We start from the raw sequence: 70439 nt of genomic DNA, 5'->3' as shown, positions 1-70439 counted from the left end.
GTGATCGAATGTTTAGATTTGGAGGTGGAGAGATTTTGAAATCACAAGGAGCTTTTGATATTTCTGCAACTCTTGCCGGTAAGAAGATAACCATTCATACCGATGTTGTTACTTCTGATATCCCATTATTGCTATCTTTGAAAGCAATGAAAGGGGAAAATCAAATTGAATCTTGAGAATGATTCTGCTGAGATCTTTGGGAAGACCGTCGTTTTGAACCATACCAGTTCTGGTCACTATTGCCTACCAATAAATGGTTCAGAATTCTCAGTTAGTGAAATATTTGCAGTGCAGTTATCCAGTTTAGATGATGAGCATTTGTATCAGAAGTTGCTGAAGCTCCATCGTCAATTTGCTCATCCACCAAGAATGAAATTAGTCTCATTATTGAAGGATGCCCAGATCTCAAAATGATAGAAGAAAAATGCGAATTATGCAAAACACACAAAAAAACTCCACCTCGACCTGCTGTTTGCTTGCCAATGGCAGCTGAATTTAATGAAAAAGTAGCAATGGACCTCAAGAGTTGGAGTGGTCGTTGGATCCTACATATCATTGATATGTGGTCTAGGTTGACAGTTTCGAAGTTTATACCAAGAAAAAAGCCCAGTGATGTTATTGATACTATAATGCTTCATTGGGTTGGTGCAGGGTATGGAGTAATGCAAGCCATGCTGACAGACAATGGAAGTGAATTTACTTCTGAAGAATCTAGGGAAGTTGCAAGTATTCTTAACGTTCAAGTATGTACAACAGCTGCGGAGAGCCCTTTTCAAAATGGCCTCTGTGAAAGAGTCCATGCAGTTACAGATTCTATGCTTCTCAAAATGATTGACCAGTGCCCAAAGACCCCTGTTGAAGTTTTACTTGCTTGGGCTACAATGGCAAAAACGCTTTACAGATGTGGCATGGTTTCAGCAGTTATCAACTAGTGTTTGGTAAAAATCCTAACCTACCAAACATTATGGAAGCTACACCACCAGCTCTTGAAGGATCAACGTCAAGTGCAATACTTGCTCAACATCTTAATGCACTTCATGAAGCAAGAAAAAGTTTTATTCAATCAGAAGCTTCAGAAAGAATTAGACGTGCACTACGAACCAAGATTCGATCATCCGAAGAGACGTTTGAACATGGTGACAACGTCTATTACAAGAGAGAGGGACATGACCGTTGGCTTGGACCAGCGAGAGTGATTTTCCAAGATGGAAAAGTTATATTTGTTCGACATGGCTCAGTTTTTGTGCGTGTATCTCCCAATCGTCTCATCAAAATGAATTATTCAATGACAAACACCAAGGAGAATATTGAAATAAAAAGTCGAGGTGATGAATTTGTTCATCCTAAGGAAAAAGCCATCAATGACAGGCATGCTTTTACAGAAGAATTCAGCAATACAGTGCCACAGGAACATACTCGCCCTGTGAATCCCGTGCCAGCATTTGACAAAGAGGCAGTTTCTAGCAGGAGTGACATGGATGTAAAACGCTATCCCAAAAAGAACGATGTCTTGACAATACAGCACGTTGGAGATAGTGTTGTCTCAAAAGTGAGAGTGCTTGGCCGTGCAGGTAAATCCTCAGGAAAACACAAAGATTGGTTCAACGTCAAAGATGTTGATACAGGAACTTCAACATCTGTGAATTTGAAAGGTTTGCAATGGGATTTTCATGTTGATTCTACACAGAAGAATGATGTTCCTAATTCTGCACAGAATGATAGTGTCAAAACAATGGCACATGAACATGTCAACATAGTTTTGGTACCGAAAGAAGATCACAACAATGCTGATTGTCTTGTGGCAAAGCAAGAAGAGTTGCTTAAACTCAAATCTTTTCGAACATACGAGGAAGTGCCAAACAAACACCAGGAGACGATATCGACAACATGGGTTTTATGGATGAAAGGTGATGCAGTGCGAGCTCGATTAGTTGCCAGAGGGTATGAAGAGAATTGTTAGACTCTCCAACTGTTAGCAAGAGTGGTTTAGGAATATTCTTTGTTGTAACTAATATGAAGAAATGGAAGATGCAAGTCACGGACATAAAATCAGCATTTTTGCAAGGGAAGAAATTAGCTAGAACAGTCTATGTAAAGCCACCAACAGAAGCAGATACTGCTGATGGTTTTGTCTGGAAATTAAATCACTGTCTGTATGGTTTGAATGATGCCGCAAGGCAGTTTTATGACAGTGTACGTGAAGAGTTGTTGCGGTCTGAATGCCATCAATCCATATTGGATCCTGCATTATTCTATTTTGAGAAGGATGGTGAATTACATGGTATTTTCGCTTGCCATGTTGATGATTTTCTGCATGCTGGTTCCAGTGTTTTTCAAGAGTGTGTGAGCGACCGTTTGAAGGAACGTTTCATTGTTGGTAAGTTCGAAGAAAACGTCTTCAGTTATGTTGGTTTTGAAATAGAGCAAATTGAGTCTGGAATAATGTTACAGCAGAATCAATATGTGGATAACATTGAAAATCCATGTATATCTTCGCAGCGATTGTCGCAAAAGAAAGAAGAACTAACCAACACTGAATATACCCAACTACATTCAATTGTTGGACGTCTCAACTGGGTTGCCCAAGGCCTAATCTGGCATATGATGTGGTGGATTTAAGCACAAAATTTAAGAATGCATGTGTTCACGATCTTATTCGAGCGACTAAAAACACACGCAAGCTGAAGCAAGGATCATGCACAATATTTTACCCATTTCTTGCAGAGATAAAAACATGGCGTATTATTGTTTTCTCAGATGCATCACATGCAAATCTCAGTGATGGTGTATCCAGCATGGGTGGGCATATTGTCTTTCTTGCTGATGCAAACAATCACTGCTGTGTATTGTCTTGGCAAGCTAATAAGATCAAACGTATTGTTCGATCAACCATTGCAGCTGAAGCCTTAAGTCTTCAGGAGGGATTGGAAGATGCTATTTTTCATCAAAACATGTTGCTTGAAATATTTGGACAACAGACAGCATCAATGGTGGTGCAAGCTTTTCCTATTGATGCAATTGTAGACAACAAAAGTGTTATTGAAGCCATTAACTCGACAAAAATGGTTGATGATCGAAGACTATGTATTGACATCAGCACTATCAAAGAATCATTAAGTAGGGGTGAAATTAGAAGTGTAAAATGGTGCCCAGGATCTTATCAACTTGCCAATTGTCTCACAAAACGTGGAGCTCAATGTAGTCAACTCATTCAAACACTGCAGAAGGGCAAGTTAATTGAACAGTGGATCTAATGACTTTTGTTGGTTGAAGTCGATTCAAAACTGTTATAGCACAGATGCTTATTGTTTGATTATCGATATTGGTTTTATTCTGAAGCTTTTGTGTTCTTAAAACAGTGAGAAACAATGATAGATGAGAATTGATAAACGCTTATCTTCTACTGTGGACATTTTCATCTCTGGACGTTTCATCTTTTGTTTTGGATTTTCCTATTCTTTGTTTTGTTTATTTCTCCACCGCTTCACGGACCAGCCACCATAGTGTGCACAAGAAAGACAGAGATTTTTACTAATGTTAATTCATATATGCTTTGTATATTTTAGTGTATATAATAGATAGTGGGCTTGGTCCCCTGATTGGCGTTAATCTACATTGTTGTCAATTTTATCATCTATTTCAACATATGCTTGCAATGGCCCTTAAAATAATAGATATTGCATGTAAATATTTAAAGATTCAAAATTGGCTACTATTCCTGGCCGTCTGTCTGCTCGATCAACAAAGTAGAGGGACAGGGTTGGAGGATAGAATTTAATTTACGTTGAAAGTCACTTGTATCCAATGTACAAGTGCTGTTGAATTCAATCTTTCGTCCATTTAGGTTCACAGTTCCACCGAACATTTGGAGGTTAAATGCAGAATTGTCGTGTGTTTTCTGAAGAAAAAAAGATCTACTTTAGAAGCCTATTCAGAATAACAATAACAAAATGAAGTATCGGCAAAAGTGGAGCACAACTAAATACAACATTTAACTACGTACCAGGTTTTTGATTTCCAAATTTATGCCAGAATTGCATGTGACTTTTTCAAAATATTTTGCCTAACATGAGTTTTATCTCCAAATCATTCAACTCTCCTTCACATATATTTTATTCGGTATTATTTGCTACTGCCAAAACAACGTCACAATAAAACACAACAGTGGTTGTTTTATTCTATTCAGCTTTACAAATCGAATAAGAAAGTGTGCTCAAAAAACAAAACTTCAGACGGGGGTTATTTTAAAAGTTTTTCCTTTTAAAAAAACAATGTATAACTGAAGCCGAAATTTTTGGAATGGTTTGTCTTTGTAAACCATTACTAACCACTGCACTGTCTCCCCTCAATAATTTAAGTAGCAATGCAATGCACTCGGTAGAAGACAAGACTAAATTTTATACCCCTGTCTTGCAAAAGGACATGTTCTTGAAGAATTTTAGATGTGAAAAAAAAAACACATTCAGTGCTGGGGAAAGAAAATGCGAACATGGAAAGGAAATATAATAATTTTTTGACATGGTTTTGTTTTGGAAATGGCTATAATAAATGAAATTGTGCTGAATTTTTCTAAATACGAGAAATACAAATGTTTGGCTGTTTGGTAAAACATAGCTAACAAACATAACTAACAGAGATAGCTAACAAAACTTATGAAGCATTCTGGTTCTAAACTACCTGATCTTTTCTTTCCTTATTATCTCCGTCTTTCGTTGTCAGCGTTTCCTTCCCTACCTCCTTATTTTCCTCGCTCCCCTATCTTTTTCTGTCTTTTTATTATCGCTACTTCGATTTGTACAGCCAAGGCACAGTTTGGCATATTTAAATAATAAAAATGCATAGACATGTTCCCAACACCGAACTTTGTTTTTTGAACTATAGAACATCATAATTCCAACTCGACCAACCTTCGTAAAAATGTAAAGGGGTCAATATACGGAGGTGTTTTTATGCGTGTTTAATACAGATTATTTCAGTAAAAAGAGGCTTTCATTTAAAAAGAATTATGGTATCCGTCTTTTTTCTTTTATGACTATTGTTTATGAAAATATAATTTTTTGACCAAACTTTCCCTTAAAGATATTAAGGTACCATTATTTCCATTTCTCAGGCCATTTCTTGAATAAAACTATGCCAGAGCCACAAAAAGCACCCGCTAAAAAAATTACGAGTGCTATGGTGTGCAAAAAATCACACACGTAAGCAAAATTAAGTGCAACGTGAATATTTGCAAATGTGATTCACACTTAACTATTTTTTGTTTACCGCAACGTTATATGTTATTAAAGCTGTACAGAAATAGATTTTGTAAAATGTATTAACCACAAGTGCAAGGTTGAAACAACGTTTAACGTGATGATGTGTTGGCAGATATGCTATATATTCTTGGCATTAAATATATTTCTAGACATTTTTGATTTCTCTTTCCCCTTTTAAAAAGATTTTTTAAACTTTATTCAACATGTTGTTTCTTTGGTATTACATCACAAAAACATTCATCCGAAAGCTGTATTAAAGTACAGGACACCTAACCTCTCCCATGTTCTGGTTATACTTAACTTGCATGGGTGCGCACTCTTCTCGCAGTATTCTCTGTAACGATGAAGGTCGGACTGACTTGTGGCATGGTTCCAAATGGTCTTCGGTCTTTCGTTCGAGTTTCAGTGTAATGCACCAGCCAAGCATAAGAGTTTCAGCATGAAGGAAAGGGGCCGACTTTAATGTTCTCTATACTTTTTAAACAAATCAATCACTAAGAAATAAATGTTACGTAATCAGCGTAATTGTCTTTTTCATCGCTCTCTAATATTTTAGAGAAAAAAATTCACAAATGCGATAAAAAGCACTTGTAAATTATTTTACGAGTGTGCAGGAGAGTGCGCATGCGATGGCACTTGTCTCAAGGAATAGCCTAATTTCTAGCAAGTTTTATATCCTCAAATTTTCGAAAGTCATAACTCTGTCTGAACTTTGAAATAAATAAAAAAATGCAGATGTCAATTTTTTTTGAAAAGGGTGATTGCGCGCCTGTAAAGGGGAAGTCCGGTCATTTTTCAAAATTTGTGTGTTGAATAAACACCATCGTTTGAATAATTTTTGCAAATTTTTTTTTCAAAATTTGTATTACAAATGATATGTCTATCAAAGTTTAGGATTGTTACTGTTTTTTTTCAAACGACGCCATCTTTTTGTTGTTATCATCGAGGTCCGGGCTCTAATGTTTATTGTGACATATTTTATGACAACAGCTTTCTGCACGCCGGAATACTTCAGTTGTCGATTACACCACTTCAAACAAGTCATAAATATACCATTGATTTTACTGTTATCATGGTTACTTGTGGTGCTTTAAATTGTGGTAACTCTTCCACCAAAAAATCGGTAGCTGATCTAAAAAGGTGTAAAAGGGTGTAAAAGAAAATAAAAAACGTCGTAAGAAATGGCTAGCAGCTACGAAGCGAGATCCACCATATCCAGCAGACGCGAATTTCGTTCTTTGTGGTATGCATTTCATGTCCGAATGTTTTCAACGCGATCTCAAGGTATTTCTTGCACTTCTTAAATTTTTCTTGACTTCTTTTCACATTATTTCTTTTGTAAATAAGCTTGTTGCGAAACTTTATTTACTTTCAATAATTTTCTGAAAACCTGTCTTTTGATCTTTTTGTCCATGAATAACCAGGGGGTAAAAATACATTTTTAAATTTTAATATTTAGGCGGAGCTCTGTGGCTCTGTGAAAAAGTTTAAATTATTACTAAACGCTATTCCAAAAGTGGTGAACTTTTTTATTTCACACGTTCGTTTAACCCAGCAGGCCAATAATGGTTAAACATATTTGTACACGTTTTTTATAAGAACATTTAAATTTTACCTCAGTCTAGTTGTTGTTTTTTTTTCACACTTTTTCAGCCTCAAATGTCTTTTTTATGTGCTCTTCCAAAAAAATGATCAGATTTAAAAATCTTGGAGTTGGAAAAAATATTTGTTCTTTTAAGGAATAAAAAATTTCTTACTGTGTTCTTTACTTTAGATGGCCCGGAAGCACCTTCCCTAGAAGCCGAGTCCCTTTTTAAGGATGCTATTACGCAAACTGTTGATGTTGTCATGATTAATAAAGAAGTGAGCTGTGCTACACCAATGCGAACAAAGAGCACTATGGTTATTGTTGTGTTATGCAAATCAATGTCTACTCAGATGAGTCCAACTTTGTCTTCGACGAACACGCAAACTGTTACATTAACTCAACATGCTAGCATTTCCACAGTCAACCTTATTGCGAAAGAGGGAGATGAAATTGGAGATTGCTCTTCATTTTGAGCAAGTGAAGTAGAAGATCATGTCAGTAGCGATGTTGATACGGTCGATAGTAGTGCCGATACGGCTGATAGTGATGTTAATGAGCAAGATGTTGATATTAGGGAAGGTACGTAGTCGATTGGACCTTCAACAATGTTTCTAGTGTACTCTGAAATGCTTAAGTCACTCTTCAAATTCTGTTTTGAATGCGGTGAGAAAGCTACTAATAAAAAACATATAACTAAGGGTAGTATGCTTATTGTGAAATTGGTTTGCGCCGGTAACCGCAAAGTGACTTGGAGATCACAACCTTACTTAAAACAAATTGCGGAAGGAACGGTAAGGCTGTCTGCTGGGATGTTGTTCAACGGGTTAACATTTCAAGGTGTGAAAGAAGCATTTGAAACTGCAAATGTTAACTTTTTAAATAGGTCGCAGTTCCATGAACTTCAGCGAAGATTTTTATTCCCAGCAATAACGCATTATCAGGAAGCCACATTGTTAGACTAGTTGCGCTTGAGGGTGTCGGAGATGGTCGCTGTATCTCACCTGGATTTAGTGCTAAATATGGTACATACAGCCTCATGGACGCCATGACAAATGAGGTAGTGAACTTTTTTATTTTACCATTTGTTTAGCAGAAAACTCAGCACGCAGGGAAAAACATGCAGTTGCTGAGTACTTGGAATTTATCGACCAAGCTGGCGTAATAGTGGACACACTAGTTACCGACAGACATAGCCAGATACGAAAGTTTATGTGCATCAAACATGAACATATATCGCACCAGTTTGATGTGTGGCACATGACAAAAAATATCAAAAAAAAAAAAGATTTTGAAAGCTGCAAAAAAAAGAGCTGTCGTGACTTGAATGACTGGATGAAGTATATCATAAACCACTTCTGGTGGGCTTGTTCGACTTGCGAAGGAGATACAAAATTATTGAAGGAAAAGTGGCAGAGTTTACTCTGTCATATCTGTGGGGTGCATTATTGGATAAATAATACGCTATATCATAAGTGTGCTCCTAAAGAACTTACCCTGCTACAACAAGCTCAGAAGAAGTGGTTAACCGAAGAAAGACCTGCTTACATCACCCTGGAGAAAATTGTTAATGAAAAACAGCTACTAAACGATTTAAAATACGTAGCTGATATCAAGCACACTGGACAGCTCGAGGTTTACCATTCCCTGTTGAACAAGTACTGCCCCAAACGCTTAGCATTCTCGTACGCTGGGATTGTTGCTAGGACGCAACTAGCTGTGCTTGACCACAACTCGGGTGTAGAACGACAACAAGCCACTACATCCAATGGGAGGTTGAAGTTCAAAGTTTCTTTCACCAAAATTACAAAAGAGTTGGTGGCAAAAAAGTAATGGATCCAAAAAAAAGAAATACCAAGAGGACTTGATGAAGGAAGTGTTTGATTTGGTTCAAAAAATCAAAGCTCCTATATTTTTCAAGTTGCCTGAAACACCCAGAAATATTGCATTAAAAACAAACCCTGGAAAGGAAGTTGTTGTCCCAAATATGTGTTCAAGATTTACCTAAAAGTAACCCCCTGGTTTATAAATGATATTTAGCATTACATCAAGAAACGCTTATTTTACAATTCCGGAGGACATTTGTTATATTTTAAAAACATATTTTGTAAAAATTTCATTCATCATCTTTACAATTATACATGTTCTTATATATTTTATTTGTCCAAATCCATTCCTGATTATGTGTATGGCACGTATACCCCATCGGGCTGCGGGTATTCATTACGGATTACCCACACAACACATGATGGTATAGGCTTTCGATAACCTATGCCCAGTCTTTCATACGCCCACTATATATAATGTTTATAGGCAGCAAACCAATATGATCTATTGCAAAACTCATGACGAAATCAGTGTCCGTAGTTTTACACTTTTTGCACTGGCAGCACTCAACATCGCAGTTTTTAGCACCAACGTTGCTTTCTAAAGCTGCAGCCACTTCACCTTGACTACGTTCTGGTTCGAACATGAAAGGAGATAAACCAAATTCTTCATTAAATTCAACATTGCTTACATCAGAAGAGGAAGATGACATATAACTACTTCAAGATAAGTTTACTACTGCAAGAAAGTAACGCACCGAATGTTGTTGTCACGAATGACGTCAGAAGAATACTAGTGTCCAGACTACTTGTTGTGGAAATATATAATGAAGTGAAAGTAGAAATGATATGAGGCAAAATTGCTTTTTTCATGACTTTTAGAACCTTTTATCTTAAAATTCTTTTTTGGATGTTATACAGACATGTAATATTGTAATTTTAAAAATTTTGAAAATTTACTGGAGTTCCCCTTTAAATGAACATGGTTTTATTATAACAACACTAAATTTTAAGTTATTCCTTCCATTAAAAAACAAAACACAATGCGACCAGGGCAAAAAAGCTGTATATTAGCATTCAAGGTTTAAGACAGCGTATTTACGCTGTAATTCCCTTATTTAAAATGTATTGATCATTTAATTTTAAGGTAACATACTATTTATACTGTAACAGCATATATATAAAAGTTTTTCCTGACTGATAGATATTGCTTAATATCTGTGAGGCTGCTGCCTACAGCTAGCATGTAAAATACACACATTTGTCTATCTCAAATTCGTAGGAAATATTAATAGAAATTAGAGACCAACAATCTGAAATATAAATAAGCTTTTTTCTGAGTCATAGTCTCAGAAGGATTTTTTGAGTAGGCAAAAGTGGTGAGTATAATAGACCTTTTGAATGCTAACATTGTATGTGGTAAGGCCTTTCGGCTTTAACAATTGCGTGGCAGGCAAAAAGATGGGTGTGTTCTGCCCAATCTTGGAACGTGCCCCATCTTAAGACTGGCCAGGTCAATCTTTTGACAGTGACAAATGGGTAGCCAATCTTAAGACTGGACTGCCCAATATATAGACATACATGTCTAATCTTAGAACAATCGTGGAGAACAAAGAGAACAGTGACAACTTTAGACTGCATCTCTTAAAAGGAACTTTAAATTGAAACTTTTCTCAGAAAATCAAAAGATGAAAATATTATACCATTTATATAAATATGTGTATAAAAAATTGAAACTATTTAACCACATATGGCTGACTATCGCTATAGCTAGCTAAATTTCTCATTCAAAATGAAGTTAACAGCTAACGATTTATCTGATTCTTTATATATAAACCTTTTTCTAAAAAATTATGTCACTAGCTGTATACAAATGCCAAATGTATAATACCTGCTAGTTACGATTTTTACTAGGCCCAAAAACTGGCCTGGTCAACTCAACAGTTTTTTGTTTTTTGTTTTTTGTTTATCATATACCCCAAATATGATGTTTTAATGTGCCTGAGAATGGTTGATGGGTCTTGCTAACAACAGAGCTTGTGTGGCGCATCCCTTTTTTAAATTTAAAAGGCGTCTAAAGATGGGCCTAACATGCCCAATCTTGTAACGCCTTGCCCAGTCTTAAGACTGGGCATTTTTATGTCCAAAAATTGGGCAGTGTCCCAAGATTGGCAGAACAAGGGCACTAGGTGAATTAAGGTCCTTTTAAGTCTGTTCTTAGCACGAAGGTATCATTACGACTTTATATGAATATGTGTTAATCAGAAGTTATCCATTGACACTTGATAATAGTTTAAAAGCTCAAAAATGTTTCCGTAGAAAGAAATGGACTGAAAAGACCTTTATTCCGCAACCTTCAGCAAGCTTCCGCATCTTTCTATAAAGGTCTATTAGAGTTAGCTAAAAGTTTCTGGTGCGTTTGAGAAATTGTGGTGTAGCTACTACCTTCCCCCAAAGCTGATACTTTAAAGAACAACTATGTGAAAAAAATAACGCTCGGGTAGTAAGAACTAAAAGATACAGACAATAATAAACCGGGGCGACGTTATTTTCTTGTTACCTGTTTACTTTCGCTTCAAAACACGAGCACAGTTGACAGTTCCATGCTTTTTTGGCTACCATGTTGGTGCCTGTAAGGGTTGTTTTACACTTGAGACAAACTTATGGGTATATTTTCATTGAGAGTTATATCATGTCCTCCCGCTGTGAGTAGGTAATCAAACCTCCAGGTTATTTTCCACGAGGGACCGTGACGGCAAAAAGACAAGTCATATAGGGGAACAAAGACACAACTTACACCTACCATATAAAAAAGAAGAAGAAGAAGAAGTATTTATTCTACAGTAATAGCATACATAAGGTAAAAGTCAAATAAATATCAAATTTACGAAGAAAATTAGGCTATCACTGTAAGGAGACCAGCATTATTAGCCTACGGCTATGACAAGATGCTGGCTACCCTTAATATACAAAAACAAAACATTAAAACAAACAAACAAAAACATATGCAAAACGCAATAACATATTAAAAAAAAAAACAAATGATGACAAACTCAGCAGTACAATGAGAAAAAGAACTGGATCAGAGAAGAAGTTAGTTTAGGAGAGGGAGAGAGACTAGTTGAGTTGAGGGAAAGGAGTTTTGTACAAAATTCCATGAATAAATGGACTGACTTCGAATAGAGTTCAAGCCGAAGGATTTAGTTAACACAGTGGGGGGATTTATCAAACCAAGAATAGATCCACGAGTCCGCTAAGAGTGGGAAAAGTCAACTCTTTCCTCCAAGGTCAACTTTGTAAGTATCAAGAAGTGCCTCTGGGAGTTTTCCGTGATATAGATTGTACAGAAAAATTACATTTTTCATGTGGACCAAATCAGCATGTTTTAAAATATTAAGATTAGAGAAAAGATGGGTAGAAGTCATTCTGCATTGCGCAAAAGAAATTAGTCTAACTGCACAACGTTGTAAACAGTAAATAAGATCAATATAGTGATGACAGTAACTCCGGTCGTTTAGCATTTCTGCCCTGCTAAAATTTGACAAAGACACAACCTCATTCCCAGGGCAATTTTTGGCTATATTGATATTAGATATTGCGCTGTGTATATAAAAAAGCAAAATATTGCCTTGGAAACGAGGTTGGAAACAGACACAGTCTTTAGTGCGTAGAATCACCAAAAAAACCTAGAAATAGTTTTGGAGATTTTATGGAATAAATCCAAAATTAACTGAAAGGATACAAGATTGATATAATTTGAAATTTGCACTCTAAACACTTTTTTAATAATAGCAACAGATAAAAACGTTCAAATGTATATAATAACATGTAGATCAACCTCGTTCCCAGCGTCTGCTGTCTCTTTTATATCGGGACGGCGAGACCATGTTCGTATCGCCATACCGAAGTCAGAAAAGATACAAGATGCCCCGGGGAGGAGGTTGCATGTAGATATAATAGGGGAGTAAACTTCTAGTACAGTCAAATATGTTTCGATCATCGTTATTATTGGGACTGTCGTCGTCCGAACAATCATAACATGAAGAGAAGTGGAAATTGTATTTTGAAAACTTGTTAAATAAATTGTAAAATATTGTCAATGATGTAATTTCAGAAATGAGGATATTAGTGTGTGAGAAAAAAAGAAATATTTTCTTTTATATACCTGTCTGTTTTCACAGTTTCTCCAAGACATTCTCCACATGTTGGCATGCCGTTCATTATTCCTTCAACACTTACTACCACATTGATTTGCTGAAACTTTGAAATCACATCTGACAACCTTCAAAATCGAATTAGGTGCAATTCCTTTATCAGTCTTTGCCGTTACCATCGTATTTTCAACAACATGCCAACATCATCAATATTCTCCATACAGCAATCTGGTAATGTGCTCCTAAACCATATAGTAAGGCGACCCTCTGAGTAATGAGGTTGAAGAATCCTTTGTGACATCATTTTTGTAACATTTGCGCCTAATTGGACAAGAGAATAAATATATTAATAACACGCTTAGATTCATTTCATTGACAATTATCAATATAGAACTAAAAAAAATATTTCTCATAATTTTTGTTTGCCTATACGAGAATTTAAAGACATTGTCGCTAAATTTAGGGCTTTCTCTGCAATTGATGTATCGGCATCTCCGTTACAGTTGACGATGTTCTGATGATCATGTCTCAAGTAAAGAGATATAAGACTAATAAGTTTGTTTGCGGCAACTAGTTGACCTCGATGGTATGATAACCTCTTTGTGCTCTTCTTGCATGCTCGCTAAAATCAATATACATAGCATCATACCCATCACAAGCAATACTTGCAAAGCCGAACATATGATACATATCTGTTGGCTAATTAACCAAACAAAAAATTTCTATATAACTTTGTAAAGGCGTGTTCCACCGTGTAGCACAAATGTAGATTCTAGTTTAGAGATATCTTTTTTGCTAACTACATCATCCGTTTTCACTACTGACTTGCGGAGAATATATCTGGTTTTCTCATTGTTCCATTTTTAAAAATGGACGAAGATGTCATCGTGAAGTGCCTTTTAACATCTTCATCACGCTGAGCAGCTGCTGCAAGTTTTGTTAACAATACGCCCGGCTAATGCTTTCACCACTGCCACATATTTTTACTTTAATGGACATTAATTTAAATGATCTAAATTTGTCATTTAGTTTGATAGTTGAGCTTTCGGCTAAATTTCTTTGATTTATCACAACTAACTGCGTCCTTCCGAAAGGTCAACGTCAATCGTGTTGACAGAGAATGTTAATGCACGAGAAAGGATTTTTTTGGTCTAGCCAACTCAAAATCTCTCTAAATCATCCACGACTTTGCAATATATTAATATGTTGTTCACTTGATTTAGTGACCAAACTAGCCCATAATTTAATTATGAACAACAGAATTTTGCGTTTCAGAATTAAAGTCCTGTAAATGCCAAAAAATGACTTTAATATATGCGTGGACCAGTAGCAGTACATGATAACGTTAAAGCTCACATCAAAACAGAAGGGAGGAATTGTTTCTCACATGTTTTAGATTTTACAAATGCTTAAAAAGGAAAATTAACCAGGAAAGCGACATAAAGTAGTTTGATAGTAAACAATTCCAGTCAGAAACATTATGGTTATTTGTAATGGTTACTTATGCATATAAATAATTCTTAAAGGCTGATCTCTCATCCTCATACACGGGGTTTGTTGCATGATGTCAAAGTTGCTAGCGCGTACTTTACGGCTAAAAATCCCGAAATGTCTTAAATGTTAAAAAGGCAAGAAGGTTACCAGTCTCTAGCTACAGACATATAGGTTATTCCGGTGGCGTATTTATGCAGATGCATGCTTATTATGACACACCATTCTCTACTGAAAGTGTCTCACATTTGAATGGACCTTCAATGATGACAGAAGAGTATAATTTTGTAATTTTATTAAAGCAGTGCTACTTTGTGCTGTCTGGCATCAAATATGATTTAATTGCGGTCTCCAGAATCACGAGTCGCGAACAAACCAACTACGTAATATATTGACTCTTACACAGATGCTTATTCTGGTGATATTTATATTTACATAGAAGCTGAAGTAAAACTTGTCTTTGTTTTCTTCTATTCTAGGAATTTAATAAAAAATATGACTCACAGAAGGAAATATATCAATATTTAGCTATTTAGCTATATGTCTTGATTGTATCGTATAGCTATGTATATCAATAAATTTCTTCATCAGATCTAGCTATTTTGTAAGGTCAAAATTACCTTCAGGTTTCCACTTCCAATATATGTCTATATCTATTAAAAAAATGCACACATGCATATTTTAAAGTTAAAGTAGGAAAAAAATATTTCTCTCCTTTCTCTTCTCCTTCTTTTTTTAACTGATTTGTCGTACGACAACAATTCACACGATAAATAATTAATTATATTTCAGTACACTGATTCCCAAAATAGGTCGAGAATCCATGAATTTCGACTGGCTATCTAAGATTCAAAAATTTTTTGAGTTTTGATTCACCACTAGAAATGCTTATATTAGGCTTAATATGGCATTTTAAAAGATGTTATATAGAGTAGAAAAACAGCTGGCTGCTTATGCTTGTTTGATAACGGGTTGGTTAAAACATACCTATAGAAAATGCAACTTTCTGAAGATTCTGTGTCATAGCAATATCTCCCTTGTTACAAGGATTTTCTTGACAAAAATACATTGGCCAATAAACAAGCCAAGATTTGTAGTCGTCGGATTGCCAATTGTTCGGGTTGTGTGGAAATAAATTTAAAAATATAAAAACAGCTTTTTTAATTTAATAAATTTAATAACAAATATTAATATCTGGATTGTGCTACATGAATATATACATATTAACAGAGACATACTACAGCAGATAGAAAAGAAGTCTTCTAAAGACCACGCACACACAGAAAATATATTAAAAAGAACACAAGAGAACATAAAATAAGATTATATACATACTGAGTCAATCAACTCATTCTACATTTTTAACATCGTTAGCAAGCAAGGTATTGAAAAGTGCGCGGTTATAAAATCCACTGTCATTTTAATTACATTTTCAAAATCTAAAATTCTATTAAATTAAAAATCAAAATAAACAAATATAGCGTGACTCTTTTTGCTCTCAGTGGATCCTCACTGCAGAAAGGCAACGCCCTGCGTTTTCCTTCTGGCGGTAGGATAACAATATTTGTTTATTTTGATATAAAGGAAAAACAAAATTTTTTCTTAACAACGATAAAATATAGCAAAACAAGTCTGAAAATATTCCAGAAGAATTGTTGTTTATAAGTGTCTATATTCTGGAGTAATTTCTGCAGGTCCATTTTCATCCTTCTCTACTGAAAATTTCCTGGATATTTATCAACAACTCTTGTTTTCTGTTCTTTCCAATAATACACTTTTGGCGGAAATACAACAGTTACGAGAAAAGAATCGAATTTTCCGCTTTTGTGACACTTCCTATTCGTCTAGAAAAATCATCATCAATTTCGGTAGCAGATTGCACTGATGACATCCCTGTCGAGCAGGTATCACTAGAGTCAGCTCTCCTTTTATATTCATCCAACAATCCGCGTTGAGAATCTGAACGGGGCTTGTTATGTTCTTCGTAATTTCTTCGTTGATGCGTTGATGGTGGTGAATCTTCATCGTTTAATCTTTGCAATCGACCATGTTTTGATTGTCGCTCGTTTGGATCAATCATAACTTTGATGGGTGTTTCTGGACTATCAAAATCAGTTTGAGCTTCAATGTTGCGTTCGTTGGAATACGTGCAGCCTTCCATTGGTGCTTGTATATGTAAGAAATGTCGATCATTTGTGTCTGCTCGTTTTTTACCTTTCGATTTGAAATAGGAAGACGATCTTCCCCGTTGGTGTTCATCATCAGCTTGTTTACATAATCCAATAGTGCTCAACAAGGATATTGTATCACCTCTGAATACTTTCGTAAAAATGGCGTATAAGAACGGATTAGTGCAAGCATTAAGAGGGAAAATGAATACCAGCAAGAACTTTGCAACATCAACATTAAATACAGTACCACTGTATAAGGCAAGCAATCCAGCAATACTGATGGGCAACCAGCAAAGGAAGTTGGAGAAGATAATCAATGCCATTCTTTTAGCCACTTTAGTATCAATTGGATGATTGGAGCAGCCAGGTCGTACTGAGCTGATGCTACGATACATGCGAACATAACAAAAGACGATCAAGAAAAAAGCGAGCACGTATGTGATGAGCAACCAAACGACATAACCTTCCGATACAACTGAGTGAACATCCATTGGCAAACATATTGCTGTTTTGGAGTAAGAGCTGACCTCGTTTGTTACAGGTAAAACAGAAACGATAAATGAGTAGATCCATGCTGCTGCAACTCCCATCTTGGCATGACTCAACTTCATTTGGTTTCCAACTTGTAGAGCAAATATTATCAGCAGAAAACGTTCAGCAGTGATTAACATTAAGCTGCACACAGAAAGTTGTGTTGCAAACAAGGCGATGAAACCAAACGCCTGGCAGCCACCGTTGTATTGCCAGCTTTGAACAAAGTTGTAATACTCTCCATAGGTATAAGAATCAACACAACACAAAACCATTAGGTATATACCCATCAACAAGTTGGAAAAGCCGAGATTGTACATTAATAGTTTGTAGACACTTAACTCTTGTCGGCTGTGGAACAGGATTACGAGCTGAAACATATTCCCAATGATGGCAAACATGGATATCACCCATGAGAACACGCGAAGGACATTTGTACCCATCACATCTTGGCATGGATTGAAGGCATCTGGTTCCGGATTACATTCCACTTCCATATACTTCCCTTTTGGTTTTCCCCCAACTAATTCTCCGTTATCATAACAGGATGAATTCGTGACGTTGCTAGCCTTGTTAAAGCTATTCATAACTTCTCCAAATAGATCGTTGAATTCACTGTCACCAAACGGGTCGTCCTCATCGACAGTTGTATTCAATCCACGTACTTTCTTTTGCTTGAAACTTCCCAGTGGATTTTCTGTGGTTAAGATGGGTTTCGAAGTGGTACAAAGTGTGGCGTTGTTTAGGACAGCTCTGAGTCGTTGTGCGTAAAAGGCACAACAATGCATTCTATACGTGACCGAAACATTTTTCAGGTTCTTGAACTTGGAAGGATCAGGTATGGTGAATAGATTTGGTGTGTTCTTCAAGCTTAACGTTTCCACGGTGGATATGCCATAGTATGGGGGTAGAGTTTTAATCAGCGTTGAATCCAGATACCTGAATACGTTGCAACATTCAGAATTAAATACAAAAAGAGAAAATGAAAATATATGTTAACATAATTTATGCAGAATAAAAAAATTTAAATGCAAATATCTTTCTAACAAAAAGAGCATTTAAAAAAATAACTAAGCTTTAAAATAAAAGCCGAACATTAATTCTCTTTTTATGATTTCTTTTTAAAAAAAAGTTTTTAATATAATGTTCTAAAACAACTGACAGGTAGTTTAAAAAACGTAAATGTTGTATACTTACAAAAATCTCAAATTGGTTGGTCCTCTGAAGGCGTTGTCATGAATTGTTTTCAATGGATTGTTGCTGAGCGATCTAAATAGATGGAGTTGCTTATGATAGGTAATTTTATTTTTAATTTGTTTATTAGCTATCTCATTTTACAGCATTTAGCATTTCTTTATCTCTCTTTGGAGACTTAGCAGTCCTTTCTTAAGCCTCTACCTTAAAGGAAGAATAAATTTTCGCGAGAACTAATTCTTGTTTGAAATGTTTTGAGAATAAAATTTAGTTTTCGCGAGAACTAATTTTTGCGAAGTTGGCAATCCCTAATATTCCATAAGAATTAAATTTCGCAAATTTTATAAATCAAAAAAAAGAAGGACGCTTAGCCTAAATTTGTATCACTTTTCAAGTTCACAGAGGGAATAAAAAAAAAAACATGTTAGAAAATTAAATACGCGAAATTCAAATGCATATGAGTCAAAGAAAAGTCTGCGTTTTTCAAATAGTTTTTTTTTTTTACGACGAAGACGTTAAGTCTACATGGCGGTGACGTCAAGCCCGCGTGTTTTTTGCACTATAACTTCCTCTTCATGCCATATATGGCAAAACACGCCGTTTCATATATAAAAAAATCAATTCAATGAACCGCAATAATAATGACTCGATATTCGATTTGATTTAATGTTATGAATTTTAATTAATATTTTATGCATTTCACTGTTTTTTAACTTCGCGTCCGTACCACACTTACAGCGAAAGATTAATTCTTAAAAACACTGACGATATTTTTATAAGAGTAAATCTTAGTCATCAAAATAAAAAAAGTTTTGACGTCAAAGAAGTTTGGAAAAAAATAAAAAATAGATCCCTTTTCTTTTCGAGGACAATAAGACGTAATGTAATCTACACCAAATTTAATAAAAATACGTTGAAAAAGTCTATAAACACTCGAATCTAGAGCACCTGATTTACTCCAAAATTTGTAAAATGAGTTCCTTACAAGAAGAACAGGTCTTTATTCTCCAAAAAGGTATCGCCGTAAAGATTTTTGATCTGGTTGTGCTTCAAATCACTAGAAAAAAATGTAAAAGCAAGATAAGTACAATATGAAATTAACATTACAGAACATGACTACATCACATTAACATTTCCAAATAAACTTTTTAAGCAATTTCATTGGTTGGTAGAATTTTTAGCCAATCAAAAGTGGGTTAATTTTTAGTTCTGACGTAGTGTACTACTGTCAACCAATCAAATTTTCTCGACATTCATATTTTTCCGTTTTTTGCGCCTAAAAGCCAAATAGATGTATAGCAGATATTCTTACAAATGCACTAGGCTGGTGTATCCACTCATTGCTTCTTCCGTTAACTCACTTATCTTGTTGTTTTGCAGAATTCTAAAACAAAAATAGAATACAAACATAAAAACATAAAAATTTGATGATCAAAGAAATAAATCAAATGAGCAAAAAACAAAAAGAACAACTTACACTTTTCTGACGCTAGGAGCATTTAGTTTCGGCACTTTAGTAAGTTGATTGTTTGATAAATCACTTAAAATAATTAGAAAATATATCAATATTGAAACAATATATCAAGCAAAGAAACTGAAATGGCTTTCAAGAGGTCTGACAAACAACGAGTTTTTGGCAATTTTAAACTCTAACACCAACATTCCTTGAAAAAAGTTCGTTTAGGACTCTTAATAAGCAAGCCCAAAGAAAGTTAAGCTTTTTCGAAGAAGTAGAGGAGCCGTATCCAAATATTACAATGTAACAACATCGGAAAAGATAAGTCAGAAAATATGCACACATACACAGACAAGAATTCATTAATAATTAAATGTTATTCGAAATTTGCACATGTTATGCGCTTTTCGCAACACGCTATATTTTACTGGCACGATTAATACATGTCAGCATAAAAAAAGTTGATACATACAAAGAGAGATTAAAGCCACTTACATCTCCAACAAATTGGGCATATTAGCAAATGCATCTTCATGGATATGAGTAATGTAGTTTGCATGTAAATTTCTGTGTAAGGAAAAAATGACATTGATACAACAGGGTAATACCATTAACGCGCTGCATGTTTTTAAAAAGGATAAAAGACTTCTCAGTAGATGCTTAAGCATGTACAAAAGCGACACTACAATTCCAGTATATCTTTTTCACGTTGGCTTATACTGTCGTTAATATGCAAGGATGTAGCTACACTGAAACAAATAGCAAAACAAATAACCAGTTTTTTTTGTGGCTTTGCAAAAATTAATTGCAAACGTTCCCTTTGGCAATCTACCAATCCATATGCCAGAACAAACTCATTGCAAAAGGTTTCACTTACATGTATCGCATTTCCTTGCATGCTTCAATTGGAAATGAATCATTGCTGATGTACTTGATCTTGTTGAAGGACAACAACCTGAAATAAGGGAGGACAAAGATAACCTATCGTTCTACAGAATTATCAATTGGACAGTACACGTTTTGTGAGAATATTTATTTACTGTGTTTATAAAGTCTTGATCAAAAAAAATTGCAGACTTACAATGATGTTATACCATTAGAACCTGTCAAGATTTTTTTAGGAACTTCAACAAAGTCCAATTGGTTCATGTCACTAAGATGTAAAAATATTGAATCACCAATTACGATGAATTGTTTTTCAAATGATGTTTTAAAAAAGCAGATATTTGGAGGAAGACTTTATAACGTTTTAGTAACTCAATGTTGTCATTAAGGTTGAGCATGTAAATTTCTTCAAATACGATTTTAGAAATGCTGTAGATTGGTAAAATGCAAAAGGAAGAAGGAAAATATTATATTAATGGTCTTAACCGGAATAAATTTTTTCTCCTTTCAGGTCAAAGTTCACTAAAATCGTTTCAGAGAGCGGCACAATAGCGTCTGACGTCAAGCAGATTTTTACTGTTGAATCATGCATGCGTACATATTTAAGATTTTAGAATTCACTCAATAGCTTATTGCCATTAAAATTAATCGCTAAAATGTTGAAATTTAACTACCTGCGGACAATTTTTGGACAAAACTGAGAATTATAGTTCCCTTCGTGAACTTTTTAAATAAGATAACTTTAAATGAATTTTTAGACATTTACTGGAAATTTGCTGGTATTGTAACCATGATAAAATAAACTTAAACACTTATTTCCGCTTTTTTAAAATATAAAAAGAAATGTTTGTAAACAAATTTTTGGATGGTACTTCCTTTTTAATTTATCATACCTTTTGTGGCTTAGACAGTTGGCCGCACTTGCATTACGGGAACTTTGCTACTACACCTACTGCGTTCACGCGCTTAATAAAAATTTACTTTCAGAATACAGTAGCGACATGTGTCATAAAATTCTCACATCTAATGTAACAACTCACATTTCACGACTTTGTACCGTCTTGTTGTTTTTCGCAGAACACATTCCAATCACCACTACGACCAATATAAACTTTTCCAGCATTTTTTGTTGAATCTTAAATATTTAAAAAACATGCAATTTTTTTTTACAATGTTTATTACAATTTTACGTCCATCTTCTTCTTTGAGCTCACATTCTGAAAAACTTTCAATAACACTTAGCTCGTTTACAGAAAAAGCGTAATTACGCATAGTGGAAGATCGAGAGGGTAGTAGAAAACTGATGAAAACAGTGTAGGTGTTAGACAGGTTCCAAAAGAGCTTTGTTTTCCTCTTAAAAAGCAAGCATGAAGTACAATAGGATCGTAATTATGTATAGTGACATGTGCAGACACTTTCTTTTTATATTTACAAACATTTTCATTTGTTCCGACAACGCTGAATTTATTTAAACAAATATTTGTTAGACAGAAGAAGTAAAATATACAGAAAGTGATGCCAAAGTCGTGAGAGAAAAATCTCACTTCGGCATTATTGAAATGAAAAATTCTACTTTATTCTACTTTTTAATAAATAAAAAGTAGAATAAATGAAAAAAAGTGGGAATTTTTTTGTACCTTTTGTATCTAAATCATCCAGTTATGATTTCTTTTAATTCACTTACTCTTTCCTTTCTTCTTGATTCTTCTTACTCTTAATTATTTTATCTCTCTCTCTCTCTTCTATTTATGTCTTGCCGGTACCTGCGCACTGATATTTTTGTATTCGATTAAGCGCGTAAGCCCTCAATTATATACATTTTTTTTTATCAAATATCAAAACTGAAAGATATGAATATACCAAAGAATATTTCATTGTTTTTTAATATAAATTAATTGATTGAACATATATGGAATTGCCATGTATTGTATCAATTTTTTTCAACCAATCAAATTTAAAGCGTTCATTTTTCATATTCTTTTAAGACGATTGAAGTTGAAACTGTGCTCTCTTTCATTTTCTTTTCTATAGAGTAGAAAACAGATTAGTTACCATTTTCCGTATCCCCTAAAAATTACCTGTTACCTTTAAATAAGCATGTTGGTATATTATCTTCCAGTTTTGCCCTAAAAATAGGTAACTTTTCACCATTGCTACTTACAGTGAAAGTTTTGATTTCTCTTTTTTGTCTCCATGCAATAAAGACTTTAAATTTATGAGTTTGTAGTTTGGGTACGAGGTGTGTTTCATTTTTTGTGCGCATTGTTTTTGCTACTGTTCAGTTTCCTCGTCATAGGGTGGTTTACCATAAAATGTGTTTTATTTAAGAATTGTTTTTTTCATTTGATTGATGATGTCAATCGTCCTGCTGTTTGTTTTTCAAAAGAAAGTCAACATATTGCTTTTAAAAAATATGATGTAAAATGACTTGTTTACAAAAAGTTTTAGAAATTTTGTGAATTTTTGTACGAAGCACACATTCTTGTAGGTAAAAAAGGCAGCACATTGGCTGAAATGTCTATTCTTGAAATTTATGCAAATTTTTTGGGAACATAAGGTCCAAAAGGCATTGAATTTTATTTAACTATATATTCTTTGTTTGTTAAGTTTTATCAATTTTAAGCGAAAAAACTTTTTAAATGAATTTATTTGACCTCTGTGGTCTGGTCTATACATCACAAAATTGCACAGAAAATGTGTATTTTTTTTAGCATGTTAGCTACTTTTCAAACAAAATTGGTTTCACACGCATTTCATTATTAACAAATTTAGGTTACTAGTGTTTATCAAATATCATTTGATAGCTAACTACTAAATCATTTCATCTTCTTGAGCAAAATTTTTTGCCTTATTTTTTCTCAATATTCGTAAAGATTAGATTCTGCATTTTTCACCATCACTATTATTTTTTCTTATCTTAATTTTTTAATTCTTTTGAGCTATTTAGCTTCAAGATTCACCAGTAGTGTAAACAAACACAAAACGGAAACCTATATCTAGCTAACGTTGAGAAGAAAGTTGAATCGTGCAGTAGGAAATTTTATCAGCTAGGTAGCAAGGTAGCTAAGTTTTTTTGACACTATGTATGTTTGGACTACAGCGTCCACACAAACAGAGCACCTGGAACCAATTCATATCAGCTTTAATCCGTTTGGTGAAGGAAGAAAAGTGTAAAAGTATTTAACAAACTTGCCAAATTAATTTGCAGGAAACGCTAAAAAAAGGAGTAACAGAAAAACAGAGCAGTCAAAACATATAAAATATAAAAATGTTTTTACACTTGTCTCGCTATCGAATAATAAAATTTTAATACCCTAATAATCAAGTTTTCACGCGTCTCTATGGCAACGGCACGTTAAGTTTCAAACAAATCAAAACACAGCTATGCAAAAACTGTTGCAAACACCTTTTTTATATAGCTGAGAAACGTTTTTGACGTCGAAGACCAATAGACATATATAACATGTATTTTGTTTTGATTTGTTTTTTCACACGTTTTTTATAAGCAACGTTCTATAAACAACAGGATGGTTGAATAAACGAAGCAACAACAGGATGGTTGAATAAACGAAGCAAATAGTTTCCCAGACATATTTAAGACCAGGTTAACAAAGGTGCCTCTTTTAAAGTGATGTGAATGTTTTCTGCAAACACGTGATTAAACGTTTGATTTCTACTTCAAAATGGACAGCCAACAAAAAAATGAGTCTGCAATGAAAGAAACTTCAGCTACCGCTAAACCTCCGCCAGATTTTTCCGGTGCTTGTAAAAATATTAGAACATTTCTTTGTTGTTGAAATGGCATGGTGAAATACATTAACACAGACAAGCATTTGGAATTCGCTACTGTGAGAAAAACATGTAACGCGGAATTATATTTTTTTAATTATATTTTTAGGTTATTGGACGGGTTTATTAAATATTTTGTTTCCGAGCACAGAAATGCGTTTGCCAGAAAGCAGTTTAAGTCATTGAGAAAGATGAGTGTAAAATTATAACATTAAGCAGTTTCATCTTCTCACTGTTCGATGAGGGTTGGTTATTAAACGGGGCGTTTAAAAGAGGGGCGGAATAAATCTCTGCAAATTATGAAGGGTATGAAATAACAATACTCGTTTATACGATTATGTTGCGACTTTTATTTAAAAAAAATTATAAATTACAAGTTGTTGGCTCCTTCATAACGGCTCAGGGGGTAACAAGACCCTGGGGACGAGGTTGTCTAAATTATACTTTATATAGTAAACATGTTATTTTCCAATAACCACCTGAGTATTATGAATTTATTTGTTTATTTATTTATTTTTATACTTCATATATTTAACTTAATATATTGTGTTTATTTTATTTTATTTGACTAGGTCTAAAGTTCTGTACTTTTATCTCTATTTATCTATGTTCAATTGTAATTGAAACAGCGAGCAAAGTAAGCTGGTCTGTTTATTACGAAACAGCGTTTGCCGGATATTTAATTTGTACATTAATTTGTAATTTGTAGCTCTCTTAACAACCTCGTTCGCAGGGTCTTGTGGTCCCTGAACCGTTATTACAAAGTGGCAGAGCTGTTAAGCAATTATTTTGTCCTAAGTTTTGAAAAATACACACTTTTTCAAAAACAAAATTTTGGCTAAGGGTCAATTTTCTCTTTTTTCCAAATTCACATTTTGCTTAGTTGTTGCTTTCTGACTCTATGTACTTTGGGGAAGAGTAAATTCATATCTTTGCTTGCTCAAATATGCAACTGCCACTTAAATTCAAAATATATTTTTAAATAATTTTCCCGTTTTGGTCAAAAATATATTTCGTAATTCTTAACGCAAATTCAGTTCGTGTGACAAAAAAATACGGGTTCCCCTTTACGTCTCATAATTTGGTATAAAATTTTGATTTTTATTAGTAAAATCGCAAGCTGCGAAAACTTACTTCCTCGAGGTATTCGAAACATTCGATTTCGTGAGAGTCTATTCCCGCGAAAATTTCCCAAAAGACGTCATTTCCACAATCTTACATTTCTAAAACAGCGGAAATTTTTTCCCGTGTGAGTTTCTTTCCTTATCATTCTTCTTAGCTACAACTATAAAAAATAGTGTTATCCATATCTTCCTAGGTTATACAACCTCGTCCCCAGTGTCTTTTACCTTTTTGCCATTGAGGCCGGCGGCTTTGACATAGGAAACAAATCCTGGAGACGAGGATGCTAGGTTATACTGACAACAGAATTTGTCGAAAAAGTCAAAACATAAACAATTTTGCTTCTCTATAATAATAGCCGTCGTCTGTCTGTCTCTGCGCGGACCCTCCGCTTAGTTAAAAAATCGTGTTACGGAAACACGAATATCAAATGCGATATATTTTATCCACTTTGTTGCCACGGGTAAATATAAAGGACGGGCGAACCCGTGGATTTTTCCACGGGCAACGGCTAGTCTCTGTAATAATAGCCGTCGTCTGTCTCTGCGCAAGATGGCACCTCAAGTAGCGAGACATACGAAATGCGGTATATATAAAGGACGGGCGACCCCATGGATTTTTCCACGGGTTAACGACTAGTACATGATATTTATAGAAAAGGGCTTGATAATTTATTGGTCACAATAATTCTAAATTGTGATAAAAGAGACAATTCAGGTGTATTGCGAAACAACAACAAAACTTATTGAAACTGAACATATAAGCGATGTCGACGAGCAAAGGGAAAGAGATTTAGTACTCCATGAATTCAACACTAAAACAAGACCACGCACAAAATTAAGGCTAGGGCTGCTAGAAAGCTCTTTGTTTCGGACACAACAAAGTTAAATAAAATTATCAGGGTCACGCTAAAATTTATTTATTTATTTTGCCTTAAAATTTCATAACATCTCCATAAAATTGCGCGTGTTTATCACAATCTCCATAATAAAACGTATATATAGCAACTAAAATAGCTCGTAATTGCCATTTTTAGTTGTTTTAACTGGAGAAGAGAAGTCCGTTCTGTCTACTCAGTTCCAAGATTGCTTGCTATATTCAAACGATTTAAAATGTTACTTTTAACATTTTGTATGTGATATTTCGTTCGTTTGCCGAATATCCAGCCAGAACGAAAGCGTAATCGCCGACAGTATTTCAATCTGTGTTTCTTCAAATGGTGGTATGCTTACAAAGAATTTCTCTCTCACATGTTGCAAGTCCAGGGGCTTCGATTTGAATAAATATGGTACTCGTATAAAACAGCGCGTTTATTTGTTGAAACTAATATACCTTTGGCGCCAATTCTATGTAAGTGAAGTTGACGGTGATAAAGAATCAAAATAATGGAAGATAAAATTTCGAAACTTGTAGAAGTTCTTTTTTTACTTTTCGCGAAAGTAAAAGAAGGCGGTGGCGAAAGTAAAAAGCGTTTAAAACTTCGAATAAATAAAAAAAAATCGAGGCAAAAGAAATAGCTAATAACAATGAAAGCAACAACAGAATTAAATTCAAAACTGCTAACCTAAGTCAAAGAATATGCTTTGAGTTTACCTGTGGAATTCTTTAGAAGGTAGCTGCATATTACGATTCATATTTATTTCATATTTTTTCCCTTACGCAACATGCTAGCCTGCACAGTTCTATCTTCTATGATATCTTGTAAATGGGAAGGAGTTGCGTGCAGATTTCATATCCTAATCTATTATATCTATTACAAATGGTTTATAAAAAAATAATTCAAGATGTACATGAATTGATAACTTATTTGTTTTGCAGGGCACTTATTTTCTTTATCTGTAGCAACTATGAAGAAGTTGTTTTTTGTATTGTTCAGTTCGATAAGAAAGCACAGAAAAGTTTTATCGCGTTGACTGCTTCATCTATGGTAAAAACATTTCTGTCATATCTTAAAGATATTTGTTTTAAATTTTATTTAAATGCAAAACAAATCTGTACAAGATGACGAAAGTGTTACATGGACTTCATCGAAAAGATTTGTTGTTAATATGCCAATAAATAAATAAAAATAGCCAGATGTCTAATGTATCCAACAGGCTAGTAAACGCATGAAATATGTGTTGTTTTTTATGCGAGCCTTCATTAACAATTAACATTGTCTAAAGTGAAGAACTCTATAAAGCCAACTCTTTAAAGAATTTCTTACATAGCAATCTCTTCAAAAGCGGACACCTTTATAAAGCGCACACTTCATGAAGCAAACACTTTGTTCTGGTCCGGTGTGCGTGTTTTGGCTTAAATTTGGGACCATGGACGCTTCAGTGAAAACAGTAGCGAACACAGTTTGGTCGTTTAAACACAAGACTACAAAAAAAGTAACACTTATCACTAAAGAACAAGGATATTAAAGGTTCACTATGTCCTGAACATGGACTGAAAAAATTTTCAAAGAGGTCATTTTTATAGTCATAGTTATAATTCTTTCTATATTTTTTATTCTATGTTTTAAGTAATTTTTTTTACATTGTATTATTTAACCAAATTCATGTCTGCAAAAGTTTTAAGCCAATCAGGTTCTTTTAAAGTCAAAACAAACACTTTCTTAAGAACATGTAAAGTAAACGTTATTACTGTTAAGTAAACAATAGCGAATTCTTGCTTAACCTGTCTTACACGGCCAAACAAAGGAAGGGTATTTATTCAGAGGTTCTATTGATGACGCCATATATTGTTAGCGAGCGATTCGAAATTTTTAAATCATAAACCGCAGTTTTTAACTCCAGATATTGCCAAAAATTTTTAATTTACAGATTTAACAACTTGTAATAGATGTAGCATCTATTACAAGTTGTCCATGAACTATCTATCATTGATAACGTTAAATTTGCTACTACCTGACGCAGGAGAGAAAATCGTCCAGCCAGATGAAACGGATAATGCCACAGATACACACGGTGTTAAAAATGGTTTCTTCTTATGTTAAGACAGTTAAAAAATGTATCCACCACATTGCAAAATTGTGCGGTGCTAGCATCCTCAGGCGGGACAACTCATTAATTACATTTCCAACTGTTTCACTTAGTTGGGCAGCCAAACAAACTCATATTTCAAAATAAGGTGTCGAATCTATACGGTCATTTGTAAACTTGTGAACTAACTTTAAGCCACTTTCAAAATCTTCAGGATATAATTGAGTTATGTGACATCAAAGTACAGAAAAACCCACTGTTCCACATTTATCGTGTTGCTTTACCAGAAACAGAGTTAGACATCATTATGACTTGTTTAAATGAGATTGATACATCAAGACAAAAATATATAAAACATTTATCTGTGGCAAATAGGTTGCTGGAGCAATACATTACATTTTTTTCTTCTGACTCTCCACATGATAACTTGTGCATTCTAAAAAATGACGGCTTGAAGAAGCACCACCAACTTTCATATTGATTTATACAGAAACTGCTTTCTTAAAAAAGGGCATCAGCTGAAAAAAGGAAACACCGGTAGCAGCAAATGTAACAAAACTAAAAAACAACAGATTTGAAAAAGCTTTTTTGTTCATGTCAGGTTGTAAGTATGTTAAATCTTTGTTTTTGTGCGTAAATGTTTCCTTTGTTTCTTATAAACATTTAGTTGTGTCCCTTTGGGCCTATTCAAATTGAGGCATGCTTGATGTCAATACCTTTTTTCTCTTACATAATGATAACGACCTTAGGCCTGTCTCCAAGGGACTTATAAAGTTGTTTTTTGAGTTTTTAGGATTAGGAAGAAGGCTTGGCGTTGTAAAGGCACATAAAAAATTGCAGTTTGTTTTACAAGACCTAGTGTTAATTAAGTCTTTTTGTTTTGAATATCATCATTCAAAACTTATATCGATTCATACTTATTTCTTATACATTGTTGCTTATTTGTTGTTGCATGTAACACATAATACACACAGCGGAGATAGTGTAGATGTAGCGCATTCGACTTGTAATCATGAGGTTTTAGGTTCGAGTCTCCACTCCGGTGCACTTTAAATGCAGTGTTGTCAGCTCATTTGGTGCCATTTATCGACCGCGGCTTGTGTGACAGGCAAGCAAGTTAGAGCAATGCTATACGTATCTTAGGCTGTAATGTAACATAGTGAAAGTGGGAGTGGAGGAAGAGCTAACCGTTAGGAAGGAATCCTCAACTTTCCCTTACTTACTTACTTACTTACTTACTTACTTACATATCACATTTTACCAGTAAGTTTACTTATTTGTATTGATTTATTGTGTTTGGCTTTTGTTTGTCTTAGTTATTTGGGCATTGGTGATCTTTTCTTTTTTTTCGCTAGACAAACCCAAACTGACAAAGCTAGATTGTGGAGAGTATAAGCAGTCCTTCCTTCTTGTGTCCCCTTTTCTTCTAATCTTTGTTTTGCTGGATTTGATATTAATTTTTGTTTTAGGCATCTGTTTTTCTTATGACTGTTATAATATCATACTAAAATCTCATACCTGTCAATGTATTTACGGTATTACGAGAAAATTAAACTGTCACGGTGCTAGGTTTAGCGCGAACTTTGTCATCAAACAAATGCTGACAAAATCCATCTATAAGTTTTATACTGTAAAAAATGTTATCAAGTTGAAAGTTTTCAAATTTTTTACTCTAATTTTTTTTAGTAGTCTTAAATCAGTTTTTTCGAGGACGCTTGAATTTAACAAGGACGTGATTAACAATTTACGAATTGTTAATCACGCCCTGTTATTTCTATACGAAAAACAATCGAACCTCGCTTCCAATATGGTGTTTTACAAATTAAAGAAATATTATCTACTTAAATCAGGTTTGGGAATTTTCTGTTATATTTTTTTTTCTGTTAGTTATATAAAAATAGAAGTAGGTAGTACAAAAATCCAAAAAAAAAAAATATAAATTTCAACGTATAAAAAATGAAATCCAAAAGATCAAGGGAACGGACAATTTGTTTTGGTTTTAGTTAGGAAAAATAAAAAAATGTAGGTAAGCACTTGACATGCCCCCGCCCCTACCTTCCACCCTTCCACCCCTCCACATTCATTACCCAATATGGTTAAAAAGTAACAATGGGGATTTTGCAAGGAATACTTATTCCCATCAGCATCCATATATGGGTCTGTTTCCTTAATAGCCTAATATTATTTTTACCGTATTATGAAGTGGTGGAGAGCACACACAGAGAAGGAGGGTTTTTAGGTATTCAAGAAGAGTGAGTATCTTAGTCTTGTGACTATGTGAATAATCAACAGAAGTGACGTCTTCTGAGTTTTGTGGTCTCGTTTAGAAAAAATCTTCATGATCTCAGCAGACTTTAATTTCGGCAATTAAGGGAAGATCATGTGCTTATATGAATGAATTGAATCATATGCATATATAAATGAGTAATGAATTTCATTTCGTTTACGTTGAATTGTTTTTACTGAAAATTTTCATTCCAAGCTCACGGTGTACTGCATGCATTTCTTTATTTGCACCAGATAGACAGACAAGAGAACCATTAGAAAGAAAAAGTTGTGTAACTTTAAGATTGTTAATCATATATTCCACTATTTACTTTTAAACTCTCATGTCGTGGACACTGACTGGAATAATAATCACATTAATTAATGCTGTATTGTTTACACTGACATTGCTAGCTAGCATAGGTATCTTTAGCTACCTGTATAGCCATAATACAGACCCTATTTCTCATGCTTAAGTCACAAAGAAACTTAAAAAATTATTTTTAACTTTAATTATTTCTATTTCCACTTTAATAAACTGTAATATGAATATTAATTCACCCAAAATATGATTTTGACAAAAAACCTTCATAAGAAAAACTTCACTTTAACACACACGGCTTTTTTTATTTTCTTATACTTATAGCTGACGTTAAGAAAAAAGCTTGGTAGTTTTTGTGTGAAAACTAAAACTGAAAGCGCTGAAATATATTATGCAGATTTTTTTGATTTTTCTAATTTTATCTATTTTGGTTAGCAATGAATTTTACAAACAATAAGCCAGAAATTTAATAATTTTTGAAAGCCGCAAAGAAAATTTTAAATCAAGGGGCTATTGAAGTTTTAATAGTCTACAATTACCAATATAAAAGTGATTATATGCAATTTGAGCTGTCTAGATCTTTTTTTAGATTTGCTGATTTCAACAATATTTTTTCTATAAAAAAATATATGTACGTGATGCATTCCTCTCTATTTTAATGGTGTATCAAGCAAAACAGGAACTGCAAGCTAAAGTGTTTTATTTAGTGGTATTTTCTATTTCTTAACTTGTATATTACAACTCTGTACGCAATCGACACGAAGAAATACGGATTGAAAGTGGAAAGTTTATTGTCAGAATCAAAGACTTAATTCGTAGGCTCACTCGGTTATTACAAAGTGAATGATGGCGTATTAACAGACACTTCACAAATTTCATGCTTTTCAAATTTTTATTTTATGAAATGGTATTTTTATCTCTAAATTCAGTATAGGTAAATTAGAATTAACTTATTTGAGGTGCAGGTAGTACTTGGGGAATATCGTAAAGGTTTGTAACTAAGAAAATATAGATACGGAACAATTTTTAAGACAATAATAAAAGTTAAAGTTATATTACTAATATACTTCAACAAATCATAAAAACACTCTCATTTTGATAAATTTTTATTGAAACTATATTCTATCTGTGAAGGTAGTTAGTTACAAACAATGGCGCCAAAATACATCTTGACATACTTTCCTATTGGTGGCCGTGCTGAATGCGCTCGTTTGATGTTTCGTGTGGCTGGAGTTGAATTTGAGGACGTGCAACATCACTCTACTCACTGGCAGACAATAAAAAATGATGGTAAAGATATATTTTTCTTGAACTTTAAACGCAAAATTTCTAAATTATATTCCCAGCATTATTTTAAATGTTATATCTTTAGTTTTCTTTGAAGGGGTTACAAAAAAAGTGAAAAATACGAAATTATTGCATGTAAAGCCAGTCGAGGCAACAATAATGACGTTAAAATCTTTTTAGAGGTATTAATCACCTTCTTAAGGCTATTTAATTAGCATTCCCAACAAATACAGTCCCTCGTGTTGTTGCTTCCTTCCTCCTCATTTACTGTTAATTATTAAATTCTGCAGACTGTTGTAGTTTTGAGAAAATATCATTAAAAAGCAACAAATTATAAAGAGCAATTATTTATTAAAAGGTTGTCTATTATACCGTCATAAAGTGGGTATAAGTTCTGGTCTGGTTATTACACAATATTACTCAGAATGTGCGAGGGTGGAGATTAACCTCAATGACGGAGACCTTATTGATCCGTTTTATAGCCCCTTTAAGGCGAACTTCCACCTGACCAATGGATCATTTAACTATGCGCAGTCTCGTTTTTAATTTTTTACATATATATTTCGTAGTATATATAATTTTTTCTGTGTCATGGGTAACGCAGGTTAGGATTGAATAAAAACAGGAGCAGAATTTAGTTCAGCTAAGGCTGAAATGAAAGAAGTAGCTTTTGAACTTCACAACGAATCAGAATGTTTATTTTTAAGAGAAGTCCTAAAATAATCCAAAACAACTGTTTACTGTTTTAACTATCTTTAGGCTGTTACCTTTCGCTTTACCTTTGCTTGCTTGGACATGATAACTAAGGCCTTCTGATTTAATTTTCAGTCACTCAATTCCCCTTGGCTCAAATGCCGAAATTGGAAGTAGACGGGCATACTATAATCCAGACTGGTGCCATTGTCAGATATCTTGCTCACGAGTTTGGTTTCTATGGTGCATGCAATAAAGAAAGATCAACAGTGGATCAAGTTTGTGAAACAATGAATGAACATTTGGAAAATCTAGTGAAGATTATGTTTAACAAAGAAACATCGGATGAAGAAAAGGTAACTTCAGATTTAAATATGTTTTTTTCAGTACCTCTATTTCGTAATAACAAATTCTGATATAAATACCTTCGTGTAGGATAGGTCATATTGAAAAACCTGTTCAGACATGTAGCAAGAATCCACTATTTCACACAACACTAAACATAAGTACAGTAGACATCCGTTAATTCGAACACGCAAGGGACTAAATTATTTGTTCGAATTAACGAATGTTCGAATTATCGGAAGTTCAGAACAAACAAGAATTTTAATAAACGTTAAAAGGTTTTTTTTTTGCTAATATAACTTTATTACAACTTTAGTACAACTTTTAAAAAAATTTTTTTAACGTTGTTAGATTGGCGATAGGAAAGGCCTCCAAATTCCTTGTAAACTTCATTTTATTGGAAATGCCAATTTAATTGATAAATTGAAAGAAATTTTGCCACCATTGATCCAATAAAAATGAATAAAAATGAAAACATTTTTTATTTTTCCATAAGATTTTATTTATCGATACACAAAATTTCGAATTACCGAGCATAATGCAACCTTTGGATTAAAAAATTGTTCGAATTAGCGAAATGTTCGAATTAGCGAAGTTCGAATTAAGCAGCTCAAAATATAAGACTTTATTAAACCAAACTCAAGGGATTTGGAAATTTGTTCGAAATAACGGAAAGTTCGAATTAAGCGGCATTCGAATTAACGGACGTCTACTGTACGTCGATGATAGTTTCCAAATATAATTTTCGCCTTGTAGACAAAACCTGATGTTGTTAAAGAAGTACCAACATCTAACTAAAACTTGTACAAAATGTTTTTATACATTATGTAAAATCTTAAATGGAGCTTTTGTTCTCTGTAGCTTTTTCTTTGTATTATTTATTTTACTCAGCAAAAAGGGTATGATGAATATTTTGAATCGGATCAAACAAAGCGATACTTTAATTACTTGACCAAATTACTAAAGACAGCTAATGATGGAAAAAACTTCTTCCTGGGAGAAAAGGTAAAATAATATTTATTTTTCATTTTAATTAAAAATTAAACAAAAGTAAATTATAACAGGGAGAGAAAGTGTAAAAATGGCTGCAAAAATATTTTGTTGTGTAAGTAGTATGCACACCGTTAACCTAAGTATCAATGTAAGAGAACATAGACTGATTTAAAACTACGTTTCTTATTCCTTTTTCTGTCTTTGTTTAGATTTCCTTGGCTGATTTTTATTTCTTTTCATATCATGACATGATCAAAAAAGACTGTCCGTCATATTTAAAACCTTATCCTGAATTGAAGGCGTTGGTTGATCGCGTAGGGTCAATAGAAGCAATAAAAAAACACATGGAGACAAGGACATATTAAACATTACAAAACTTTTATATAAGGATGTCCTTAATTAATTGTTGGTTTGCCGTTTTCCGACTCGTACTTTTTTGCAGGGTCGGTCGGTCGGTCGGTCGGAAGATTATTTTTTTTACCTTTTCGTCAGACAAAAAAAACATGATTTTACTGCCCACTCTACACGTCAGCGTAAATACATACGGTACCGATACATATAAACAAATATGGTAGCCACTTGAAGTGCGCTATTGCGGTGTAATCTGTTGTTTTGATTATTCATTTGTTTACCGATTTGTTTGCTATATCTTTTTTTTAAATATACATATACTTCATGGGAAAATAATTTGAGTCGGTAGTTCAACTGTTTGGGGTTGGAAATCGGCGAAACACTGGGAAAATAAAAGAATGTTGAAAAATCGGTCGGAAAACGGCAAACAATAAATTTTTAAGGACGGCCAAATGTAAAATCATTTAAAAGAGTTTAAAAGTATATACTGGAATTTATGATTAACATTCTTAAGGTTACACGACTCTTTTCTTATCTAATGGTTCTCTTGTATGCTATCTGGTGCAATAACAAAATGCATAAAGTATCCCGTAAGCTTGGAATGAAAATCAAACTTAGTTTCAGTAAAAATAATTCAGCGTAAATCAAATTGGTTTTGTCAATTTTTTTTATATAAATGTGCTACACTGTCTATTCCAATGCTGTATAAGCAAAACAGGAAATTAGAAGGATAAACAGCAAAATAAGGTGTTTATTTGGTGTATTTTAATTTGTTAACTTGTACTATTACGTCTGTACGCAGTCGACACGAAAATTTTTTTTTAAATCAATGACTTAATCTTGACCTTACTTGTTCTACAAAGTTGATGATGGCGTATCAATAGACACCTCCCGATTTTCTTTTTTTTTTAATTTTTTTATTTTTTAAATAGTATTTTTATCTTTGAATTCGTTATAGATAAATTAGTATGCGAGTAAACTTTTAGTCCTTGGGGAACAAAAAAATGAGCAAAAATAAAAAAGGAAAAAAAGAAAGAACAAATGAAAGAATAATAATAAAGCGGTCAACGCGATGGTTAGTCATCTAGCCAATTGTTTTGTCGTCCAAAACAGATTAGAAAGCATTTTTTTCAGGAAACAGCATTGGGAGTATTTTTTTCTCGAGGTGAATGGTATTCACGATCAAAATATTGTATAAGAGCAAATATAGTATATTAGACTTGTATAGAAACATATAGTATTTAAATTTAGCAAGAGATTAAACATACCGAAATAGATGTCTGTAATTTAGGACGTATTAGAGGATAAGGAGTTTTTTCAGAGACAGCAACATTTTTTTATTGTATATTTAAGGTTACTAATAGCCGTCTATCTATCTGTTACCTAGAAAGAAATCGTGCATGTTTATAGTTAAGGAAACATAAAAACGAAACAATTTTTCAGGCGATAGGAAAAATTAAACTTGTACTATCAGTATACTTCAACAAATCACGAAGACATTCTCATTCCGTTAAATTTTTTTTTGAAACTGTACATTGGTAGCTAGTTACAAAAAAACACATTGTGGAACAATAACGGTACAAATAATAGTATAAAATCATTCGCAGAATACCCTTTTACCTTTTTTTTCCTGTAAAAAAATATCAATCCTAGTACATCTTTATACATCTATTTCATGCATGCCTTTTATCAATCAATGTCACTCGGATATTATTACCTGGCATAACAAGAAATTGGGCGAGTAGGTTATCATGACAAATCGAGTAGGTTATCCTGTCAATTTTAAACGGAACAGAACTGGTTGGCCATCTGCTTGGTTTCTCATAAAAAAACGCACATCGTCTCGTATTCCCACCACATATACATCCACAGAAAAAAATAATTCAATTAATGCAATATGTTTTTTGACGGTCTGTAGGGCCCAGAGTGGCATTAGCATTTTTTTTTTTTTGCTTTCATGCTTTTCTTGAATTTCTTTTTCTCAGTGAGCTGAAAAAAACCTGTAAATGAAATAGCTAACGTTTAAAAAAAATACTTTAAAATAAAGAAAAAAGTGTAAAAAATCAAATTCCAGAAGCCATAACAAACGGTCAGCAACGGATATTTGTACTGCTTGGAAAAAGTTTAGATCTTTTCTTATAATTTGTGTTGCCCATAGGCTTGGGTGTCTTTTTGACAGACGCAGACTTTTATTGCTGACGTTTTCTCGTTTCCATGTATGTAAATTCTTAATTCCATTTTTTACTATAATGCAATTCGTTGAGGTACACAAAACACGATGAGACTTCTCAGGTAAAAAATGCTGTATGTTCTAGCTAGTTTGTTACTTAGCTATGTTAAAGTGATTTACATTTGCGATTCTTCAGAGTGCTTAAAGCTCTTATTTAAGCTACGCATTTCCCTAGCATTTCTGTCCAACTATAAAATGACCTTCCTTATACGTAGTTAGGGATCAAACTCATTACCTGACTTAACAGTTTGGGAACCAAAACTGATGATTAATAGCCTAAAAGGTGCAGTAGTTTTCAGGAAAGTTTGACCGAATTAAGCTACATTTGCATGTCATGTAGCTAGCTAGCTACAGACTGTATTGCATATAAAGTTTCACATAAAAAACGTAAAATAAGTGTTGTCTTATATTTAACACGACTATCGTTAAAATGCAGCATCAGCAGCAGATCAGAATTACAAACTTTGACAGGCAAATCTACAGTGAATTTTTCTGATAATATTCTTTATGAACTTTATGAAAAGGGCTGTGTACTTTTGTACTAAGATAACAAGTCCTTTATTAATTGCTATTTTGTTTTGTACACAAATATTCAAAAAAGATTTTTATAAATTTGAATCCTAAATCGAACATTTTTTCTTATATATTTTGGCCTATGGACTACATTGTGTTACATTGTGTAACAAGCAAAACAATTTGCTCCATAAAAAACCTGACATACGAGCTTAAGTTGTATGTAAGTGTGTCGTAACTTACATAAATGAGGTTATGAATAAAAATTCTCCCTGATGTGCACAAAAACATGTGAATGTAGCTTTAAAAAAGCATCAAGTATACTGTACATATTTACTCTATTATCCAGTTTCCCTGTTTTTCAAGTAATCCTGCCTTTTTTTGCCATGGATTGTAAAAAATATTTTCAAAATTAGCATACACTATCTGTGGAAGAAATTTTTGTGGAACTTTTTTTTGCAGAACTTTGGGCCAAATCTGTAAAAATGTTTCACAGAAATTTTAGAAATCAGTCAAACATCGGTTCTGAAAAATTATTCCGCAAAATTTTCCATTTCAGCTAGCCGCAACAATTAAAAGTTTTTTTATTTCTTCATACTTTGATTTCTTTAAGATCTAAGTTATTGGGTTCTATGTTGCTCATTTGTAAATGCCCTAACTTCTGAATTCTATGTTAGACAAAATACTGATTTTGCCTCTGCTGAAATAATTGAACTTTAGGCACCCAAAAATTAATATTGCACATTTCGCATATATTCTGCAAATTGAAGCATTTTTGTGTACCACTCACCCACAAAAATAAGTTTCAGGAAAATTTATTGTGCAAATAATTTGTACCCTTGGCAAGTTTAGGCTCTTACAACAAGTTTGAATGCATATTGAAATTGAAAAAAAAAAGTTATCAAGGTATTGCTTATAGCCTGGAAAAGATTTGAGGTAGGTGTTTATACTTCTTATGCTTCATATTTCCAAACTTTGTTAAAAAATTCCTAAGTTTTGCTAAAAACAATACTACACCCAGGTTTTTCACCCAAAAATAATTCAACATATCCGGCCTATATATCCTGCAATATAGGATTCCTGCTAAACCCACCTTTATTTGTAGGTTAAAACACTAATCCAGTGGTGAAGTAATAATAGACTAGAGTAAATATGGTATTCTTGGTCACTGTTGAATATAACATTTTAGGGATGCTTTTAGGCAAGTTTAGGAACTTTCAAAAAAATTAAATATTTATAAAACTTCCAAAATTTGTCTTTGAACACGCAGGTATTCTTTTTGGAAAGACAGACATCACAAATACTTGGCGTTTCACAGTATCACCTGATTTTTTTATCAAAACTTCATAAAATGGTGAAATATTTTATTTTATCTTGCATTTATACCTGTCATCTTTAAATATATAGGGCACAGAACAATATCACATTAATGTGCTAAGATTATTTTGAGTTCTTCATATATGTTTTTTTAGTATTTTTCTTTCTTTTTTAGGTCAGCCATAATCTAACACAGCCATTATCAGCATTTCCAAAAAAATGTTGACAGAGTAAACTGCAAACATTAATTTTTGAAAAATGAATCACTAAAACTAATATATATTTATATAATTTATTGTAGTCTTATTTTGGTTAATAGTATTTACTTCACATTATTTTTAAGGGAAACTAGACGTCTATGGTTCTTCTATGATTTTACAGAATTTGTATCATGAAAATTTTTAGAACTTTCTAGGTAGATCCCAAGTTTTTATACTTTTTATAACTGTGTGTAAATCTGTATATTTTTGTTATTTATTCAGGTGTAATTAATTGAAGTATATCTAAATTGCGTTATTTGTCGCCTATATTTAATACTTTTCAGACCAGGTTACTTTAACCCCTTTTTTATATAAGAACAATGTTATAAGAACATGAACCTTAGACTCACAATCCCAGACTCAAATCATTGTTTTTACAACTAAAACTACTTAAGAAATGGAATAGTCAAAAAGCCTCAAAAAGCGGTTAAGTCACATAGTTTTGCGCAATTATTCAATCATTTATCCTGTTTTTAAATTGGAAATCTCAGCCTTGGGTCGACCATTGGACGTTTTGCTCTGTGGAAAGTTTCTCTTGACAAGGCGGAAATCTTCAAGCCTTGAGGCTTCTTGTTTTCCTTTCTTATAAAGTACTGAAAACCATGCAGTTATGACACTAATAAATAAAAGTCAGTATGATTTGTTAACACTTTTTATATACGTTATAGCTTTCTTCACCAACTGATATTAGTTATATGCCTCAGAAGGGATAAAATTATGTGACGTCCTAACAAAATTTACCTTCTAAAGATATTTAAACTGGTCAAAATCGTAGTTATTTGTGGGGCCTAAATTGTTCATCGGTCCTATTTTCTGTTACCGGAAAATTTCGTCGTTTAAAACTTATCTTATGTATGTTAGTACATCTATAATGTTATTATGTGTTGTGAAAGAAACCAATTTAACGCAATTCTTACCCAACAAAGAGGTAAATTGCAACAGTAAATTCGGTAGGTGTGACTTCGTAAAAAGGCTGCACACCACTCAAATAATCGAAAAAAAAAACCCGATACTTAAAATCTCTACCAAAATGACAAATGTAGGCGATATGAAATAGAACATGTTAAACTATACACGAAATCTTTAAACTATAAATAACGAATGGGTTAGATTTTTATCGACTTTGCTGTGACGTGTGAATTCCTGTGAATCCTCCAAGAGCTAATGACTAGTACTAATATTTCACGAAACATTACCAATGTCAGCACATTGACGTTACCAATATTTGTTGAAAAAAATTTTTTAAGTAATTTTTTTACGACAACTTTCAGCCAACCAGCGCAACATTTAAATTAGGAAAGAGTTTTTCGGTAAGCGCTTCGTTATTTTAACCACGATCTAGGAGTTTAGATTGGATTGAGTTATTAAGTATTTCTTTAATTTTCTGCTTCGCCATTGACTTATAGCAATTGCTGCATGAATGCTATACGATCAGTTTTATGACTCAGACAAAAATTTTAGGACTGGAAATTTTAGACATTTTTTCAGTTACCCAGAATCTTAAGTTTGCTAACTACTTCGGTATTGGTTACTGGTAGGTAATCCTAGACCTAGGTGGGTTTCTAAAAGTACTGTGATACTGATTAGGTAATGTTATTTACAGAAGGATGATATAAATAGACTTGAGGAGTATCTTAGTTCTGCCGTCCTTAGTCTTAGTGCATATTTTTGTCCGATTTTCTTACAATCTTTCTTAAGGTGCTAAAAAGCACCTTATCTCTCATTCTTCGATCTCATTCTTCTTAATGCGTGCTAGGGGACATTCATACTTTCAAAAATACTTCGAATTTACGACATTTCCCCAATGACAAATTTAGTCACGTCAGTCCGAGCAGGGACGCTTATTTACAAATTTTTTTCTAACCCCGGGGCTCTTATTCGAGAGGGGGTTTATTGAGCACGGGGCACTTAATTAGTCATTTACGGTAGTCGATGTGAGGAACTACGCGTAGAGTTTTCAAAAGTAGATCATGACTTCTATTAAACTTATAAATACTAAACTTTTGATTAACAAAGTACCTATTAATCCGAATGATGTTTCAATAATTGTACTTCACAGTTATGATGAGATTTAAGCAGGGGTTTAAGATACATAGCTGAGCTTTAGAGGTTTTAACATGTTGTTTAAGATGTAGTGACTATTCTAAATATTTTGGAAGCTGTCACCGGCGGCTCAGCTGTTTATCTATGATTATAAAAAAAATATTTTGAAGCACTCAAACTGTAAAGTTTCAAATTTTTTGACATTTTATGATCCAAGCCATAAAACACAGGCTTTACGACACAGTTATCAAAGTGGAAAGAAGAAAGATGGGATAAATTCTTTATATGGGGCTATTCTCCCCTGTTTACTCCTACGATCTCGTATGGCCCGAAACAATGAGTTGTGTCCTAAGGAAGTAATTGACTGCTCAGATATAAGACGGCAATTACCAATTACGCTATCATTAAGTAATGAAACGTTAAACAAGAATTTTTGCATTGTATTGTCTACAACCTCTTTCTATACCCCTGTAGCTACAACCTAAAATACACAAAATTTTCAACATAACACCACCACTCTGTCGACTACTTATAACAACAAATTGTTAAGGACTCTAGGTTTTCTTAAGACCCAAAGTTACACATAAAAATGTAAAAAATGTTTAGGCGCATCTGAAAAGAACATGCGCTCATGGTTGCTAAATTCTTGGTGACTAAATATAGATAGTTGATATACTCTTGCTGAAAGGATGAGGTTTTGATACGCAACGACGTTTCACCTTTGCGAACCAGCGTCTTGTGTTTGTGTCCAGTCGTTTCTCCAGTTTTTCTGTGACTATACTATATGTAATTAGGTTTATGGAAAATAAAGGAATGCATTTATACACAATAAAAAACCTAAAAAAAAGGAATTGTACAATGGTAATATCATGTTGGCACAAATTAAAAAAAAAAAATAGTATTAAACGAAGGGGCGTGATGTAAAGTAAGGATTTTAAACGGAGCGCTAATTCCACGACTATTGTTTTAGTCGAAAGAATTTTCACCATAAAAAAATTCAAGCAAATTTTCATTTACATTTAAAAAAAATAAAAAATCATATTTTGAACATGATTCCTTTTTCTAATCTATTGTTTTCAAAAACAAAGGAATCCGAATACTATAAATGCACGTGACTATTTTCTAATGTTGTCAACTTTTTTCCCGCCTTTAAAGTGAAATTAACAAATGGATATTATATCGTCCCACAAGAAAAAAAATGAGCAACAAACGTTTCGAGGAAAAGGGCAATTGATTTTATCCAAAATATTTCCGACAATGTTTTTCCGATAAGGTAAGTGAAATAATTGATAAATATCTGATTTCGGGATGTGTGCAAAAAAGTAATCCCAGAGAAGCTGTTTATTTTGTTAATAGTACCCGAGAATAAATGAAAGAAGACTTAATATCTACAGTTTTCTTGAATCCAGCTATTTGAAAGTGTTACCTTTGATTTCTTGTTATAAAAACTTTGTTGAAAAAAAAATTATTGTTTAACACTATTATTATACCACTCTCTATCTGAAATATATAGCTAATACCTATGCCTTTTTACATGCCGTAAATACTATGCCAATAAATTTATTTTTGTTTCTTTGGCGCGCCTTTATCACGTGTCCTAGTCTTTTTAATGGTGTATCGTCTTACGACTCATCACAAGTCAATAAAATTGACCCTCCCACCCACCCTTAGATTAGAATGATATTTGTAGGACATATATTGAGGAAAGAAATATATACGGTTTATTTTGTGTTAGATATTGTACGACACTCGTTGTACCTTTCTAGACTGACTCCTATAAATGAAAAAGAAATAAAGATAATAATAAATAAAGTTTTTTTCGTTTGAGATACGAGTTAGAAAATAAAGAAAGAAAGTACGAAGACAAGCCTAAATTCAATTAAAACTGAACGATGGCCTGCACTTAGAGAAAACACAGCATTTTTAAATGTTGACCAAAATATTTAGGCGTATCTTTCAGTACACAGTATGTACGTACTTACCACTAATATTTTGTGATAGAATATGTTGCAATCTACTGGCATAAGTTGTAAGAAGTCACGACCACTTAATATTTTCCTTGTTGTCATCACTGATTACCTTCAAATGTACACTACACAGAGATCTCCGTCAAGAAAAAGAAAAATGACATTAGAACATTTTGAAATTTCATTGGCATTTTTAATAACGTCTATAAAAATACAAAACTTTCCAGAACCTCTACTTCTATACAAAAATGAAATAATTAAAAATAAATACCTAAATAAAACGTGAAAAGACCACATTGTATTAATAAGTTTTAAAAGAATAATAAAATGATACAAAAAGACTCAAAAACATGATTTTTATTTGATTACGTGGTGGTCCATGACAAGAGAGAAGTGCCTTTTAAAACTTCAATAAGCGTAATCTCTTGAGACCTACGGCATAATTTAGCATTCGACTATCAGATGTTTTCTATTTTCTTTACCGTCATATTAACAATACTATTATCGTCCACCATATGGGATCTCGGTATGTGTCTTTTGTCAACACAAAAGCGAATCTTTCATTTTCCAATTTTAACTAAATCCTTTAATGTTTTTCAATTACAAACGTATTTGTATCAAATTGAGAGCTACATCTATATGATTTTTGTCATTGATTAGTACTGGTACTGACTACCTGGAAAACTGAATAATCTAGCGTAAAACTATCAAATGAAACTTTAATGTAACAACATACACTTATCCCTTTGTAACAACATTGTTGTCCCTCTTTCATTACTTTTAAACGTCTATAACTCAGAGACTACATCTCAATGATAGAAAAAAACCCACAAAGCCACAAAACCACAATGACCTCCGTTTAATCCACTTCAGTAACACCGACATTTTCATATTTCTCAAAGATTTAAGACAATATTTAATCATCCTGCTATTGCGATATTGTCACATAATCACTCAAAAAATGTGACTAAATTTATTGTTAGATAAAATAGACAGCATGACCTCAAATCATATCGAGCAAGGCTCAGAACATAGCAAAACCTACAATGAATGGACCTTTTCTATTGTTTTGTGTGTATGGCAAATTTAAATTTAATCTACATACTCCGTTGGTTAGCATATAGTAACGATGAAACGATCATGCTGATTTTAACAAAAAACTTGTTTGGACTTGCCAATCAAACAATATATCGTAAAAATTCTAACTATTCGAGAAGGGATAGCAAGACTTAAAAACGCAAATAACAATCCAATTAAAAAAGGTCAATAATAAGCCCCAAGAAATATAATTTTACAGCACTGTTGTGTAGTTAAAAAAGGAGTCAGGAATTGAATACATATGACAGAAAGGAAAAGCAATATATGAAATGTAAATCAAAATCCAGTCCGGAATCTAAAGCAGAAAAGAAAAAGAGTAAAGGAAAAAACAACAATCGGAAGCCTGTTACGTTAGAAATTATTTTGTAGGATGTATCTATTTCTTCCAACCGTCACATCAGAACAGGTTGACAAATCCTGCAGGATTTCTTTAACAAGAAATACTTAAGTTAATGTTAGATAAGAGAAACGATTTCCGAAAATATATCGGTCTTGTTAGCCTTGCTTTACTTTTCTGTTGTAGCTTACCAAAGTGTCTTATGAAACACGTTGTGTTGCCCTTTTGTTTCTGGAAGGAACGATTTTTGGACTTCTTCTAATAATCAATAACATTCTTGACAATCTTTGTAAGAGTCAAAAACACATATATGTATATGCTTGAGCAACACCGAATGCATAAGCAGAGTAAAGGGAAACATTCGGAAAGTGATAGTTTGTTAAATGCTGTTTACTTGACCTGAGAATTCACCTCGTGGCTAATTAACATAAAGTTATTTTTATTTTAAACCAACTTGTCTCATATTTCTCAAACTTTATACGGCTATTACGATATTAGACAATACATATAACCGGTTAAAAAACTAAACATTATAACAATGGCGAGACTATCACATCCGATTGTTGTTTCCACTACTAGAATATATTGGGCAGGTGCTTGCACATAACATACCTGTACAATATATTGAACAGATATAACCGCGACGCACAATATATTATGACTTCAAAGTTAAATTAATTTCATTTAAAGAATGAAACACTACAAGTCTTGTGTATATTTGTACAGTATTATAAGCCGATTTCTACAATTGATTGTACAGTATTGCTTTAATTTTAGCGACTTAAGAGTTGAGCTGGTGAAAAAGTTTACGCACATTTATCCCGTAACGTCAGAAAATTACCAAATAAAACATACCTTTTTCGGCTTCATGAAAGGCAATTGAAGATATGCACAACTTTCGTATTATTAGAGGCGATGTTATAATACACCTCTAACATAATATGTGATTCTTTATAACAAAAAATGACAAAAAGGAAGTTGCAACAAAAAAAATGAGTTAGCCTTTCGATTTCAACTGGGGACGATAACAGGGACTTTATTTATAAATTTCTAATCCTTAGCAATATTGAAGAAATAGATATGGGAAGAGGGCATTTAATGTTTTGACCATTTTTCAAACTTGACAAAAAGCGTCAACTCGCAAATTTTGCGGAGCACGCATACTGCAGAAGTTCTTATTTTCCAACATTTGCTAGTTACACTTTCTAACAAATCACACGGAATAATAGACGTCCGGGCCATAAAAGGTATCGAAATTTAGGGAGAATTACCAAGCTAACGTTAGTAAGAAATAATCACATTTTACCAATATGGATCTAACCAAGTAACCTAATATTTAAGTCCGCAGTGAATATTGACATGTGAAGTTCGACAAGTTCCAAATGCGTTCGTCTAGTACATAAGTGGCCTATTCAACTACTCACGAGGGTGAAGTTTCAAATTTGCCACCCTGTCTTAGGGTAATTTGCGAAGGGGTTGTGGCTATTTTCTTTTCAATTCTGTAGCTATCAAAGCATAGAAGGGTTTTGCACACAACACTAATAAAATAATCAATAAGCATAACATTACTCTAGAAGTCTTCATTCACTTCTTAAAGCTAGTAAATATTATAGTATTTAGAAATAAAGCTTCTTGTACTGCCTTCGCTTTCTGATATGTTTGTTCTGATATGTGTTCTTCCAAACCGTGTTTATTTTACAAACTGACGATTTGTAAGCTGAATATTGAAAGACAGTGTTTTTATTTAAAAAAAAAACAACATTAAAAGTAGCAAATGTTTAATTGTGTTGCACTTTGATGTTTGAGGCATAATATTTTAGAAACGACTGGATATAACTGACGTCATTTCCTGTGTGGGTAACTAGTGATTACATGGGACGTAAGTATGACCAATTTCTTAAAGCTGGGCCAACCAACCCGTTTTGCAACAGACTGGTTGATGACGTCATCAAAAGACATTTACCCCCCATATCGCTTTCACCGTTTGTCAAAAGCCCATGATTCTATGCATTTTCTTGATCAGCATTTAAAGCTGTACACACAATAGAAGCAACAGGTAACATATTTCTAAAACTGTTTTTTGTACTTTGACCAGACTTTGCTGACGTCAGCAAAATGATTAAACAGTTATGTCTCCTTAACCGCTGATCAAAACCGCGCGATCTATAGATTATTTGAATCAACGATTTGAGTTTCACACAATAAAGGTAGCGGCTAAAAAGATATGGAAAATTTTTTTTGCGCATAGACGGGTATTTGCTTACGTCACCAATATTTAAATGACGTATCTTTGTTTGCTTTTTTTTTTGCCTAAGTGGATTTTCTGCGAGCCTTATCGATAATTTTCCTATAATAATATGGAAACTGTGCGTGTTTGTCCGTAACAGGCAAATTAGATGTCTACATTTTCCTTTCATGTAGGCGAAAAAAGTATGTCTTATTTGTTAACTGCCTAGTCGTTACAGCGCGACGGCAATGTATGTATGTAGGTATATTTCGCATAAAAAAGGTATAGTTACAAAAGTTTCCACAGACTTATAAAATATACGTAACATTATAATACATATATACATATATAATATACGTGACATATACATACAATACTACAGATTAATTGCAACTTTCCTTACTAAGCCAGGTGACTAGCAGAAGACAAAAGTAGTCTTATCATCGAGAACCTGTTATTTCTAAGCAAAGCGTAGTTCCGCGGTGCCTGTTTGTGAGAAGGTAGCTATTTACTATTTAACGTTACAAACAAGTTTATTAACAACAAATATATCCTAATCAATATAGCTATGTATAAATAACAAAACTATAATGAAATTAAAAAAATGAGAATGAAATTAAAATTAAAGAAAAAGAATTCAAATTAGAAGAAAGACGTTTCGCTCTCAAATTCAAATAAAAGTAGATTTTTCAATTTACATCGAAATATGTTCTCCGAAGTAGATACAAAAATTGACTTCTTAATTTTGTTAAAGCTATTCCAAATGGTGGATAGTATTGACCTGCAGATCTTGTTGTGTATTTGTTATAAGAAATGTGAAAGGTGTTAGTAAATACTTCAGATGTGTCATTATTTTTTGCTTTGTACATGAAACAAAGCGTTTGAAAGATATTTAGTTGAAATACATTCAAGGCTTTCATTGAGTGAAGTAATGGTCTGGAATGAGTCCCTGTCTTTAAAAGTGATTATTCTTGCAGCATGTTTTTGATGAAGGTAAAGTGACTGTATTTTAGTTTTATTAGTGCCATCCCGAACTATGTTAGCGCAATGAATTTAGACTAAATTTATTATATAATATTAGTGAAGTTTGAAGCCTTATATCTTGGAAACAAGTGGAATAACTGACATCTCCAGCGTGGGACAACCTAGGACCAAATTGTGTAAGTTTACCAAACCCGATTTTCTGAATCCTTTTCGGAATAGATTGGTTGATGATGTCGTAAAAAACTTTTAAACCCCAATATCTCTGCAACCGTTCTTTTGACCAGCATTACAGGCAATGTGTTTTTACAAAATTCGCCAGAAAATGTTTTGGACATGCACTGCTGATCTCAGCAAAACTCCTAAAAACCATCCATATTTTTTCCATTGTTTTTCTGCCCAAGTGGGTTTTCCACAGGCTAATCGACTATTATAAAATAATATTCGAGTGTAAACTGAGCAACGATTCCAGCAGATTATTAAACGTTGGAGAAATTAAGTTAAGTTAAATTTCTGTTATCATTAATAGAAAACAAAGAGTTTTAATTAAACACCTACCCCTTAATTTAAAACGGTCACCTCTCTTAAACTTTTTCTGATAAACGACTCTATAAATTACATTTTCAATAGGAAGCGATTATTCTGAACAATTACTTTTTAAATCGAGACCTAACTGACTAAGTTAAAGTGGGTTTCGCATTAGTAATGTTAGAATTTAAGCTTAGCTATATCTGTTAAAATAGTTTTTTAAAATTATTAATAGTTATGGCACAAAACATTCCTGAAGTAAGGACCTCCCTCAGATGAATCACGGTCTCACGAAACAAAGACGTCTACGAAGGAGAGAATACTATTATTTTTCCAATGCGCATGTATAGATCAGGGAAAACTCCCAAAAAGAACCATTTTGAGGTTGGGGTAGAACTTTGAATATTATAACAAGGTGAAAACAGCAAATATAAGTTTTTTTCTAAACTCTGTGTGTTCAATGGCTTGTTGTTAGTTTCTTTGTCAGTTTCGCATTTTTTTTGCAATTTTACCACTAGCCATATTTTTTTTTTTTTTCGTAATCAATTTTTGGCGCGCTTTTCATATGACAAGTTTTTATAAAAAGTTATTGACAAGGTCGTTGCAATAGTCCCTGTTCTTGCTTCGTAATGTCTTCATCGCCCATGTAGTTGTTTATTTAAAACATCTCAGCCACAAAAAATCCTTTTGAATGGTATAATTATTGCGTCACAGTCAAGGTTTGTTTTTGAAAAATTTAAAATTGAGGAAAATTTGATTTATACGCGTCTCTCACGGAAGTAATGGTAACTTCGTTACATTATATCTCTCGACAAATAGATTTAATAGCCTCCTTGCAAATTGTTATTTAAAAAAAAGAATTTTTTAAAATTAGATTTTAATTTCAGTGATAATTTCGTTTTTATGTTTGAATGGGGATAGGAAAAATATTTTTAGAGAGTAAATCCTAAGGCCTAGGTTGTTATGATAAATCCTCTCATCTTGCTTCAGAAAGAAGATTAATTAGGCTACAAAACGATACCAAACGTAAGCCATGCCAGCCTTTTCCTTATTCTTTTGGAAAGCTAATATTTTTTGGCCTAAAAGGGATCTTTAAAGAATCAGGTGGCTATTTTTAGGGTGAAGAATGGGTAAAAATTCAAGTTTTATTTCCAACAGAATTCTATTATCCCGTTTAATAAATTTCCAGAATTTTTTTTTTGCTTTTGCTACCTTTAAAAAAAAAAACATAGTTAAATGTGTAGAAAGGTTATTTTTGTTGAAGTTTACGGATTCCATTTAGGTACCTTTTCCTTTCCATTTATAGAATTTCAACTGGTTCAATCATAGTCAAAACAGCCTCTGTCTCATTAATTTAGATCTGCTAAATGCTGCGGATTTTATCGTAATAATTATCAGATAATTGGCAACAAAAATTACAAGAATTTAGGAACAATTACATGTATTTAAATGCTTGTCAAGGTTATGGACAGTGAGTTATACCGAAAATATGATGAATAAATTTTTACGAGTGATGATTTGTGTTGAAAATATGTTTGAAAAATTCACAATGATAGCTTACTTCATTGAATGAACTTGATAATTTGGACATGGACAGATTATTGTTGATTCGGGCTTTGTGGGCAATGTTTTTTGCTGAGAAAAATATGCTTATTTATATTTTTAAACCTAAGTGACATTTCTTATACTGTATACATGATTTGAATGATTATGAAATGCTATCCTAAGTAATAAAAACTCTTGAAAAAAGGTCTTAAAAAACACACTGTATACAAGAGTAATTCCCTTGGACGTAAACTTCGGAAATTGTAAGATTTTATAGCCAATGGCGATTCAAGCTTTCACTGCTGGTAAGCTAAGAAAAATAACTCAAACAAAAATATTAAATAAACAAATAAAAAAAAGATAAATAAAATAAATAAATAGACGGATAAACAAAAAAAAATGACACACACACACAAAAAACATTCAGCTACACTTCTAGGTATTGAATTTTTGCATCCGTTGCCTGATTTATGAAGCCTTTATAATACGAACTTTGCTTAAATATTTGACCTTAGTATAGGACTACTTAGATTGGATCTCCTACTAAGTGGGACAGCCATCTCTTTGTATGATTTAGTTAACGGAATCTCACTAGCAAGGAAATATTTCATTGGTACAGCATACTGTTTCGAATAGCAGAAAAATGAATTTCTATAGCATGCATGTCAAACTGAAAGGAATGAAAAGGAATGAGAATCGTGACGCAGCATCTTGTGATATATCTCATGACATTTTATCTAATTTCCAAAAAAATTGGCACAGCCGTTTTGATAGGAAATGAAAATATTCGTCGTCACTAGTGTAGTGATTGGAAACGAATAATTATCAATTAATTCATAAGTAGATGACGTACACCACGGAATCTCATAACCAAACAGGAATACGTAGTCCAATGAATAAGTTAAGTTCCGGATTGTGGTCCCATGATTGCTGATAATTGATTAGCATTTAATTCTCAGCGGGGGAAAGAAATTTTTTTACCTCCTAATTTTTTTCTTCTTCAAAAGCATAATAATACAAAGAACGTGACGTATGTTGTCAAGGTATGTTATAACCACGGTATAACATATTATTTTTAAATAACCCACATACTTTGAATTTTATATTTACGCTAAATATAAGTAAGGGGAAAATAATTATGCCCTTAAAATACCTAAAATGAGGACTCCTTCTCGTTAAGAGATCATTAACGATGCATAAAACAAAAACAGAAAGGAAGTGCTCTGTTTTTTATGTTTACATATTTCAGCTTAAAGTCGGAAGTAATCAGAAGTACAAGAAGTCCGCTGATCTTCTCATTAAAATCTGACGTTGGATTTAATTAGTTTCAGCTGCGTATAAAAGTTAGTAGATTTCACTTCGTTGTTAAAACCATCTGATCATTCACAGAGACAGGGCACTTCCTTAAAGAAGGAGATAAAGACTAAAGGGAAAAGCTAATACTAGTATCAATACTAATATATAAACAATGAAGTCTATATTGGGATTATTTTTTTCTTTAACCGTCGTTAGTAAATTTCTTCAAGTCTACTGCATCAAGTTTCACGAAGCCGTTATAATGCGAGTAGAAGATAAATTTTATGTCAGCAAAAACGAATATACTGTGGACCAGCTCAAAGACTATTTACGTAAGGGTCCATGTACTAGTTTAAAGTATACTCATTACCTTAAAAGAGATGGTTGCCTTCCAGTTCCTGTCGAGAATAAAATATGCGGAGGACTTTGTCACTCGGAAACGAACCCAAAGGAATTGGGGTCAATGAAACAGAGCATGTGCAATGCATGTGGACCAAGTTTAATTGTGGAAAAAGAATTCGCAATGCTATGTAAACGAAAACATCAAAAGAACGGATCGGACATGAAAATGGTGAAAGTCAAAGCTAAAGTTGTCAAGGAATGCTCATGTGAAAAGTATAAGTGTATTAAAGATTTATAAATGTTTTTTTCCCAATCGTTATTTATATTCTTTATTAATTCAGTTACTTCAGTTACCATCCGATTTACCCGCCTTCTTTTGCTTAATTTATAGCTTTGAGGTATGTTGAACGTACTTCATCAGCAATTATTTATTGCATGGCTATTGTTATTTATTTATGTAGCTTATTATGAATTTATTGTTGTAAATATATTTATTTATTATTATTATTATTATTCTACTAATATGAAACACTAATGTCACTAAAAGTTTGTTTCTGTTTCCTGATCCTGATTAGCGACAAATTCCTTACGTCCCGTCGTTAATTATCTCAAGATGCGGCTGTAATTAGTTCTGATTAATGAAATACATAAACAATCGTTTCTCTAATTATTGCATCTATTTTTAAAATTGCATTTAATTGGTGCACGATAAAAAAAAGAATTGAACTTTGTATAACCGACACTTCAGAGGAGCAGCAAATTGCTTGACCATTTTGCCATTGCATCTCGATCAGTCGTAATCTATACATCTATCTCTGTATGAGCACCCTTTTTGTATGTTTGTGCATGTAAAAAAATCGTGCTACGGAAACACAAAATATAAACGCGATATAGAAAGGAAGAACTGCCGATGCCGATGCCGATGCCGATGCCGATGCCGATGCCGATGCCGATGCCGAAGAACGGTCTCTATAATGATAGTTCTATACTGTCAGTCCGTCTGTTCAAGAGAAAAAAAAATCGTAATCACACAAAATTTTTACGTAGAGAAAAGCAAATGCGACATATGTCCCACAGGTTTTACGATGTGTTTACAACAGCTACAAAGTAGCGTAGTGTAATTTGTTACATTATACTGACAGGCGAAGCCGTGGATTTTTCCAAGGGTTAACAACTGGTTATATAATGTGGCATCAACTTGTCTCCTCTACTTTATTGTGTATTTTCTGTTTGATCTACATCTTCCTGTCCCAGGAAAATTCTTTAAAGGAGCCACTGAAATGTATTTTGTCCTTTTTCAAAAGGTGATAAGTAAAGATGGTCACACACGTGTTTACATTTTTCTGTTGACTGCTTCCAAAATACAAGTTAAAAAGTCCACATTGGGAAATTTTAAAATTTTTTCTCTTAAAAATTATCTTTGTAATTAACTCGCGCAAGTAAACAATTTTAAATATTTTTATTATAATTCTATATAATTCATGTAGAGTGTAATCAGTATACCAAAGAAAGTTTTTATTTAGAGCCTGAAATTATGTTTATTCCAATGCAGAAGTAATGTTTTAGGAGGTTTTCCTTGTAAATATGCTGTACAAATTCTGTACAAAACATTTAAAATTGATTGCGATTTTTGTTTTTCCCTTGGTCTCATGCCTTATGCTTATCTTTGTATGACTTTGTAGTCTTGTCGCACCTTGTAATCCCATCGCGCTTTGTAATCCAATTTTTTTCGCATTTTGTTATCCTTTCATGTCACGCTTTCTAATCCTCCGACCTGTCACACTTTGTAATCCCTAAATTGTATAACTTTTAACTTTTATATTATTTTTGTTTTAGACCGGCAGATACACTTTTTTTTATTCTGTTGATCTGCCTGTATTTTGTATTTTATTGAATTTCCGCGCCCGAAGGCGTAGGAAATTCTTTAGAACCGTCGTTTTTTTCTTTCGGAGCATTTTTTGAGAAAAAATCGACCCTGGGATTTCACGTTGGTCCGTCACAGATGTAAACTTCGTACCCAAGCTTCTTAACTACTGGGGAGTCTAGTATTGACGCTTCAGGCCAAAATTGGTATTTGTTTTCGACAAAATTTGGCACAGTTAACAAAAAAAGTATGCTGAACATAATGGTGACATAATAATTTTGATTTTTGTCACCTAAATGTCATTTTAGGCCAAAATTGGTCCAAAAATTAGAACTACTTTATTTTCAACAAAATTTGGAACAGTTAACAAAAAAAGTATGCTGAACATGATGGTGACATCAAAATTTTGATTTCTTCTTACCTAAATGTCAATTTAGGCCAAAATTGGTCCAAAAATTAAAACTACTTTATTTTTGACAAATTTTGGCACAGTAAACACAAAAAGTATGCTGAACATGATGGTGACATCAAAATTTTGATTTCTTGTTACCTAAATGTCATTTCAGGCCAAAATTTGCCTAAAAATTAAAACTACTTTATTTTTAGCAAAATTTGGCACAGTAAACAAATAAAGTATGCTAAACATGATGGTGACATCAAAATCTTGATTTCTTGTTACCTAAATGTCATTTTAGGCCAAAATTGGTCCAAAATTAAAACTACTTTATTTTTGACAAATTTTGGCACAATTAACAAAAAAAGTATGGTGAACATGATGGTGACATCAAAATTTTGGTTTTTTGCCACCTTAAATGTCATTTTAGGCCAAAATTGGTCCAAAAATTAAAACTACTTCATTTTCAACAAAAATTGGCAAAGTTAACAAAAAAAGTATGGTGAACATAATGGTGACATCAAAATTTTGATTTTTGTCACCTAAATGCCATTTTAGGCCAAAATTGGTCCAAAAATTAAAACCACTTCATTTTTCGGCTAAATCTGGCACAGTTAACAAATAAAGTATGCTGAAAATGATGATGGTACAAAAGTTTGGTTTTTGTCACCTAAATGTCATTTCAGGCCGAAATTTATCAAAAAATTAAAACTGCTTTATTTTCGACAAAAATTGACACAGTTAATAAAAAAAGTATGCCGAAAATGATGGTCACATCAAAATTTTGATTTTTTGTCAACTAATGCCGTTTAAGACCATAAACGTTTCAATCGCAAGACTTGTTTTGTTTGCGTTTGTTGTAAGATATAATGTCACTGATGGGCTTTATCTTCAGAGGTTCATGCACCAAACCCCTTCGAATGTTAGGCACAATAACACAACGAATTAGCAGGTTTTCATAAAATATTTTGGTAGCGCGCGGAAATTCTTAGAGCCCCCAGGGCTTCTTGTTATTTTTAAAAAACTCATCTTTTGGTCCAGTATCGAATCACTCAACGGAATATACATAGCAAAAATATGAAATTGCGAATCATTTTCTTTTAGTATTGCAATTACTGTAGTACGCGTTTTCTCATTAACAAAGTAACATAGTTGTAGCAGGAAAGGATGAAAAGACAGTTGTGTGTTTGATTTGTCTGAATGACTTTCTGCTGGTTTATTTACTTATTAATTTGATGAGCTACATTAATGTAAAAGCCTATTGCAATCGAAATGCTGTAGGATTTAATTCTACGTTCCATGTTGACATGATCGCTGTAACTGCCATATTTTTTTCCTGCTTTTTTTATTTCTAAGGATTACAAAGTGCGACAAGGTGAAATTACAAAGTACCACAAATCTAAGGATTACAAAGTGCGACATGAAAGGATTACAAAATGCGACAAGGTGAAATTACAAAGTACCACAAATCTAAGAATTACAAAGTGCGACATGAAAGGATTACAAAATGCGACAAGGTGAAATTACAAAGTACCACAAATCTAAGGATTACAAAGTGCGACAGGAAAGGATTATAAATGACGATAACTTTGAGATTACCAAGAGTGGTTAGAGCTAATGGTGAACAATAATGGAAATGGGATATCAGTTTTATTATATACTCATTTGATTAATGTTTACTGTCTGTAAATTAAATCTTTGTGTTTCCAGAAATGTGAAAATGGGTTTTAATAAGCTCATAAAGTTCCTGTCTCGATTATTTTATTAATTTAACCAATCAGGTTCGGCAATAAGGGGACACAAACAAAAGAAATCAATGCTTGAACGATGTTAATGATTTGAAATGGACATGCAATTGATTACAAATGGATGCTAAAAGAAAGTTAAATTAACATCGAGTTTTCTTGAATTAAATAAAGTAGGCAATCGTTTGATTCTATAGGAGTTGCTCAGGTGCGGTAAAAATGGAACAGTCCAAGTGTAAAAACTCAGTAAGACTTCAGATAGCGAGCACACAAATAAAATGACTAGCTGTAAGGTAGTTAAAATAGTCCAGTGTTGCATCAGACCTTAGGATATTTAGGTTAAAACCCCCTTAAAGTCTACTAATTTTTACTGACGTAAGCACGCTCGGATTTTACGATTTGCCGGACCTTTTCGGCTGGTTGAGCGGATTGTTCCATTAATGCTGGCTTTATGGAAAGTGCACCTAGGTTACTCTCGACGTTGGTTACTCGGCTTACGCCTACCGGCTACAAAGTACTGGCCAAGTAATGCCATTTGACTTTTTCGAAAAATTGTGTCCCGAATAGGTAGCTAGTTGGCTATCATAGGCTTTTAAGTCTAAATAAGTAAAACTCCAGTATACTTGTAATTATGGCTGTTAACTTCAGTGTCAGCTACAAAGGTGCTTTAGACGTCCATTTTCGGTCACATCTTTTAGTGGCCAAATGCATTCAGAAATTTCCCCCCTCTGCAGACTTACATTTTTGACAACACCATGAATATGAAAAAAAGGGTCAAGCTAGAGTTTGGGTGATGAGTGAAATTCTCTATTTACATTAAGTGTTTATAGACATCAATTAGCTAGCTAGCTGAATGCTAAACAAGCATCGGGGTATTTTCCCAAAACAGCTATTATAAAACAGCTTGCAGCAAATGCAATGAGTTAAACTTGTAGCTTCAAATGTTTTTAGTAATAGAGCAGTCTTTTCACTTTCACTAGTAATAATTTGTTTTTGGTCTTTTTACTCTTGGAATGAGATGAGTTTCACTTTCACTGTCCTTCATCTTCGTGTTAATCTTTCGTTAACGTTTTTAATACTTTCCTAAGAACTAAAATCAGTCCTGGTCAAACCGTTTTTAGTTTTTAACAAAGACATATATATTATTTAATAATAGAAGGGTGAACAGGCGGATCTGGAATATTTTGATGCTGATATTGGAGAATTGCAGTCTAACTTCTATTTACTTGATTTATTATCTTTAATTGGTGTAAGAGTTCTGAAATAGTCAATAGATAGCGGTAATGGTTTAAAGAACTAAACTAATGGTTGGACTTTGGTGAGCTGTTGAGGTACGTCTTGTTGAAGTTTAGTACTATTCTCCATGCTTATCATTGGTGGCGCCACCTGGTTACCTAAGTTTGTAGAGTACATTATTGGGAGTACATGCATACGTTTGTTACGGAAGCAAATCATCCGGCAGTCTTGTTTCGTTGCGAACATAATTTTTCAAACATAATTCAGAGAAAAAGGATATCTTAGACTATCTTATTTTTGTGGCGAATTTTGTTGTTTAAGAAATTATCAAGTGAGCAGTTACTGAATAGTTCAAGTAAATTGCTATGATCAAGAATTATGAAAAGCTTGATACAGTCAGGCTTTAGGTGCACAGCTATAAGTGCATCAGCAATTGCTAATGGGTCTCTTCAATAGCTGTTTAGAGTTAGTACAGGTATATGCTTCTAAAAAATAAAAAAGAAAGGTTATATTCAGTCCAGCTTAAAATGTACAATGCATTAACAACTGTCAATGCCTTTGTATATGTATGCGAGAATTCGTCTGCGATCTCGAAAAGGTAAATTCGCGGAAATGAGTAGCTGCGAAATTCAAAAAACGACTTTTCAGTTAAAACTAACATAAAAAACGTTTTTCTGGTAAAATTTTCTGTTTTGTTGTTGATGAAATTTATGACCACCTTCATGATACGAGCAAGTCCAATTAAAAGGTACTTTATGTCAATAATAGGTCTGCATAAATTAGAATTGCGAAAAATACTAGATTCTTAAAAATTAAACAACTTAAGATAGTATCCATCCAGTGGTAGAGCATAAGGCTTTAGATTTGTTGCATTGCTTTTAAAAGAAAGAAAACCAAGGTCATAATCAGTCTAGCGAACCTAGCGAGACATGTAGGTTTAATCTCCTCCCTAGGGCTTTTTGTCTCTGACGATAATAGATATACAAGAAAGAGACAACGCTTCCTGGGACCGAGACTGATGAAGGTGTTAAAACATACTAAATATTATCTAATTTATCTGATTTTTTAAAGAGTCTTGCTTGTCGTCATCCTAACAGAAAACTGATTTCTGGTCTCTTTTCTGGTTTCATAGTTTTAAATACAAACACAATGTCACAACCTCGTTCATCCAATCTCGTTCCAGGGCAATTTTAGCTCTAGGATGGTTTCCTGGGTCTTTTGTTTTACTGTTATAAAAAAATAATTTCACTCAGATCGCAAAAATAGTTAAAAAAAGTGACAAGATTGATGGTGAAAAACTATAAAGAAAAACTATAAACACAAAAAGAGGGGGTAAGGTCTTGATTTTTTATGGAGTGCTCGATGCCCTAAAATGGCAGAAAACTATAATAACAAGTGCCAGATTGGAGGTCCTAATTTGCTCGGCGACTAACTTTAGGAATTCGAGTAGCTGACACATGGAGGCCATTCTTGTCTCGATGCGCACGAGATTCGGTTTCTCTTGGTTTTCTCGAAATCATTGGTTTCTTCAAAATTATACTTGCGTAATAATTTTTAATCTATGATCTATTATCATGCAAAAAGACAAAGCAAAGATTGATTCAAGCGATTTTAAAATAGGTGAATTCACTGTTTTTTTTTTATTTCATTTTTATTTCGGTTTATCGTGAATGAAAAAAATAATCTTTTTTGTTATACTCGTGTTGTAGAATGTGATGGAAAAGGACTATTTTCAAGTGACGAAGATTCTGATGCGATGTAAAGAAATATATTTCTTATTAAAATTCTTCTACACAGTAGCTATAATGCGCATTTTATTTATTTATTATTGTAGAGATGAAATTTTAAAAATACAAAAAAATCATGCGCAATCTCGAAAATGAAAACTTTGTAAATCTACAAAGCTATGGTGTGGAAGTGAGAGAGAAGGTGGTGAAAGTTTGGTAATATTTCATTTCCTCGCAAAAAAGAACGCCACGTTGGACGTGAAGGTGTAGGAAAGGATAAGCAATATATCATCAATTTGCCAGCAAACCAGCCGAAACAGGACGTGATTGTTGTAGAGGAGTTTATCGACAATGTGATAGATTTTATTACTGTAACCCCGTCTCGATCTCAACCTGTTATTAATTTGATCTCACCCAAGAAAACAGGAAAAACAACAATCTCGTCCCCAGAGCTTCTTTTTCGCTTTCTGTTATGCGTGCTGATGCGGAACAGACGTTGTCTCGGGCCAGTTACCGAGTAAAGGACATTTGTTGACTTCGCGTGAAATGGACGAAATTATTAACAACCATATGCTAACTAATGAATCCATCGAAACTGTTATAGGACAGTTTAAATAATAGCACAGTGAATAACCATTCCTTGAAACAAATTACTGACTTCTGTTTCCACCACGATTCTCAGCTGTATGTTGACATCCTTCCATTGCAACAGCAACGGAATGGTGTTGACTTCGGCTTATTTGCCATCGCTTGTGCAACATCGCTAACATTTGGAGAAAATCCGGAAGAGGTGTAACAACGAGTTACTCCTGAGAAAGCACTTTTTGGAGTGCATTAACGTGCAATCAATTTAACACTTACCAAAATCATCAAAACGGATATTGAGTTGCAAACTTAAATGTTTGGTTTTGGAACTTTATTGCGTGTGTCGTGGTATTTTTGGAAATGAAAGGATGGCGCAGTGTGACAAGTGCGAAAAATGGTTTCACGAAATGTTTGAAAACATACCAAACAGCGTTTTTAAGAAATCCAGCCAAAATAGGTATTGCAAAAAGGGCAGAAGTGTTAAGACTTTTTAACTTTTTCTTATCTCTTAAGAAGAAAAACAAAACAAAAACGAAAGTGTTTTATTCCATTCCGCGTAGGTGTTCAAGCCGTAGGGGCATAGTCTGTTAGATATTCGAAAAACTAGCGCAAGCTCGTCCAAAATATTATTTTTTATGAACCTCTGACCTGGCACTTGTTTTTAGAGTTTTCCTAAAATGGCGGTCAGAGCTACTATGATGTCGTTTTTATGTTTTTATTCTCGTACTGTAACTAGGGTATACGAGGTTTCCCTTGTATTTTTATGCTATTCCTGGATTGGATGGTATATTAAACATTAGATATATAGCTTACCTGTTTTAAAATAAAGCCTAGTTAGCTAAATCAAAGCAACATCTCAACATATCTATCTGGCTAAGCATTGCTTGGTTGAACTATAGAATATACCCCCCCCCCCCCCCCAATTAATGTTTAAATAAAAGTGTTTGGCTAAAAGTAATAAGCTTTAGCACAAAAGCTGTTAAAGAGCTTCGGCAAGTTTTCAAATACGCTTTTTATACGATAACTTCCAAAGTCATCTGAATTTTTTCCTGAAATTGCCTGAATTTTCCCAGATATGGATGCAAAACATGCATCATTGGCGCCATGGGTTTAACTCTCATACTTTAGACTAGAGTTCGATTTTCACTGGAAATAAGACAGGGTGTATCCTTTGATATCTGTGAGGCTAGCTATGTAAAATATGCACATCTACCTATAGTGCTGCTTTCAATTTTGTTGACTTAAACCACAAAAAGGCAACCTTTATTAAAGTATATAATACAGAATTGTATAAGTCCACCTTGTGCATGATGTATTTGTTTTGATTTCATTTTGAGAACAATGGACATGTGTGACGTGTAGGTAAAAGCAGGACTCTCACAAGGTAAAATGGCTAATAATGAAGATTAAAGATTTTTTAGGTAGCATAGATCCAAAAGGAACTGGAATTATATTTTAACAATATTCTTCTATTGTTAAAGAGAAGAATATAGTTAATTTTAAGCAAATATTTTTTTGGATGGGTTTCTTTGATACTGTCTGTTGTTTATATTTTTTGCGGACAGCAGAAATAAATAGATAGATATAGATGTGCATATTTTACATAGCTAGCCTCACAAATATCGAGGGATATACCCTGTCTAATATTTCCAGGAGGGGCCATGGCTTAGATAGAGTATTTAATCGGTATTACTAAACTATGGAACTACCCAGAACTACCCAGAATCAGTCAGAACCACCCAAAATCACCAAGAACCACCCAGAATCAGCCAGAGCCACCCAGAATCAGCCAAAATCACTGGACATTGTGTTTTCGATATTCATTTACTACAGAGAAATATAATTGAAAGTAAAGAATTTTCTTTAGTCAAAAACATCAAGTGTGAAAATCATATATCATATGCTCTTTTTAGGGTACTTTTTCAGACCTGTACATAGTCAGTATAAAAATTACGTGTAAGTAAATCCAGCAGTAGGATAGCAATTTCAATGCTTTGATGAAAAAATAATCTCTAATATTCCCTCCTTCTATATTAAAACCTCCTTTATTTCTGTGGATGAAATGCTAATATACCGCAGCAGTGATTTAGCCAGTCTAACTCCCAGTCTCCTCTGTCCTGCTTCTCTGTCATGATGGTCGGTGGAATTAGGGCTTAACACGTGTAACAAAATTATGCACTAATTTATTAATTTTGTACCGTCAGGGGCGCGATTTCATAAACCGCCTTGCCCCTAAATCTTTGGGCAAATAACAATGCTGGACTTTTAATGGTTTTTGTAAAATAGGATAAAAGGTAGCTATAATTGCGTAGGGTTAAGAAAAAATAGGATTTTTGTTTAGATGTTTTTATTTACATGTAAAAATATATATATATATATATATAATGTTAAAAAGCGATTGTTCACAACGAGAAAACTGGCAAAACACACGCACAAAAAACCTCACGCACTGGATTGACCTTAATGGTAATAGGAACATTATTAGTACTTAGTTAGCTACTGTAATATAGTGAAAAACATATTAACAATGTAATGGGTATTCCTAGCGAAAGCAAAAAGATACATTGTGCAGTAGTGAGATTGTTTTTCGTATCGTCGGATTCGGTCACGTTTTCATACTTAAAATTCTCAAAGTAGCCCTTCAAACATTCTTCAAGAAAATGGACATAGACAGGACCTTCTCTCTTCTGCACTTTCTTATATTTGTCGGTGAATGTAACGACGCCAGTAGACTTGATGATGAGAAAGTCTTGCGGCGTAATTCTCATGGTACAACTTGGTGAGACACATCTAAAACATATTAAAGCAATTTGTTTCAAGAAAATACCATATGCCAGCCATTCTAACGTATAGAGCTTAAACCTGACAAAGAGTTTAACACTTTCAATACGTTAAAGAATTACACGAACTAAAAATACCTTGTAATCATCGTAGCATCATACATTTCCCAAAGGTCTTTCGTTTAGGGTCAATTACAGTTAAATCAACAGGCATCACCTTCTGGCAATGATAATCGCCATTTTTTTTAACAAGTAGTGGTGTGACCGGGGTTTGAGTTGTATCAATCCTTTCCTCGACTATTACTGCATCTGTGAAGTGGCGTTTGCGATTAATATGGTTTGGCTTCCTCCCAACGTTTTTAGATGTTATATACAGGTCACTGAACGATGGTGAAAATTGTCGAAGACTGTTTACATGCTCCATTCTACGTGCCTCGTCCCAACGGTGCCAAGTGATTGGATCAACCTGTAATATTGCAATTATTTATAATATAATTTTATTCGACGTGAACGTATACTATGTCAGCATCTCTGAAAAGTAATTTTTTAAGAACGAATATGTTACTACCAATTATACAATTACACTTTTTTATATAAGAACAATTTTATAAGAACAATGAGGATCAGAATTGCTGAAAAATAAGAACAATGGCAAGTGCATTTCAGGCTGAAGCAAAATTTCCTGTTTCTTATAAAAAAAGTGTATACAAGTGAAAAAAAAAGTGTACAATTATATTATTACCTGAAATTGATTGTAATCATTTGCTAATCTGTAACTTCCAGACTGGTAAACAGCTCGAACTTCTTCAGTTCTTTGTCTCTGAATAATGACCTTAACTTTTAAAAATAAGCTCGATAATTCCAAGTTTTTTATTTCCAGTTTCCATTTTTAAAATGGAATGAAGTGATTCGATTGCATTGTTGTAGAATAGCCCATCCAGACCAGATCCCTCTCTCGCCGACTCGATCACGCTTTCAATAAACTGTTTTCCTCGATTCCTCGAAAACCAGTCGTGGAAAGTTGGAGCAAGGTCCTCCCAATTTTCCTTCAAAGAGTCAACCTTTGCTTTAAAATCGTCCTCATCTTCAGCCGACGCTAATCCTAACTCCATAACAACGCCGTCATTGATGCCATAGATATCCGCTAAAGTTTTTTCTGCCCTTTTGCACCAAGCTGTGTCAACTTTTTTTTGTCTCAATTAGACATGTGTTTAACACAAAGCAGACTTTCAAGATCAGGTAAGACATGTTTAAAGCCTTGGAATAATGCTCGTTTAAGATCAGTACACAAAAAAGTTAGGCTATGTATTTTGCTGTTGGCTAAAAGAAATTCTGTTGCAAAACGTGAAAATGTTTCGGGCGTTTTTCTCATATGCAAAAGGATGGGACCATAAAACCAAGGATGATTACCTTTGTCGTTTACAAGTCGGAGGTTTTGATAGCCGATATCTGTAAGCCACATATCACACACATTGAATGTGGTATCCATCACAATTATTTTGTTTTGATTTACGCACAATTTCTCGATGTCGTTCAACTGTTGGTCATCGAAAGCGGTGACAATATATTCGTCTGGTGTGAACACTATGTTGCGAATAAATTTTTGTTCTTCCCGGGTTATTTCCACAACAGCCTTTAGCAGCTTATCTTCTTTAACATCTGTCTTATTATTCGTACAACAAATTCTGCCAATGCTCTGCTGTATGTTATACACCTTAAAAACATTAAGTTCTAAATAATTTTGTTTGTATTTCAACGTTTAAGCCAGAGTTAAAATAGAAAACTGGTAATAATAGTTTTTGATTGCAAAGAACATCGAAATGGTCCTCCAGAATTGTCTATCCCTTGATCATAAGTACTTTCTGGTCTATTTCCTTTTTGCAAATCGTCTTCCATTAGCTTTAGAACTTTTTTCTCTGTTCTGATAAATGGTGTCGACCTTGCAGTATTCCGTTTTGCATTACCGTGACATGCTATACGAAAGTCTGTCGATTCTTCGCCAGACCACGCGTTGATAACGAGGCAATATTTCATAAATTTTTCAGTTGTGATGCTTTTTATGCGGGGCATATCGTGTTTGTAAAGCTCTTTTGAACAGAGTGACGACGATATGTTCGAACCAAAGCGAATATTTTCTCCTTCTCTACGGCTTCATTGGTGTACTTCTTGCCCACTCTTTTTTTAACAAACCATTGCTGCTCCTCAAAATGTGCTTTTTGACAATCACCATCGGCGTAGAAGAAATAATTGGTGGGGGTTCCAATAATTTTGTACACACCATTATCGTCGGCCATAATTGAATCAAGTGAATTCCGATCATTATTTACCAAATATGTCGCAGATGTTACCGTACCTATAATTAAGAATAGCATATGGACGTGAAAGTAGGCAAATATAAAAAAAAAAGATCTTAGACTGGTACTAAGATAATATGAAATACCTTTCGGTGGTCCTGCATCTGAATTGAAGAAAAGGCTCGAGTCAGTATTATTTATTTATTTTGGAAAAGATGAAAGCTGCAGTATTATTGAATTTCCGCGCCCGAAGGCGTAGGAAATTCTTTAAAACCGTCGTTTTTTTCTTTCGGAGCATTTTTTGAGAAAAAATCGACCCTGGGATTTCACGTTAGTCTGTCACAGATGTAAACTTCGTACCCAAGCTCCTTAACTACTGGGAAGTCTAGTATTGACGCTTCAGGACAAAATTGGTATTTGTTTTTGACAAAATTTGGCACAGTTAACAAAAAAAAAGTATGCTGAACATAATGGTGACATAATAATTTTGATTTTTGTCACCTAAATGTCATTTCAGGCCAAAATTGGTCCAAAAATTAGAACTACTTTATTTTCAACAAAATTTGGAACAGTTAACAAATAAAGTATGCTGAACATGATGGTGACATCAAAATTTTGATTTCTTCTTACCTAAATGTCATTTCAGGCCAAAATTGGTCCAAAAATTAAAACTACTTTATTTTTAACAAAATTTGGCACAGTAAACAAATAAAGTATGCTGAACATGATGGTGACATCAAAATTTTGATTTCTTCTTACCTTAATGCCATTTTAGGCCAAAATTGGTCCAAAAATTAAAACCACTTCATTTTCGACTAAATCTGGCACAGTAAACAAATAAAGTATGCTGAAATGATGATGGTACAAAAGTTTGATTTTTTGTCACCAAAATGTCATTTCAGGCCAAAATTTATCCAAAAATTAAAACTGCTTTATTTTCGACAAAAATTGACACAGTTAATAAAAAAAGTATGCTGAAAATGATGGTCACATCAAAATTTTGATTTTTTGTCAACTAATGCCGTTTCAATCGCAAGACTTTCAACCATGAATGATAGGCTGTATTTTTTGTTACCAATTTCTTTTAAAATGTGAGTTTATTATGACACGTTTCGTTTTGTTTGCGTTTGTTGTAAGATATAATGTCACTGATGGGCTTTATCTTCAGAGGTTCATGCACCAAACCCCTTCGAATGTTTGGCACAATAACACAACAAATTAGCAGGTTTTCATCAAATTTTGTGGTAGCGCGCGGAAATTCTTAGAGCCCCCAGGGCTTAGTGTTTATTCCCTTGTTCTAGGAATAAATATACATAAGTACATAAATGTAAAACACTATTCCCGTGTTCGTTTAAAACATATACGAAGGTATACCTTTTTATTAGTAAAAGTTTTAAATGATTCCTGGATGGATTGAGCCGGTTGCTATAAAAGAGATTACATTTATAAGTCTACAAAAAAGTAAAGAAAAACAATGCGGCAATACCTCTTCCAGGAAAAAAATGATTTTTTCTAAGATGTTTTCGCGACAACAAAGACACCGACTGTCTGGGTTTCCTCAAAATGTGCTTTTTGACAATCACCATCGGCGTAGAAGAAAAGCATGAAGATTTTTTTAATAAACGAAACAAGAATGAATGAAATGTTTAACTTAGAATGCTCCTTTTTTAAGAAATTTTATAGTGCATCATGACCTTATTAATAGTGTCTTTGTGTTGTCCTTACAGAATAGCGTTCAGAATTGTAGGCACCCGCACTTTTTCTTCAAAGAAAAAATCGGTATTTTAAAAAGTTTGGGGGATGTTCTCGTCGCATGAAAGTTTTATTAAAATATTGCGCCCAGAGCACCACATATTAATTGTATAGGAATATTTACATGTTAAATTAATACGTCATCACGAGTTAGCCAAAATAATAAAGTCGAAATAGTTTTTTTCAGAAGTTTTAAACACTTTTTTTGAATGAAAACATACAACATCCGAGGCTAGCCGAAATTTAGCAATGGCACCGTATCACATCGAAGAATCCTGTACGTAGTAATTTGTAACTGTTGGATAATGGCAGTATTGAGCAGCGAAGGACATTACTTGTTTACTATGGTTGTTAGAAAAAAGTGCTGTGACATTTTTTGTTTAAACTTTACCTTCTCTTTATCCAGAAGGTCGAATAGCATCAGGTATTCTTTGTTGCTATAATCCATGTCGTATAATTAACTAGCTGAGCGTGCATATACAAGTTTTAAAAGCCTTATCGTAGTACACGTCTAAGGTATGAAGCATGGGTTCTTTTGGTGGGCAATTATAGCTAGCTGTCTGAGTCTGAGTCTGAGCTGCACTGTCTGTCTGTCTGGCTGATTCTGGGTGGCTCTGGCTGATTCTGGGTGGTTCTGGGTGATTTTGGGTGGTTCTGGCTGATTCTGGGTGGTTCTGGGTAGTTCCATAGTTTAGTAATACCGGTATTTAATGCTCATTTTGAGCTACGCAGACCCATTTAAGGCCCACGCTCTACTAGACAAGTCCCAGCAATATCCAACGGCCCACACAGTGTGCCATCTTTCCAATTTCCCTCACATGGCTTGGGTTAACCGGGGCTATGATAACCTTCACTCGCCCATGTTTTAATCACCGTCAAGAGGAATCAAACCCCAGTCTCCTGCAAAGAGTATGAGTGCTATAACCACTAATCTATGGCGCCACAAAAAATGCTTGCATATTGTGGGAAAAAACTTTTATAAGCCAAGTTGTCTATAACTTTAATATCTATATATTTAATAATCAAATTTTATGAAATGAAGCTTATCTGAAAACCTGACACCAACAAATTTTTTTGACAAAGTTTGTTTGAGATACCATATCACAAGTGCTTTAAGTTCGGTTGTGTCAATCGTCATGGAGTAGTTCATCAAGGTATCAATGGCATCAGGTATTTAAACATATATCTGCCATTTTGTTTTAAAGTTACATATATGTACAGGACTTTTCCAATACAAGGCTTGATGCCTTGCTGTTAATTAACAGTTAATGACCATCCTGTTTAATAGGAAGACATGTTTAGCCTACATAATTCTTGTTTTGACAAGTGATGTTGACATAACTATGCATTGATTTTCAGTTTATACAACCAAAAATTTCTTAGTGGTTATAACTTTTTCACTTAGCGTAGGAACCAAGGGTTCGATTACTCTTAGCACTGATTCGATATGGCCGAGTAAATGTTGCTATATCCCTGGGTTAACCCAAGCCATGTAAGGGAAATCAGGGAGAAGGCATGCTGTGTGGACTGTTGATTGTTGCACGTAGTTGTCTGGTAAAGCGCAGACCCTAATTGAGTCTCTGTAGCTCAAAATTAGTGTTAAATATATACGCAAGGACTCCCCATCCAAGCCATCTTTATGCTCTGACTGCCAACTTTCACCCATTTTATTCTGATAAAACGTGGCAGTCTTGTGATTTATTCACAAAAATTTACCATATTTAAAACAATTATTTAATAATTATGCTTGTTGTGTAGTAACATAATTAATACGTAATATATATAAACAAACAGTGCCTTTATCAAATCAAAACAAATACATATGTGCTTTTTGTCAATATTAAAACATAATTATGAGCGATTGATCATCACTTTCTTTTAATACAAGGAAAAGCAAAAGTTTTTAGTGAGTAACTTGGCCATATTTGTTTACAAGCTAATGTATTAAACTAATTTATGCAACTGATAAAGAAAAAATTAAATAATTATTTTATTATTAACTATCTGTTTTCAAAATGGCTATCTAATGTGGCGGTGTTCGTGGTTTGCATGTACTTTAGATTTAAAGATATACAAGATTTTACTAACCACAGTAAAAAAGTTTTTTCACCTAAATTCTGCAATTTATTACCTTTACATTTTCAGATTTTTTACTTATACATGTGTAAGAATCCTGTTAAAACATTAACATCCAAACTTTTCTATGGCATGGCCCAAATGTTGTATATTGGAACCCAATGGGAACTTAAAATACAGAATAAGCCTTTTCGTAATTAGTACAGCCATATTTAAATTTCTACAAGTGGTGTAAGTTGTACTTCAACGTTGAACCCTCTGTTCTCATTACTGAAGCATACAAATTTGTTTCCAGTTAGCTGTATTTTCTTTTTTTTTTTCTACAAGAAAACATTAAGTTGTACAGAAATATGGCAACCAAATTTTGGCCTCAAAGTAAGGGATTTGGTCCATTTTTTTAAAAAACAGGTGCTATAGGTGGTTTTAAACTATAAATTTTAACTAAATCAACAATCCATAGAACTCAGAGATTAACACAGAATCCATATGAAATAAAAGAAGATACAACGAAAAAATCTGATTGATATAATTTTAAACAGAGGACCCAGAAATGTGTTAAAATGGTCCAAAAAGAGCAAATATTCAAACAGCTATAAAATCTTAACCAACGGAAACGTTTCTCGTACTGTTACAAAAAATAGCTCTTATATAATTTGTTAATTATATATAATAGAAATTTTTTGTTAGTGGGATCCAATATCTGTCAAGTTCACCTTTGTCTAATTCGTTTTTGTTATAAGACCAATTATACACACTGGATATGTCTATAACAAATTGCTAGTGTTTGCTAAACATTAAATAAACTTATTTCAATCTTTACAAAATGAGATTCTCTTTAAATTTTACAATGCTTTTATAGTGAAATGAAATGCAAAAAGATGACTCTTCAATGGTATTTCATTTAAACTGCGGAAAAAATGTATGTTTATCTAACAACAGGCAAGTAGCTGAAAGAACTGGAGATAGCTTTGATCATGGTGTTACTTTTAGTTCACGACCTTTGCATGTAAAAAACTCTGAAATATTTCAGTTAAGAATTGAAGCTAAAGAGGATAAATGGGCAGGCTCACTGGTAAGTTTTGTGTTATTTAAACAGTTTTTAGCAAAATAAATAAATAATTATGTATATATTATGCATTGTATGGGTGTAATTCGTTTTTTGTGTGTGCTAATGTCTAGCGGTGTTTTTTAATATTGATAAAAAAAGGTTAGGTCTAATAATCAGTGCTGCATAACTTTTTAAAAACTGTGAAATGCATGTAAAATCAATATTCCCTGCATTGTAAAGGCTTTTTAAGACTTCTTGCATACTTCTGGTAACATAATTGTAGGAGGAACGACACCAAATTTAGGGAAATTTTATCACGCATATAAATTAATTAAAACCCTCCATATTAAAACTAGCAACCAAAATTAGACATTCTAAAATTATCCAGATTGAGAAAATAGTTGTAGAATTCTGAAACGAAGGAAATTAAAATGTTCATATTTCAAGTCTTTAAAACATCATAAGGAATGCAGGTGTACATGCAGCTAAACTGCCTATCCTTTTACAGGTGTATGAATTAAAAAACTTACCCATTTCAATTTATTAACACCCTCCCCAACTTTCACTTTAAAGAAATTACCAACCTCCATCTTTAATGCCTTGTTGCTGCAACCCTAAATGATTTAATGGAAACCAGACTTCATGTTTTTTTCAATAGAAAAACATGTATAGCCAGAGTTGAAAGAAACAAACACAAACTATATACGATATTGTATTGTATATATAGCAATATTTGTATTTTTTACAGCGTTTTGGAGTTACAACGTACTGTCCCGATGGCCTGGAAATGGGTAAACTCCGTGCATTGACTGATTTCATCGGAAATAAAGAGAATACAAAAAAATTTTGGATTTGGTCAGGTCATACTATACATCATTATCAAAAAGAGACCAAGATAAATTTAAATTTGCATTCACTATCTGTAAATGATGTTGTTGGTGAGTAACCTTTTTTTTTTGTTTTGGTTCAGGGATCGCTATTTTCCGTTTGACTTCCGTTTGACTTATGTTGACCATTTTTTTAAACTTAAAAATTGCTCAGTATGTTTTAAAATGTGATTTATTGACAGGTCTGCAAGTTCGACCTAATGGTGAATTGCATTTTTACCATGATAACAAACGTCTTTTGAAGATACAAACTGGTGTGCCGGCCGATCAAGATTTATACGTTGTCTTTGACGTTTACGGATCAACCAAACGTGTTTCGTATGCTGTGAAAGGTACGTTTACAGAGGTTTTGTTTTCGATTTTATTATAATATTACCCGTTTTTTTATTCAAAATGATAGCAAGTCTTTGTGCGAGAAATACACGACATAGGAATGTAAGAGTATGTATGGTGCACGACAATGGGGTGACCGAAATATGCATGATGGCGAACTCGTCTTGAACGAGCGTTGGCTCGTGAATGAATCCACGAGTTCGCGTGCTCGACAAGTGTTTTATTTCTATTTCCATTCTTTGGTTCTTCAGGTGGAAAACTGAAAGAGTTGTGCAGAAGAAAAATATTAGAAATTGTCGAATTTGAACAAATTGACAAATTGCTGTTACCGAAAACATTGATATCCT

The 70439-nt window shown here is 33.5% G+C and overlaps 4 protein-coding genes across 4 annotated transcripts in view; 3 read left to right on the top strand and 1 right to left on the bottom strand.

Annotated features, from left to right (window-relative positions):
* Window positions 1-15161: 15161 nt before the first annotated feature.
* Window positions 15162-22455, bottom strand: LOC130641325 (lutropin-choriogonadotropic hormone receptor-like). The gene is made up of 10 exons (XM_057448073.1): window positions 22189-22455; window positions 21592-21686; window positions 20748-20819; window positions 20544-20621; window positions 20162-20233; window positions 19688-19750; window positions 19523-19594; window positions 19196-19267; window positions 18214-18285; window positions 15162-17955 (listed from the first exon to the last, which is right to left on the bottom strand). Exons 2-10 carry the CDS (start codon window positions 21672-21674, stop codon window positions 16110-16112), a joined length of 2430 nt encoding a protein of 809 aa, XP_057304056.1. The 5' UTR covers window positions 21675-21686; window positions 22189-22455; the 3' UTR covers window positions 15162-16109.
* A 9152-nt stretch (window positions 22456-31607) lies between these two features.
* On the top strand, window positions 31608-35436 carry LOC130641323 (glutathione S-transferase-like). The gene is made up of 4 exons (XM_057448072.1): window positions 31608-32308; window positions 33134-33354; window positions 34235-34348; window positions 34546-35436. Exons 1-4 carry the CDS (start codon window positions 32170-32172, stop codon window positions 34699-34701), a joined length of 630 nt encoding a protein of 209 aa, XP_057304055.1. The 5' UTR covers window positions 31608-32169; the 3' UTR covers window positions 34702-35436.
* Window positions 35437-64386: 28950 nt separating this feature from the next.
* Window positions 64387-70439, top strand: part of LOC130641322 (uncharacterized) — a 20412-nt gene continuing 14359 nt past the window's right edge. Inside the window, exon 1 of the mRNA XM_057448071.1 lies at window positions 64387-64597. The gene's annotated coding sequence lies outside the window, so the exon portion shown is untranslated. The remainder of the gene's footprint in view (window positions 64598-70439) is intronic.
* Window positions 68662-70439, top strand: part of LOC130641321 (neuralized-like protein 4) — a 2444-nt gene continuing 666 nt past the window's right edge. Inside the window, exons 1-4 of the mRNA XM_057448070.1 lie at window positions 68662-68896; window positions 69621-69810; window positions 69942-70091; window positions 70344-70439. The exon at window positions 70344-70439 is cut by the window's right edge and continues 666 nt beyond it. Coding sequence (XP_057304053.1) covers window positions 68693-68896; window positions 69621-69810; window positions 69942-70091; window positions 70344-70439 — 640 coding nt within the window. The 5' untranslated portion in view covers window positions 68662-68692. The remainder of the gene's footprint in view (window positions 68897-69620; window positions 69811-69941; window positions 70092-70343) is intronic.

The sequence above is a fragment of the Hydractinia symbiolongicarpus genome, chromosome 4, assembly GCF_029227915.1.
Source record: "Hydractinia symbiolongicarpus strain clone_291-10 chromosome 4, HSymV2.1, whole genome shotgun sequence".
NCBI lineage: Eukaryota > Metazoa > Cnidaria > Hydrozoa > Anthoathecata > Hydractiniidae > Hydractinia > Hydractinia symbiolongicarpus.
The sequence above is the reverse complement of the archived record's forward strand: the minus strand, read 5'-3'. Positions and strand labels throughout refer to the sequence as shown.

Coding starts and splice junctions, on each gene's coding strand:
- LOC130641323 (XM_057448072.1), top strand. CDS start 32,170: ATGGCGCCAAAATACATCTTGACATACTTTCCTATTGGTGGCCGTGCT. Junction 33,355..34,234: donor AAACATCGGATGAAGAAAAG/GTAACTTCAGAT, acceptor TATTTTACTCAG/CAAAAAGGGTATGATGAATA. Junction 34,349..34,545: donor ACTTCTTCCTGGGAGAAAAG/GTAAAATAATAT, acceptor GTCTTTGTTTAG/ATTTCCTTGGCTGATTTTTA.
- LOC130641325 (XM_057448073.1), bottom strand. CDS start 21,674: ATGCTGGAAAAGTTTATATTGGTCGTAGTGGTGATTGGAATGTGTTCT. Junction 19,751..20,161: donor ATGCCCAATTTGTTGGAGAT/GTAAGTGGCTTT, acceptor AATTATTTTAAG/TGATTTATCAAACAATCAAC. Junction 19,595..19,687: donor GCTCCTAGCGTCAGAAAAGT/GTAAGTTGTTCT, acceptor TTTTTGTTTTAG/AATTCTGCAAAACAACAAGA.